This window comes from Propithecus coquereli, unplaced genomic scaffold, assembly GCF_000956105.1.
Source record: "Propithecus coquereli isolate 6110/MARCELLA unplaced genomic scaffold, Pcoq_1.0 Scaffold41, whole genome shotgun sequence".
NCBI lineage: Eukaryota > Metazoa > Chordata > Mammalia > Primates > Indriidae > Propithecus > Propithecus coquereli.
Window position 1 is genome coordinate 2503110 of NW_012149841.1, and position 72089 is coordinate 2575198.

At 46.1% G+C, this 72089-nt stretch overlaps 1 protein-coding gene across 1 annotated transcript; it reads left to right on the top strand.

The window, feature by feature from the left end:
* The first annotated feature begins 27618 nt into the window (after positions 1 to 27618).
* On the top strand, positions 27619 to 52903 carry APOB (apolipoprotein B). Its single transcript, XM_012653063.1, has 12 exons — positions 27619 to 27672; positions 28223 to 28399; positions 29786 to 29977; positions 30897 to 31064; positions 31541 to 31752; positions 35347 to 35468; positions 38197 to 38257; positions 40854 to 41227; positions 41734 to 49305; positions 49710 to 49824; positions 49926 to 50088; positions 51037 to 52903. The coding sequence occupies exons 1-12, from the start codon at positions 27619 to 27621 to the stop codon at positions 52624 to 52626; spliced, it is 10800 nt and encodes a 3599-aa protein (XP_012508517.1). The 3' UTR covers positions 52627 to 52903.
* The last annotated feature ends 19186 nt before the right edge of the window (positions 52904 to 72089 follow it).

The following is a 72089-nucleotide window of genomic DNA, read 5'->3' on the forward strand; positions in this document are numbered from 1 at the left end:
TCCATACCTAATTTGAAATTGCTTCATTTTCTTTGTATGATACCTCACCTAAAAAACAAAGCCACACCATGGGCTTCTTTTAATCCTAATTATTTAGAGTAATAAGTTTCTTGTGGATAATTAATATTAGCAAAATTAATTCATTTACTAAAAGTAGTGATTTGACAACACATCAAAAAGTTGGGCTTTCGAAAAAGGACATTGGCCTCTATTCATTCTTCTTAACATTCTAAATCTACAATTATCTCTGCCATAACTGGGTCATTACTCACGGAGTAATAAAAGATGGGGAAAGTTAACAGTTAACCACACCATGTACTTTTAGTTATGTAATGTTGATTTTGGATAATTGTATAAGAGTTGTACAAAGTAAACTCTGATTGACCACTAAGATAATAGAAAATAATATCAGTCAGCTTAATGAGTGGTGAAAATCTAACATGATAATTTAAAAATATTCATTTAGTTGATGATGCTGTACTTCAAATACACATTTCGAAAATAATGGGAATGATGATTAAAGATGGCCCAGTGGCGTTTTTCAGATAGCTGAGAAAGGAGAAATATATTCTACCCTTCACAGCTTTATGTTTCATTGTTATTAACTGATAGGTTCTTTTCCTAAAGAAGTGAGCTAGTGGTCCATGTACCCGAGAGTTTATATTTCCAATTCTAAACTACATTTTCTGAATCCCAAAAAATTTTATCCAATTGAAAAATGGTATCTCATTACTGAATCATAAAAAAGAATTAAAAACTGAACTCTGTGCTTTTTCTCAGAGTATAACAATGTTTTCTAAAGCATAGAGCTACAAGGGACTTCACAAGACACAAAGGACAAACATTCTCTATGTTAGGACTGGCCAGACAGATAGTAAAAATTGCTAAAAACCATCCACTGCATTAAGACATGTAGAATTTTTTCCTTCAATATTCACTATTTTTTTTTTTTTTTTTTTTTTTGCAACAGGGTCTCACTCTGTTGCCCAGGTGCAGTGGTGTGATCATAGCTCACTGTAACCTCAAACTCCTGGACTCAAACAATCTGCCTGCCTCAGCTTCTACAGGCACATGCCACCATGCCCAGCTAATTGTTTTATTTTTTGTAGAGATGAGATCTTGCTATGTTGCCCAGACTGGTCTCAAACTCCTGGCCTCAAGCAAGCCTTCTGCCTTGGCCTCCCAAAGTGCTGAGATTATGAGCGTGAGCCACCACACCCAGCCAATAATTACATATTACTATAATGGAAATACAAAGCACATGGCTAACATTAGGAGCAGCAACTAAATTTGCTGGGGGTATCAAGGAAGGCTACAGAGAAGATTTTAAGTTTGATTGTCAAACTACTGGGAAGGGGACATTCCAGGCAGAGAGATAGGTATCTTCAAGACTCAGGGTCCTGAGAGAATTTGAAATCTTCAGGGAACCACACCACAATTTGTGTGGCTGTGGCTAGAGTGCAAGGAGACCACTGCGATAATACAGGAGAGATGTGTTCAGATCAGTGGCAGTAGGTACGGGTGGAGGAGATATTTAGAAAGTAGACTAAGCTCCATGATTGATGGGGTTCATAGTAATAGAAGGACAACAATGACTCCTGGGTTTCTGGCTTGAGCCCGTGGAGGACAGCAGCACCATGTACTAGAACAGGGAAGGTACACAGAGACGAAATTTATTTAGAAACAAGGATGGGTGAGATGATGTATTCAGTTTCAAACCCCTTGTGTTTAAGCTGCCTGCAGTACATCCAACTGGGCACGTCTGGTTTACCATTACATGGGTTAGGTGAGGAGCCCAGAGAAGGAAACTGGGCTGAAGATATAAACCTGGAGCCATCAGCGTACGGACAGACGTTGAAGCCACAGAACAGCTGAGACAAAGAGTGGCAAGGACAGAGGCAGGGAGGAGACTGAGGCATGACGTAATAAGGAGAGCGATAGCTGTGAAGCAGGCTGCAAAGGCCCCACATGCAAGGTGGGAGGACTAGACCATGATGACAGGAAATCCAGCAGGAGAGGAGGGCTTCGATAAGAAGGCAACATATGTTCATGCCAGAAGCTGTAGTTAGGGCGAGCAGAATACAGGCTGAGCTGCTGCACCGGATTTGTCAAAGAAGCTTTGGCAACGTTACTAAGGCAGCTTTCGTGCCTTGAGTGGCGGAGAGGTTGCACTGAAGTGAGGAGTGAACGGAAGTGGAAAAGTGGAGACAATGCCCATGAACTACATTTTGGAAAAGCACGTTGTGAGAAAATCAAGGAAGAATAGACTAATTGTTAGTGATTCCGTGTGGGGAAAAAAAAATTTTTTTTAAGATAGTAAGGATTTGACAAGTTTTATTTGCCAAGAACATAGCATGTTTTATGTGCACTGTTCTAATGATTTCATACACATTTTCCTGGTTGATCCTCAGAATAACTCTGAGATAATGATATTAAATACTATTCAACATTTATTGAGTACTTACTATGTGCCAGGCATTGTTCTAAACACTCTACATATATTACCTCATTCAATCCACACAACTCTTACAAAGTGGTACTATCACTCCCATTTCACAGATGAGAAAACTGAGGGACAGAGAAGTAATAGCACACAGCTAGGAAACAGCAAAGCCAAAATTGAACCAAAAGTCTGGTCTCAAAGTCTATGCAGTAATAAGATGGTGGTTCTTATTGACCTTTTAAAGATCAGAAAATTGATTCTAAGAGTTTAAACAATTTGCCTACCCTTACGCCAATCAATGAGTCCCAAAGCACGACGCACACACAAGCCTGATTCCGACACTTGGAACAACCATGTTGCCAACAGAGCAGAGTCCAGAGATAGGAAAGCGAGGGCACCACAGACGAAATGAGAACTTCAAAAGCAGAAGGGACAACAACACAGGTGGAGCAATTAGTCTGTTGTCAGAAAAATGTCAAATTCAGGAATGTACAAATCACAGGATTGGAAAGAAACCCTGAGAGCCCCACTCTGCTGCCTTCTTAACACACCACGAGCAAAGCCAGACAGGTAAAACACATCTGCTCCGGCCCAGGGAAAAAGTTCAGAGCCCAGAGGGAGGTGAGAAGAGGGATGGAAATAAACTATCATTCCCCAACAGAATGACTTCCCGTCTCCTCACACAAACACCTTTCTCTGCGGGCTCTCAAAAATATTTCTTCTAGCACTTCCTTGAAGAAGCCTGGTATCTCACGTAGATGAATCTTTCCTAATTTCTAGATTTTTGAGTCTGTTCTTTTCTTGCACGGAACACCGTTATTTCTCTTGTTCTCCAACCAAATACTTCACAATATCAAAGCATTAATCTGCCCTTCCTGGTTAAGCCAAGGTTGGTGGCTGCATTGTCTCTTCAGCGAAATGAATTGCTGGCTTGAAGGTGCATGGGAGTCCCTAGCACTCTGGGAGCCTGTCCTTAATCCCCTGGAGATGAGTTTACTCTGCCTGGAGAAAAATAGCCCCACAGAGCAAAAGTCAACAGGCTTTGTTATTCTTTTTCCAGGGTTATTTTGCTGCTGTTGACAAGCTTTCTCAGTGCCCAAGGGCTGTTGTGTTTTGGATTCATCCTAACCCTGAAGTGAATGCCACAGGATTTCTCAGCTGCGTGGCCACCAGGGCACAGTATCTAATCTGCCCAGTGGTGCATCCTAGGGACATTCTCCATCAATGTCCTTCATGGCAGCATGCGCCATGACCAAAACCCATCCCAGGAAGCACCCTTACACTGGGCAAGCCACAATTAAGGAGGTGGTTTCAAGACAATTTGCACTATTGTCCCTAGTCAGCTGGTGAGCTGATAGGGTCTTCTTGAAGCTACTAAAAGCCCTTCTCAGGAAATATAGGAAGTGCAAAGTCAGTTACCATCGCCCACTGTAAGGAGCTCACGTACTTTTGCTCGTAGTCCCCATTCAGGCTATTATGGGCTCAGTTGTCCACCCAAAATTGATATGTTGAAGCCCTAACCCCCAATGATGGTATGTAGAGATGGGGCCTTTGGGAGAGGATTAGGTTTAAATGAGGTTATGAGGGTGGGACCCTCATGACAGAATTAGTTGCCTTATAAGAAAAGATAACTCTTTTCCCACTCAGCCTGCCTCCAGGTGAAGACACAGCAAGAAGACAGCTGTCTGCAAGCCAGGAAGAAAGCCCTCACCCTGATCTCAGACTTCCAGCCTTAAGAAGTGTGAGAAAATACATTTCTGTTGTTTGAGCCACCAGTCTATGCTCCTCTGTTACGGCAGCCCAAGCAGACTGATGTGTATGTTGAAACACTAACCCCATTTGGAGATAAGGTCTTTAAAGAGGTAATTAAGTTAAAGGAGGTGGTTAGGATGGGCCCTAATCCAATACAACTGTTGTCCTTATAAGAGGAGGTGATTGGGACACAGAGTTGCGTCCTTATAAGAGGAGGTGATTGGGACACAGAGTTGCGTCCTTATAAGAGGAGGTGATTGGGACACAGAGTTGCAAAGGAGAGACCCTGTGGAGACTCAGGGAATAGACAGCCATCTACAAGCCAAGGAGAGAGGCCTCAACAGAAACCAATTCTGCCAGTACCTTGATCTTGAACTTCCAGAATCCAGAGGTGTGAGGAAATAGATTTCCATTGTTTAAGCTGCTCAGTCTGTGGTACTTTGCCATGGCAGCCCGAGCAGACTAACCCACAGGCTGTGCAGGAAGTCAATATGGCACATTCTACAAGTGCCAGCCTCACAGCCCATATAGTATAGCTCAGAAAACAAATTATTTCAGAGATACCAGGGCACCGAATGGTGGGGATGATAACGAGAATGTGAAGAAGGGGAAAGAACTTCATAAACAGGGTGGAGATTAGAGCTGAGGTTTGGTGACCAGGGCAGGAGAGTGGGTTCCCAGAGAGAGAGAAAGAGGGAAGCTCGAAGAGAGGGTGAGAAGGGAAGCAACTCACACCCAGGCATGCTTTCCCTCCCTCCATGGAAGCACTGTAGGGAGGGGAGTCAGAGCAGAGAGAGGAGCAGCTGCCCAGCTACCCTGACAGTGGGGACAGTATCAGTGGGTGGGCTTGGAAGCTGCTGGAGTTATCTGACTCTCCCACCTCTCTGCCCCCCTCCCTTCAGGAAGGCTGTGGCTTCTCTGACCAGTAAGGGAGCAAATAGCTCATCTGCCCTCTAACAAGGAGACATGGCTATGTTATTAATGAAGTGAGAATGAAGTTATTATCTGGATAATTCAGGCATCCATCACCACTTTCCACTAAAGTGCCCAGGCAGAAAAGGCACAAGAGTCAAAAGGAATAGATTGATTTTAATAAACTGCCTCAATTTACCATTTTTATTTTGGCAGTGTCCAAATTAAGTGACATAGCTGGCCTCCAGCCTTGCCAGGGTCAGCCAATGATGGAAAATGCTGTCAGCCAGGGTCCCCCAAGGGGTTCCAGTGCCAGCACCTGGCCCAGATTGAGAGGACAGACATGTCATTTCACACTGACTCATTTTCAGAGGTATTTTCTGGGTGTGATACAGCATCTCACATTCCAGGCTGTTAATCCATTAGGATTAGCCATGTAAAAGCATTATTGGAAATGTCCAGGATAAGCATGGAAAAAACTGAGATATCTGAGTCCAGCTTCTTGTTTATCTACTTGGGGAAAATACATGCAGACATGTAGAAAGGAAAAATTACAATAAACAGCATTTACAATAAGAACGCATCCACAGAGCAGCAACCGCAGGTGTTTCTGCATGTTTATGCCTCTCCCCATGCACAGCGCATCAGAAATCTGGATATTATCAAAGGCAGACCCTAGGAAATACCTCTAATTCCCATCTCTTTCTCTGGCAGTAGGTGGCTACGGTTATTTCCTTGTTGCCTCTCTGTCCTTCCTGGGAGCCAGCGGAGGCTCAGAACCCCCTGCCTTATTTCTCTAACAAATGCCATGAAGAGTCTTGGGTTTCCTAATCCTTTCATTGAGATTCAGGACGGTGGAGTATCAACGGCATGGGATACAAAGCCAGGACACCTGAATTTGAGTTCTGGCTCAGTTATTTATACACCAGGTGATCCTGGGAAGGCTTTTAACTCCAGGGAGCTGCAGGTGCCTCGCTTGTAATGTATAACATAAAACTCACAGAATGATTAGGATAAAAGAAATGATGGAATCCAAAGCCCTTTACAAACCTTAAAGCATGGTGTAATTTCAGGTCTTGCTAATAAGACACTAGCTTATTTCTCCAGACAGGGGGCAACTCGTGTCCGTACATCAAAGTCGCGGAGAAGCAATCGTAGGTTGCTCATTTGATCTTCTTACATATTCGTAAGTGCCCCCTTCTAGGTACCTGTACTTGGATGTGGAGGACAATAGAATTTGGTTAGTTCTGTAGAACTTAGCCTTGGCTTGCTCATTTGTAAGATCGAATGTGGTTAAAATATCTATTTTCCAAGTTTTTCCTTTTGAATGTTAAATGAGATAACTTATGTAAGTTAACCATAACAATGATTTGTCCATTTTTGGTGCTTGATTGGGGCTTTTTAAAAATATTTACAATGATACGACTATTTTTCTGTTGCCACTTGGGAGCAGAGAGATGAACACTCTCTTCAGCATCTGGCACATTGTTATCGCCGACATGTGAGGGGCGCTATCTCATTTTGTTGGTTTATTTATGTGTTTGTTAATTCTCCACCCTCACTCCTCATTCCCCCTCTCAACACTTGCTCTCCTCCTCATTAACACCAAAAGTGATTATTCTAAGGTGTCTCATGTCACTTTATTTTTTTAATTTTTTTTTAAATTTCAAAACATTAAGGAGGTACCAATGTTTTTGGTTACATGGATCACTTTTGTAGTGCTTGAGTCACAGCTATAAATGTCACCATCACCCAAATAGTGTTCATTATGCCCGTTAGGTAGGTTTTCTCTTTCTCTTTCCCTTCTCTTCTCCTCCCTCCCCCCTGCTTGATTTCCACTGAGTTTTACTTCCCTCTGTGCACACATGTGCTCATCGGTTAGCTCCAATTTAATAGCAAGTACACGTGTGTTTGCTTTTTCATTCTTTAGATACTTCACTTAGGATGATGGTCTCCAGTTCCCTTTGCAAATTGTTGTAAAAGACATTAATTCATCCTTTTTTAAAAATTTTTTTGTTACTAGTTTTGTATGTTTCCTTGTAAACACGTTGAGCCGTGTTGGGTGCACAGCAAACTTTATGTCTCTAACCACTGAATATTTTCTGAAGGAAAAGGGAAGAGTGGTTATCAGGGCATCATGGACTCCAAAGGAGTTTGAGATTTAAGCTTCAGAGACCAAGAACATCTCTGGTTTTCCTTCTGAAAAGGCAAGGGTTGTGGGCTTGTCCCCTCAGTGACCTAGCTGTCAGTCCAGGTGACTGGTCATGGCTTTGGAAAGCACCAGGGAGGAGCAGATCCTTATAAGGTCTGATCCTCCTCATTGAGCAATAGGACTGATGTCACCCTCATTGGGAACAGTCACGCCCTATTAGGGAGGGAGAAGAGGTAACTCAGGGCCACTTACAGGCTCACAGAAACCTAGAAATTTCTAAAAGCAAGGATCAAAAGGAATCCTTTATACACAAAAATTAACTCAAAACGGATCACAGCCTTAAACGTAAAACCTAAAACTATAAACTTCCCAGAAGAAAACACAAAAGTAAATTTTCTTGACCTTGTTTTAGGCAATGGTTTCTTGGATATGACATCACAAGGACAAGCAACAGAGGAAAAAATAAATAAATTGAATGTTATCAAAATTAAAACTTTTGTACTTCAAAGAAAAGTGGAAAGACAACCCAGGAAAATATTTGCAAATCCTATACCTAATAAGGGACCTGTATCTAGAATATATAAAGAACACTTACAACTTAATTAAAAAAATTCCAAATAATCCAATTGAAAAATTCAAGATCCAAAGGATTTGAATAGACATTTCTCCAAAGGAGATATACAAATTGCCAGTAAGAACACAAAAAGATGCTCTCCATCTGTGGTCCCTAACCACCGGGCCACGGACCAGTTCAGGTCCATGGCCCATTAGGAAACAGGGCACATAGCAGGAGGTGAGCGGCACATGAGCAAGTGAAGCTTCATCTGTATTTACAGCTGCTCCCCATCACTTCCATCACCACATAAGCTCCAGCCAGACCAGTGGCAGCATTAGATTCTCAGAGGAGTGTGAACCCTACTGTAAACTGTGCATGCAAGGGATCTAGGTTGCCTGTTCCTTATGAGAATCTAATGCCTGATGATCTGAGATGGAGCTGAGGCAGTTATGCTAGCACTGGGGAGCAGCTGCAAATACAGATTATTACTAGCAGAGAGGTCTGACTGCACAATAAATGTAATGTACTTGAATCATCCAGAAACCATCCCCTGATCCTGGTCCATAGAAAAACTGTCTTCCATGAAACTGGTCCCTGATGTCAAAAAGGTTGGGGACCACTGCTCTATCTACATCATTAGCCATCATGGAAATGTAAATTGAAACCACAATAAGATACCACTTCATACCCAGTAGGATGAGTATAATCAAAAAAAAAAAAATAGAACAAGTGTTAGCAAGGATGTAGAAAGACTGGAACCTTCATACACTGCTAGTGGGAATGGAAAATGGTTGAGCCACTTTGGAAAACAATCTGGCAGTTCCTCAAATGATTAAACAGAGAATTACCAAATGACCCAGCACTTTCACTCCGAGGTATATATACCTAAGAGAAATGAAAGCATATGTCCATGCAAAAAGTGGAACACAAATGTTCATAGAAGCATTCATAATAGCCATTAAGTGGAAACAATACAAATGTATATCAATTGATAAATAAATAAAATGTGTTATATCCATACAATAGAATATTATTTGGTAATAAAAAGAAATAAAATGCTATAAGATGCGAGACTCTTAAAAATATTATCTAAATGGAAAAAGCCAGTCAAAAAACACCACATATTATATTATACCGTGTATATGAAATGTCTAAAATAGGAAAATCTGTAGAGACACAAACTAGCTTTGTGGATTGCCTACAGCTGGAGGACTGCAGAGGTTAAGGGGTGATGGCTAATTGGTACCAGGTTTCTTTTGAGGGTGATAAAATATATTCTAAAATTGATTGTTGTGCACAATTAGTATATTCACAATTCTGTAAGTATACTAAAAACCATTGAATTGTATACTTTAAGTGGGTATACTTTATGCCATGTGAATTGTACCTCAATACAGCTATTACAAAAAGAAGTCCCTTTCCAGAGTGAACCTTAGAACACCTAAAGGTGTCCATTACATATTTTTTACAATAGTCTTATTAAAAGCTAAGCACACCACTAGAAAAAGACAAGGAACCCCTAATACTAATCAGAATGTTTCCATCCACTTTCTGCTTTGGAGACTGAGTAACCAAAGCAGGCTGGGCTCTGGCGATGGCCTGAGCCCCCCTCCATGCTAATATAGCGGGAAGGACATACAGATAAAAACATCAGGCAATCTGGTAAATATTTGGTCTTGACTTCAGAATCTAGGTAAAGACAGTGTCAGAAAAACTTCACTTCAATACTGGTAACATTGCCAGCTTTCCCTATAATGGATGATCTGTGACTCAGAGGGGGACAGAAATAGCAGAGACCTGAGATAGGTCCACCAAGCATTGCTACACATATGCGGGTTCCATCTGGCCATCTGTAGATAGGCTGCTTCCCTTTCAGAGATACCTAATTGCTATACTGACAAAAGCATTATCTAATTTTATAAAATTTCACCAGTTAGGCAGCCTACTAATGGCTGTCCAGGTATTCTCAGATTGATAGAGAAGAGTTGGATTCAATGACCTTATGGCCGTTTGAGACCCTGAACCTCTATCATTCTATATAATTAGTTATATATTAATATTTATTCTAATGACAAACCCATAAAAAATCACTGAAATGTTTCACTTTTAATGAGAAATAGACTACAAGGGAATGCACTGATATCAAAGATTCATCTTTATAAAGCATTCTTCAAGCAATTTTCTGTAGTCAAATGGATTCAGTGCAAATAGAGTAGAACAAATAACCTAGATTATAAATTAGAGACCCAAGTTCTTGCCCTTCCTCTGCCCTTGTCATGAGAACAAAAAAAAAACCATAGAAAATAAAAACAAAACACCTTAGGCTGGTTAGGCCTCAGTTTCTCTGTCTATAAAATGAGAATATTAGTCTAGATCTCTAAGATCTCTTTGTCTGAGACTCTATGAATTCCTGTTTCTACATCTCCCTTCACAGCTCTGGACAAGGAGAATTCAGCCCAATACTCATGGTCTTCTATACAATCTAGAGTTTCAGTGCCATTTAGTTAGCCTGGAAGCTCCTGGTTCCGGGAATAGCAAACTGTGTCCCCTCCCCCACCCCCATCTCCACCTCCACCCCCACTCCTGGCTCCATCTCCCCTTCTTCCGTCTCCCCAGTCCTCTCCACGGTCTCCAGGTGGCTGGCTCACAGAGTGCCAGACACAGCAGACATGGCCTCAGCTTCCTGCCACTGGTCTCTCAGTACTGCTGCCCTCTCGCAACTACCCAAATCCTGCCCAACATCCAAGCCAGCTCAAGTCTCAACCCTCCAGCACCCCTGAGAACCCCACTGGACCACCGCAGTCTGACTGTGTAGACCCCACACTGGACACTTTACATACACTCGTTCTTAGCCATGATGTATAATTATGCCCTCCTCTTCTGGAAGCTTGCAGAGCACAGTGCTCAGGGGTGCCCTAAATTCTTGAAGAGAATCAGTGGTTGAGGGGGGAATAGTGAGGCTTGTTTACCCACCCAGCTGTCATCATCAGCACTGGCCTCTGCCTTCTGAGAGGAGTGCATGCTGGACCTTAGTCTTATGAGAACATAAAGAAAACAAACAAAAAAAACAGTAAAGAGCGGCTAACAAGAGCCAGCAAAAAGTCTTTCAAAGGAAACGCTAAGTGATATCTGAGGAAGGATGAAGCCTAAAGCTAGACGTGAGGAAGGTCCTAGCAGCCATAAGGCTTGAGCCCAGAATAATCTATGCATTTGTTTTTGAAGTCCCAAAGTTGCCACAGAAGCAAAGCAGTCAGAGCTGGAATGGGCCTAAGAGGTCATCTAGTCCTGTCTTCCCATCACACAGAAGGGAACTGCCACCCACAGTCTTAGAAACCGTCCCACGATCCCAGTTCACAGATCCTGCTCTCTCTCGTCCAGCTTCGAGTTCACCGTGCATTCTAAATTAAGACATAAATACGTGCAGCAGCACCCAGGAGTAAAAATGGAGTGCATATACCAAAGAAACCCATCTCGCATAGACCACGCCACATTATAATCACAGAATTTACCGCTTGACTGCGACCTGCCTTGCCTAAGGAAGGTGTTCACGAGGGAGAGCGAAGGGAGAGACAAACGTGTGGACTACTCACAGTTCTTGCCCTCCAAGCGTCTCTCTCTGCTTGGCAAGAAAATATGCAACCACATGAAAAATTAAATAATGTTATATGAGAAAAATATAAGGTGGGGGCAACAATAGCAGGATTGCACAAAGGCCCTCTGTGATCATTGTCCTACCTGGAAACTGACTGATATGGGCTCAGAGTCAGAAGCCATCAAGTCTAACTGGGCTGGTGCCAGAGGAAGGCTCTTCACAGGAGGTGGGGCTGGAGCCAACCCTGGGAGGGCGGAAGGAGGAGAGCTACATGGGCGAGAGAGTGATAACTCACACACAACCTCACTGCACATTGAACCCTGCTGACTTCTGACTTCTCTCCCCCTGCTGGAACTGCTGCTCAACATTCCAACCTTATCTCTGGGATTGCAGAACGACAGAGGAGGAAAGTTTCTTTTTGCTTCCTCACAGGAAGTTAATAATCCATCTATAATGTCTGCACCTGGTTGACACTGGCCCACTCTACCATTTTCCACCTAAACGCACCATTTTTTTCTTGACAATCCTCGTGTGTGTGTGTGTGTCTGCTTTATCGTTGGCGTGTTCAGACCGCACTGGGCATGCTTCCATCTGCAATGCTTGAAGTTTACTTTCTAGCTTCTGGGCATCATTTGCAATTATAATGCTGTCATAGGCAGAAAAGAGATAGACTAATTAATCACTGCCAATACTGGTCCCTATTTGCCAAATGAGTTTTTAGAACAGCATGGCTGGGAATAATTTGTATAGATTATATTTCCTTGCTTTATGTCACTGAAAACATTTATTTAGCATCATGGTCACGGTACATAAACATCCCAGAAGCAACGGGGTATAGCTGAATGGCATGGATTCATTCATTCATAGTCAGAAAACGGTTTTCTGAGCATCTACTTCAGTCTGTGAGCTGCATTGAACTCAGAATATTGAGCAGCTGGGGGCCTTTAGTAACTTCCATGGTACCGTGAACTCGGCCAAGATCCTTCACCAGCAGTTGGGCAAAATGGATAATTTTGCTCCTAGAAACTTTAACTGGGACATTCGGCATTATCTAATTCCTTGAAATTCCACCAGTCAGGTGGCTTTCTAACGCGTACCCAGAGCCCTGTGATTGCTCAGATTGATGGTTCACCCAACAGGACTTTGCATTCACGAGCTGATAAGTTATAGTGACTAGCCGAGATTAATCTGTGTGACACCAGAACGTGTCTCTACTTAAAGGAAAAGGAACGAGGGTGATGTCTGTGGTCACAAATAACATATTTTCAAATAGCTTCTGTCAAAGGATCTAAGTGGATTTTGTCATTTAAGACAAACCTCTGCATTAATCCTTACAGTATTTCTATGCGTGCAGTCAAGTCAGCTCAACAATTCCATGTTTGCTCTGCGGAGCTTATATGCGAGACCCCGTCAGAGGACAAGCATTGCTGGCTGAGGCCAGTCCAGGGGACACTTCCCAGAGGCCGTCAGACAAAGAAAGGGAGGCTGAGCCCAGCAGTTCAGTCTTAGGTTTTCTCCTGTAGAGACAGTGACGGTCAGCTCAGGCTCATCCAAACATCCCACAGTTTTTCCCTGCATCCAAGTTATCAGATTCATTTTTGATTCCTAATTTGTAGAAATTATGTTCTCTATCGATGCTGACCATAGGCTACTGGCTTCGTCTGTCATCCAACAGAGAAAGGCTGGAGTTGTGCTTGTACATTAAAGCTAGCCATCTCTGTCTGGCTTCTCTATACCTGAATATTCTTCCCCACTCTCCTTAAAGTGAGTATGCACGGGAGCAGGACCCTTTCCTCAAATACTAACGGCAGCTGGTCCTGTGGAACGTCAGTCCATGTAAAATAATCCAAATAAAATGCTCAGAGAAATGGAGTTTCAGGGCAATTACTTCTTTCAGACCTTTCACAATTCAGTGGTGCAGGTATGACCAGCCTGAGCTGAGGCTTCTATGACACCCACCTTTCTCAACACGAATATGCCATGGGCGCAACGCAGCTGCAGGGAGTTGAGCCGCCCACAGGAGTTCGTGGCTAAAGACAACAAGATCTGAACGAGGACAATGTGGAGGCCCAAGTGCAGGGAACGAGGCAAAGGTCATCGTGCGAGTCTCATCTGAGGGAACAGGGGTCTTTATACACAGAGATGACCCTCCTGGAACAAGCAGTCATGCCATCGGAAGATTTAAGCAACTTCACAAGTAGCTTGTTACATCTGGATCTATCTTATAAATCAAACAAAACTGACAAACTGTAACCACACACTGACTTCTGTGCTGTCCACATCCCGTCCCTGTTCGTCCTGTGTCCTTGCTCCTGGCTGCCTCCTGCTCTCACTCCTGCCTGTGTGTCCCTGCAGCGGGTACACCCCCCACGGTTAGAACCCTTAATATCCTTAGATTGCTCACGGCAGTTTCCTGTCTACACATGTTGTCTGTCCAACCGGGTTGGAGTTGGGGACACGGCCAGGCGCAGGACCCCTTCCACCCCATCACGGCCTCCCCACCAGCAGCCCTTTCTGATTAATCCCGGTCAGTGAAATGAGTGCTGCTGAAATGTCTGTCCTGGGCCTGATTTCCTACAGCTGGGCAGGGGCAGGGACTACTGGTGAGTTTCCTGTGGGGAAAGGAAAGTGCCTAGAAGACAAGGATGCAATTCCTTGAGAAGGTTCCAGGATGTTTGGGAGGAACATGCTACGTCCAGTCCTGTACTCTGCTTGTCCTCATTGCCACCCTCCCACCACTGGGGGAAACCCAGGGGCCGGTGCAGGTGGGGAAAAGCCTCTTCTCAATTCCCCAGGAAGACCTTGCTCAGGAGGGTGGGCCCAGAGAGGCTGGTCTTCTCCAGAGCCCCCACCTCGCTGGGGCTTTCTGAAGACTTGGGCCCTTGGGCTCCCGCTGGGACCGGGTGGCCATCCATCCCTCAGGGCCCGTCCTGGTGGCTCACCAGACCTGCCAGGCTCCCCTCTGTGTCTCCTCCCTCCCGCTAGGCCGAATCCCAGCTATATGGCCTACATCCACGGATACCGATCAGGATTAGGGGTGTCCATGCAAATCCAAAGTCCACCAAAACAGGAGAGAAATGGTGAGAAATGTCTCAACCAACACAATGTGCAGAACCGGCTCTCCAAACGGCTCCGAAGTCAGAGCAGGGAGAAGGTGTCGTCCCTGCGGTTCGTCATCTCCTGACGGCGCCCCCGGGTCAGGGCAGGCTTCTCAGGCACTAAGCCCCCAGCTCACGGTCTGAGACACCAGCGAGAAGGCCCCAGGTGGGGCGGCGGGTCCGAGTGCGCCCCCTCCCCAGCGCCTCCTCCCGGCCCAGAGACAAGCCTGGGCGGAAAAGCAAACAGGCCCGGGACGCGCCCTTTGGACCTTTTGTAACTCTCGGCGCTCCTTCAGCCAGGCTCCTATAAAAGGGGCGCGGGCGCGGGCCGCGCATTCCCACCGGGGCTGCAGGACGCGCGCCTGCCCGGGTGCCGGTACCGAGGAGCAGCCCGCGGGCGCGAGGCCGAGGCCAGGCCGCAGCCGGAGCCGGAGCCGCCGCACCGTCGCTCGGCCATGGGCCCGCCGAGGCCCGCGCTGCTGCCGCCGCTGGCGCTGGGGCTGCTGCTGCTGCTGGGCGCCGGGGCGCGTGAGTGCGCGGGGCGGGGGGCCTGGCTCCGAGGCAGGGCGGCCACGGGGCCGGGGGCAGGGCCGGCGGGCGGCTGGTCCGGGCTTGGTGGGGGCGGCAGGACGGAGGGACTGCCTCCTTCCCGAAGGACGAGGCTGTGCAATGGGCCTCCCCGTCGGGCCCTAACCCCGGCTGGCAAGACGGGGAGACTCACAGTTTGCTTTCTCCTTTTCTTACAGAAGACGAAGTGCTGGAAAATGGCAGCCCGGCCTGTCCAAGTAAGGCCTTCCCCCCGCTCCCACCGGGCAGGGAGGGCGCATCCTTCCGTGCCCCGGTCCCTGAGGGCCCCTCGCCCCGCGGGGCTGGGACGCCGTCTGCGAGCGAGCACTGCTCTGACTCGAGGAAGCAAGTCCTTTGGGCCTCTGCCCACCTCCAAGGGCTCTTAGCTCTCTTCCACCTGCCCTTCTGTTCTGTCCCAAAATCTCAGCCTGGAGGTAGCGTAGGGAAGGGACTGTCACTCTGTTGGCCTGTGGACACTTCGAAGAGACATCACTGTCCTGTTTATCAGTGACTAATCATTGATTCAAAGCATGTGAGGGTGAGGAAATGCTGACTTTAACCTTTGTGCAGAAATGCGAACCTCCACCCTCTTCGTATTTACCTGACCCCTGGGGTCAAAGGAGCTGGCCTTGCAGGGAACGCGGTGGTACCCAGTGTTCCCGCCCGAGCCGCAGGGCCGGCTTCTGGTGAGGCAGCACCGCCATCTGGTGGGCACGTGACATCACTGCATCGGAGTCACTGCAACATGGCCCAGGTGTTCTTTTTCTCAAGCGGTTCAGAAAATTCCTCTGAAGCACAGTGGAAACTCCAGAAATTCCTTTTGGGGGTTTCTTAAAGTTATCCAGATACCCCCAATGCTTAACGAACTTTGTCTCATGTATTTTTAGTATCAAAAATGAGTCACAGAATTGGTATTTTCAAGCTAAAAAAAGGATTAGAGATAGCACTATCCCTTTGCTTAGTGCTGTCAACTCTTCATTTACCAGAGGGCGTCTTCTATAAATTTTTCTGAGCCCCATTACCTGACACTTGACACTCCCCTTCCTGTACCTCAGATGATATATTCAAGGAATGCCAGCTAATTTAAACATTAGCCTTGGCAAAAACATAATGAAGTTAAAACTATAAAAGAAAATCAAGTATAATGCAAAGTCAATTAAAAATAATTTGAGTTTAATTATCATTTTTAATTATCTATGCCACTGCCCCTCTCTGCCCAGAATTGGCTGTCCTTGGGAGAGTTATTTCTGCTATGTGGCTGACTTATTTCTCCTCATTTTAGAAGATGCAACTCGATTCAAGCACCTCCGGAAATACGTATACAACTATGAGGCTGAGAGTTCCAGTGGAGTCCCTGGGACTGCTGATTCGAGAAGTGCCACCAAGATCAACTGCAAGGTATGGAGGATGGGGGCGGAGGAACCTAAAGCCCACAGCTTTCCCCCAGCCCTGCTCCCCCGGGTGCCTAACACCCTACCTTCTGGGAGGTGGTGTGCTGAGCAAACCCAGCACATGCCAGGACTGTTGTAATCTCAAAGTGCTGGGACTGTCCCTCAGTTTCTAAGTCAGCAACATTGCTGAGAAGTTGTCTGCCACCAAAAATTTTGCCAGCCAATTTATTTTCCTGTTAGCTTCCAGGATGGAATTGGTGCACATGATCTAGATTGTCAGCAGTGTAGGACTGTAGATTTGAGCATGACAGAAGCCCAGTGGGTGAGCTAAGGGAGGTGGACATCTCAGGAGAGCAGTTTTTATAATGTAAGTGAAACAGAACCTGTTGCTAAAAGCAAGTGGAAAAAAGAAAAAAATGTAAACATGCAATTTGTTCCAAAATTGAACTTTACTTATTATTGAGACTGCTGTGCTCACATCCACATGTATCTGGAGCAGATCTAAGAGCTCCTACTGGAGTTTGCATGAGGAAGGGACGTCAGGCTGAGAAGTTGCCCTCTTCTTTAGAGGGCTCTGTAGCTCTTGTCTGTGCTATCAGATAAAGTAGGCATTAGCCATATGTGGCTGTTTAAATTGAAAAAAATTAAAAATTCGGATTCCCAGTTCAAGTGCCCAGTAGCCACCATGGCTAGTGGCTACCATATTGGACAACGCAAATGTAGAACATTTCCATCGTGGCAGAAATTTCTTTGAATAGTGCTAGATAACAGCTAGGGATCTTTTAAACTCCAGCTGTGTGTGAAGCTCTAAATAGGCCCTAATGCATACAAGCTGGTTTGTTGGTGACATTAAGGAAACATTTGCTATTTAAACCAACGCGGCCCCTCCTGCTTCCTATTTTTCTTCTTGACTCTCACTCTTACTCTGCATCTCTTCTACGTGTGATTGGCTAGAAATAAGGCAAGTAAATTTAGAACCAACAGAAGTGTCTTCCTTCCCATGCATAGGGACAAAGTTGAGAAACTTGTTACCCCAGGAGGGATAAAAGAGCTAAGTCTAGGTCGATGAGAGAACCCACGAGGTGTGTTTAGAAGACAGGTTGTTGTGGGGAGCAGACTGTCGTGTTCCCCTTGGTGTCCTGATTGGAGATTAAGCCCTGGGCAGTGGGGATGCCTCCCATTCTTGATGGAGAATCTCAGTGTGCTGCTACTCTCAGGTTGAGCTGGAGGTTCCCCAACTCTGCAGTTTCATCCTGAAGACCAGCCAGTGTACCCTGAAGGAGGTGTATGGCTTCAACCCTGAGGGCAAGGCCTTGCTGAAGAAGACCAAGAACTCTGAGGAGTTTGCTGCTGCCATGTCCAAGTAAGGCATGGGCTTGTGTATTTCAGCTGCTGAGCTCTGTGCATCCTGGATGTTTTTGTACATAAGTGTGTATGTGTGTGTGTGTCCCCATCAAGGTATGAACTCGTGTGTCCATATTAGGCATGTATGTGACTACCGGTATTTGTATTCTGTACTTACCTACTTACTGAGCATCAGGGAATTGCTGACTTTTCACAACCATCAAAAAGAGGGAAGCATTATTTACCTTCCCCTATTTAGGCTCCCTTAATTATCATTTAAATGTGTTTCTAAAAGATCTCATGCATTAAACTTCTTGAGACAATAAAACTGAAATGGTTTGTTTAAACAAAGAATTCTTGTTTAAAGAATTAAACAAGACTGCTGCCTGGTGGTCCTCTAGGTGGGTCCCAGCAGCCCTGGCTGGCGGTGCAGGGTCTGTTCAGTACAGGGCAGGGGAGAACCAAGGCCATGGAGGCTCCCCCACCCAGAGCTGGCATTCGGCGGCGGCGGCGGCGTGCTGATTAGCCATTGCTGTTGTTTACAGCCCTCATCTCCTCTAACTGATCAGTGTCCTGTTGCACCAGTTAAATATTTTCAACATCACCCCTGCCTGGTCCCCAAACACAGCTTGTAGGGTCCTGAGTGTGTAAACACAGACAGTTGTGGAGTTGTTAATTTGGTAGCATTGGAAAAATCCACCCCTGCCCATTCTTCAATTTGCTGAACATTAGACTCAGGTGCCACTGCTTTATCTGCGAAACAGGCTTCCGTGTTTCCTTCTTTCATTGATGCACCTTATTTTCTCTGAGACTTAGATGTGTATGTGGCAGGGGGACGACTTCTTGGTCCTTGCTCTTCTCCAAACACAAAAGAGACTCCTGCTCTTGCCCAGGAGGGCTTTCCAGGCCTGCATCTCCATGTCTGGAACTTTCTCTTTTTTTATTTGATGTATAATAACTGTACATATTTATGGGGTACACAGCGATGTTTCCATACATCTAATGTGTAGTGATTAGATCAAGGTAATTAGCATATCCATCGTCTCCAACATTTATCCTTTCCTTGTGTTGGGAACTTTCAGAGAGGGTGTAGATTGTGGGAGATGAGCCTGGTGTCCTTTTCCTCCTTCTGATTTAACTAGAACAGCTGCAGCCAGGTCCTTGGAAACCCAAAGAGTCCCCAAAGGCAAGTTCCTAAGACCAAAGTCAACACAGCCTTCAGCCATGGCCAGACACCATACAAAGGAGTGAATGTCCAACCAGTGTATGAAAAGAAGCTCAAATTCACTAGTAGTCAGGAAATGCAAATTAATGTAACAATAAGACGTTTATCACCTTATACTTATCAGACTGTAAAACTTCAAAATAGCTCCAGCCCCTGTTGCTGGCAGGCCAGTGAGGAAAAGCATGCTTTCATGCTCTGCTGGTGGAAACAAGAACTGTTAGGCAATGTCTGTTTTAATTAAAAATATTTATACCCTTTGATACAGCACTTTCAGTCTCTGTAACTGTAGCCCAAACAGTAATGTGTGAAGATGGATGCGTACAGATGTTTATTTCAGTATTTCAGTATTTATTTCAGTATTTTCAGTTTGTGTGTCAAAAGAATTAAAAAAAAAAATCCAGAAAGAAAGAATATGAATACCATCCAATGGGGCAATGTCTGAATAAATTATGTCTAGCCATACCATGGAATGTTATGCAGCTTTTTAGAAAGAATCTGTTCGAGCTATACCTAATGATTCAGAAGGATTTTTCTGAAGTATAATTAAGCGAAAAAAAACAAGATAAAAGTATGCATGATACAATACCATTTGTATAAAACAAACAATGACAAAATCTTTATATGTCTGTGTTTGCATCTGCCCACATTTACAAAGGATTTTATGAGTCTGGAGAAACAAACACCCACTAAGGTGTCCATGTGGGAAGGACAGGGACAGAGAACAGCTTGGGTGGAGAACAGAGAGTGGCCAAACGAGCCAAGCAAAAAAGGAAATGAAATAAAAGAATGCCAAAAACATACATACCTGTTCAAAAAAACATACATAATTGTTCAAAAATGTATGTCTATGTATAAATATATTTATAAAGAGATCACGTACAAAGAAGAATTAGGTGAGGAGGAGGCTGCAAACCCACCCAGCTTACTTTCTGCAGCCTTGCAGTGGACAAAGGACATCTCTGTGACCATATTCTCTCTGGGACAGGTACGAGCTCAGGCTGGCCGTTCCGGAAGGGAAGCAAGTTTTCCTTTACCCAGAGCAAGGTGAACCTAAGCACATCCTGAACATCAAGAGAGGCATCATTTCTGCCCTCTTCGTTCCCCCGGAGACAGAAGAGGCCAAGCAAGTGATGTTTCAGGTAAGAATTTAGAAAGCAGATATCAATGGCCCTTTAAATGCATCTTCCTGTGTTAGAGACCAGTCCCACTGTATAGAAAGTGGATTGTCGACCTAGCTATGTGGCTGGTCACACAGGAAACCCTGTATCGGTGTGAAATACTGATGCCCGACGCTCACCCTGTCCCCTGGGCTCAGTGACAGAGCATCCCGCGCAGGCCGATCAGGTTGGGCCTAATTTTAAAGCAGTTACTGGGGAGTCTTGACCACGCACCCCTGCTTTTCTTTGACTTTGTCCCCCTGTTCCCACCCGGTATGATACAGTAAAGCTTGTGTGTATTTTAAACACCAAAAATAATGGAATATGTTGCCAGTCTCTTCTAAGAATTCCAGGTGTCAATCTGAGAGAGAATTCAACTTACTTCAGTCCCATGAGCACGTCTGTGCTCTTATCTTGTTCTAATTTCTATACTACCCTCCACTGGGAGAATCCCACAGAGGCCTTTCTGCAGACCCATCCCTAACGGGTGATCTCCCCCAGCTCGGGCTGGCCAGTGCCAGCAGTGCCACGCTCTGCCCAGGAGGAAATGAAGACCCTCCCAAATCCACATTCCTTCTGCCTTTTCTCCAGGCTCCTCCCCACCCCTCCCAAGGACCTAAGGAGGTTTTCCCGTGTTGAACGCGCCCGGTTGTATTTTCCGCTCCCACAGGATACCGTGTATGGAAACTGCTCCACTCAGTTTACCGTTAAGACGAGGAAGGGAAACGTGGCGACAGAAATATCCACTGAAAGAAACCTGCAGCAGTGCGATCACTTCAAGCCCATCAGCACAGGGGTCAGCCCGCTCGCGCTCATCAAGGGCATGGTAAGTCCCGCATCAGCGTTGTTATGCCGCTAGGTAGCATCTTCTTCATTACTACCGTTCTGGAATGTTCCAACTAGTGGGCACTTCCGAGAAGAGCCTGCCCAGCCTGCTCTTATATAGATTACAGGTGGGACACTGACCAGACATGGCAAGGACTGCACAGGTTGCGTGGCCTGTGGTTAACTGAGCCAGGACTAGAGTCAGACTCCTGACTCTCAGCCCAGAGCTCTGTCCCTCCTGCTGTCCTTCTATCACTGGCACCAAAACTGTCTGCCATCACTTGAAAGTAATGAGAAGGTCCTGGAGCTGGACATAGGGCAGCTAAGCCACCTACTGTTCCTTCCTGTGCAAGGGCTGGTTGTCTCACCTCCAAGCCTCTGGCCACCAAAGAAGTCCCAAGACCTGTGTTCTCCTTTCATCTCCCTCATCCCCTGAAGTGACATGAACTGAGACTGTTCCAGCTTCCTGTCCTTCCACCCCTAGAACCAGCCTGACCAAAGCCTGGCCCCTCAACCTCCTGCCCAGGGCACCCCTGGGTACGAGACTTCTCTGCTGTTCACTGGGGCCACAGAACACTGTATTGCCTGAGCTTGCTTAACCCCTGGTAACAGCTTCCTGGGCAAGAGACACAGGTTGTCACAGCAAACATGAAGATCTAGAACAATCACTGCCATGCCTGGAAATGTTCCTGGTCATTGTCCTTGGGGCTAAAACCAGGGAGTCTGATGACCGCAAGGGCTGCAGTCAGATGAGGACAATGCACTGACTTAGGTGTCTTTTCTGAGCACCTGCTGTATCCTCAGCCCCACTCTGGGCAGCACTACGGGAGGGACAGTGGCAGATGAACCATGGACCTTCCCCTTGGGTCCTTCCAGTCTAACACAGAAACGAGGTTCATACACATGCCGGTGAGGGACAATATATGGCATACTCCATAAAGGGATAAACTGAGCAGTGCAGACAAGCAGTCCTAGGCCTGACCAGGAAGGAGAAATTATTATTCACATAGTTTATTGGGCAAAGTCTCACGGAAGATGTAGAGCATGAACCTGAAAGATACAAAGGATGTGTCAATGGAAGAGAGACATAGGATGGGCTTCTCGGCAATCGTGTGAGGGGGCTCTATGGTGGGAAGGGTATGTGCAGGATGCAAAAATAGATTTTGTGCACTGGGTGGAATACAAGAGTCTGTAGCTTGACTTGCTTTAGCTGTGCCAGCTTTTTGTATCCCCTTGTCTAAATGCTAAACACCTAGTTAAATTCTTTTTCTGAGCTTATCAAGTGGGACAGGACACCCACTCCCATCTACCATGAAAGTAAACGCCTATGACAGAAGATGCAGCGACTGATCAAAATGCTTTTCTCCGATCTCATTCGCAGTCCCGCCCCTTGTCAACTCTGATCAGCAGCAGCCAGTCCTGCCAGTACACGCTGGACTCCAAGAGGAAGCATGTGTCGGAAGCCATCTGCAAAGAGCAGCACCTGTTCCTGCCGTTCTCCTACAAGTAGGTTGCACATTGCACTCCTGATTTGTCATTTAATGATCAATGTGAGCTAAACGCCTCTCAAGTGCCCAGTTGCAGGCAAGGCTGTGCCTTGCGAGAGGAGCTATGCAGGGACACAGAGCAGAGCCCATCCCTGTCCCCCTTTTCAAGCTAACGGGCAATTTGGGAGAAAAGTCCTAGTCATGCTAAACCGTTCAAGACCAGCAAAAGATACCTCAGATCCCAACTTTGAGGGCTGTAGATCTGGAAAAGCCAGAGATCATTGCAGGGTGACCTGGTTAGAAAAGGCTTCATGGAGGATTGGGGAGTTTGCCTGGAGACTGGTAGATACAAATCCATTTTGAAAACTGACAATCAACTAAAATTTATTGAGTAACTGCTATATTCTTGGCACCATGCTGTGGAAGATACAAAAGAATTCCAAGGCACAGTGTTAGTCCCCACCCTCTGGGCGCTCCAGATGGTGGACGGTACCAGGTGCATGTGTCCTGCTGGTGGAGGGATAAGTAGCGACCAGGAGGGGACGTGTGCTTTTCATCATTAGGAGGCTGAGGACGGCTGGATAACCATGCTTGGAAAGGTGGGCAAGATTTGGGTAGAAGCAGAGATCAAACATGAAAGGAATATGCTTCCTTTGTTCCCAGGAATAAGTATGGGATGATGGCACACATTACCCAGACTCTGAAACTGGAAGACACGCCTAAGATCAACAGCCGCTTCTTTGGTGAAGGTGAGACTTTGCATCTCATAGTTGCTGGGAAATCTGCTCAAGACATGCCAATCATGGCTTCGCTCTTTGGTGGGTCCTAGTAAATGTCTGCTGACTAATGAGTGAAGGGGACTCTGGTGTTCTGGCAATGTCTAGTGAGAAAGCATGTTTGTCTCAGAATGTCAACTCGCAATGGAATAAAGGAAAGGAAGAAGTTTCCACAGCTTTTGTAAATAGAAAAACTAAAATCCTGAGTTTCACTTTGGTAAAACTGACATCACACATCCTATGATAAGGCCTGGAGCTGCCAAGATGAGGTGGGGTGGGTGGGAGAGGGGCTTCCGGGCCAGGCCAGATAGTAATCTCGGGAATCGGTCTGTAGAGGTAGAAGGGGCTTTAGAGATCTCTAGGCCAAGCCTAGCATTGTTTTCTGTCTAAATCGTCAGAACTCTTTCCTCTGCATTACCTCATTGTTCTCTTATTCACAGCAGCCTGTGGGATCAGGTGGTAGAGACATTCACTTTTATACCCATTCTGCAGAGGGGAAAATGACACATAGAGAGGCTTAGACCTTGATGTATCCAAGGTCACAGAATATTAGCGGTGGGGCAAATGAGCACCAAGGTCTAACCTACACCAGGACCACACTTTCATGCTGACTTCCCCCCTCCCTGACATAGGTCAGGGGACGTAAAAGGGCCTCCCCCCTCCACAAGCTGCCACAGACCAGTTAGGAGAAATGGTAGTGAGTGCCAGCGCGTCTCGCCTCAGCTGTGACCCTGCCAACGGCAGCACCGCCTCACCAGTTCTTTCACGCACAGGGTGGTCTGATACCAGATCCACACAAGCCTGGGTTCCATTCCAGCTCTGCCTCTTAGACCCAGAGAGTTCTCGGGCAAAGTAAGTTGTTCATCTCCGGATCTCAGTTCCCTTATCCTTAAATTAGGGAATGATGCTCACCCACAAGGATGGGATGATGAGTCAGTCAGTGAGAACAATTAAGTCAACCACCCATCACAGAGCAAAATACCCAATAGGCTTGAGTACAGGATGGTTTTCTTCTCCTTTCCCCTGTGCCGATGCCTCCCCAATTTCCAACTCCCACCAGACAAAGATACGGTCGAGACGAAGAAGTAGGCAAGAGTTCCTTTGACGCTTTCCTTCTCCCAGGTGCTGAGAAGGTGGGTCTCGCCTTTGAGAGCACCAAATCCACATCACTGCCGAAGCAGGCTGATGCCGTCTTGAAGACCCTGCAGGAACTGAAAAAGCTGTCTGACTCTGAGCAGAACGCCCAGAGAGCTAATCTCTTCAACAAACTGGTTACTGAGCTGAGAGGCCTCAACAACGAGGCAGTCACATCCCTCCTGCCACGGCTGATCGAGGTGTCCAGGTATTTAATGCTTGCAATTCAGTTTTTCATATAACTTATGGTAAATGGCTGAACTTTCAAACCTTGGCCAAGCAGAGAATCTCAGGGACCATTGAAATTTGAATCCAGTAAATCAATTAATCAGTTAACATTTGCTGGATAGAGAAATATCAGCTAAGGTGCTTAGAATTCCATGAGCAACTCACACACACAGACATACACTCTCATATCTGCCTTGAATGCAGTGTCTCTGTGTGTGTGTTAAAATGGGAGGGAAACAGAACTAACTGTGGCTACCCTGGAAAGTTTTGAGAGAAAAAGAAGTCTGTGCCCTCCAGAAACTGATAAGCGAGTGGAAAGAGAACTCAGGCAAAGAAAATAATAATTTGATGTCTCTACATTTCAACGCACTGGCTGTAAGTGCTATGAAGGCCAGAGAGGGAACCGAGGCCAGGAATGAGACTGCAGCAATGTTGGCTAGGCATGTTCTGTGTCCTGACCAGAGTGACGGTGACAACAGTCCTCTTTTAGCTACGGGTCACTGGGGGTCTTTCTTCAGACTTTCTGCAACTGTGCTTCTCCAGGGGGCAATACTCCTAGGGAAAGCATCATGGTTCTCGGGCTCTGAGCTGGATTTTGAAAGATGGTTAGATTAGAATGGTGAATGAGGGTAACAGAGGCACTCCTGGCCAAGAGCACACCATGGGCAAAGGATATTTGATCCATCTTGAAGGTGGTCTGAACAATTCCCACCATGCTTTTCTTCTCAGCCCCATCACTTTACAAGCCTTGGTTCAGTGTGGACAGTCCCAGTGTTACAGTCACATCCTGCAGTGGCTCAAGCAGATGCATGCCAAACCCCTTCTGGTAGATGTTGTAACCTACCTGGTGGCTCTGGTCCCAGAGCCCTCGGCACAGAGGCTGCGGGAGATCTTCAACACGGCCAGGGAGCAGCGGAGCCGGGCCACCTTATATGCGCTGAGCCACGTGGTCAACAGGTGAGTTTTCACATGGTGTTTCCCCTGGGAGCAGGGAAAACCTCGCATCTCTGTGTTGAAATTGTGCTCGTCTCTCTACTTTCAAATGCTGCTTACTCTTTTGTTCTTCACTGATCATTTTGGGAGTAATGACTGGAAATAAGAAAATCAGCAATCACAAGTTTGGATTTTAAGACAAACTTCACTATGCTTCCTAAGTCCTAACTCTCTTCTCTTACTCTATAGCTATCATAAGACACACCCTACAGAGACCCAGGACCTGCTGGACATTGCTAATTACCTAGAGGAACAGATTCAAAATGACTGCACTGGGGACGAAGATTACACCGATTTGATTCTGAGGGTACGGTCAGTCTTGTGTGTAACCTGCATCATTTCAGAAGCACTTTTCCTGGACACCTTTTACTTCTCTCTCCTGATGCACCTTGATGGCTTCTTGTTTCTCTCCTTCAACGCAGGTCATTGGAAATATGGGCCAGACCATGGAGCAGTTAACTCCAACACTCAAGTCTTCAGTCCTGAAATGTATCAAAAGCACAAAGCCATCACTGCTGATCCAGAAAGCTGCCATCCAGGCCCTACGGAAAATGGAACTTAAAGATGAGGTGAAGTCCACAGAGGAGGTCTGAAAGTGAAAGCTTGTTCAGATTTACAAGCATTTGGAAAGCACAGGGGAATGAGATCCTAAATGTCATCATTCTACTGACTTTATTCTACTCTTTCCTCATTGCAAATTTCAGCAAGCCTATCGGCTTGATTGCCTAGCAGTATGTGTACATGAGAGAAATATTTGATCTTGTTGCTAAGCCAACGTGCAGAATACAAGGTTCTCCCTACCTGCCGTCCTTGTGCCAGACCTACCATCGCCCTCATCCTGTGAAAACATGTTTCATTTCCCCCCCATAACCCCAAGCTAGGACAGTCAGCGTGGCCCCATGTAGGTGGCAATGATGCCAGAGCTTTGGAAACTACTTTACTGATTAGCCCCAGATTTTCACTATCCCTTCCCATCTCTACCCTCACATTAAAATAATTTATGTTAAAACAACTTTATTTTCACTTAGTGGTAGATATTCCAAACAAGTCATCACTTGGCCATAATTTCTATATTTTAATGTAATTGAATTAAGATACATTCGATGGGCATCTTCTGGGAACTCTACCTTGATGATGCTCTAGGGAACATTGGCAAAAAGATTCAATACCGGCATTTGAAGAGTTACTAGAGAGATATTAAACTTGTGCTTAAGAAAGAGCTTGCAGACCAGCAGACCATGCCAGCGTTTGCCAGGCATGTTCTGTGTTCTGACCAAGGGACAGAGATGACCATCTCCTCTTCTGACTATAGGAGCAGGGGGTCCTTCTTCAGACTTTCCTCGATGGTGCTTCTCCAGGAGATAAGCGACTGGCTGCCTATCTCATGCTCATGAGGACTCCTTCCCAGTCAGATATCAGTGAAATCATCCAACTTCTGCCACGGGAACAGAATGAGCAAGTGAAGAACTTTGTGGCTTCCCACATTGCCAACATCTTGAACTCAGAAGAATTGTATATCCAAGAGTAAGTAAGAGTAACTTTCCCCCATTGGCCACTGTGGGGTCTGGGCTGGAATTCCGGGTGCGGATTCTGGTAGAGCCACTGCCTGCCCTTTGCGGAGTGTGCTTTCTTCTGGAACAGATGCTTGTGCGAATGTGCAGGAGACGCTGAGCCCCAAGGTCTTGGGGCAAATGAAACCCAAATATTTGGTAGCAGTTGGAAATCCACATTTACTTGGGCTACAAGAGACAAAGAATAAGTAACATGGTGTGTCAGCTCAAAATATACTTCTTTTTGTCTAGTCTGAAAACATTAGTGAAAGAAGCTCTGAGAGAATCTCAACTTCCAACTCTCATGGACTTCAGAAAATTTTCCCGGAACTATCAGATTTCCAAATCTGTCTCTCTTCCATCACTCAATTCAGCCTCAGCCAAAATCGAAGGGAATCTTATATTCGATCCAAATAATTACCTTCCTAAAGAAAGCATGCTGAAAACGACCCTCACTGTCTTTGGATTTGCTGCAGCTGACCTCTTCGAGGTACGTGTGAGGAGTCGTAAGTTCTCCAGCCAGTTCTGTAAACCATAATCGAGAGTTGAGGGAGCGTGAGCCAACCCGAGAGGAACAAGACCCATCAGGCTGTTCCTACCAGAACATGGAAGCCTTTTTATTTCCCTCATTCCTCACCTTCCTCTCTCCCCACTAGGGGTCACCTGAAGCATGACTTCTTAGTGTTAATGGAAATACAGACATCTCAGAGAAGCCCTTAAACCCCAAATCCAGGGAAATGTATGAGCTGCCTAGTCAGATCTGGTTCAAACCCCAAATCCACTTCCAACTGTGAATCTTTGATTTAATTGTTTTGTCCTCTCTGAACCTTAGCTACCTCTTCTAGATAAAAAGCAAGTAATCAGTTCAAGGTTCTGGAGAAATTTTAACAAGACAACTTCTGTGAAGTGCTAAGCTCAGCTTCAGCCCAGCAATACGCATCAAATGCTTTTTTAGTTAAATAGACATAAGGAAGGGAATAGGAGGCTGACCAACAACAAAGAAACCTGACAGCATTCCCTTGCCTGATTTTCTTTCTCAGATTGGCTTGGAGGGAAAAGGCTTTGAGCCAACACTGGAAGCTCTTTTTGGGAAACAAGGATTTTTCCCAGACAGTGTCAACAAAGCTTTGTACTGGGTTAATGGCCAAGTTCCTGATCATGTCTCCAAGGTCTTAGAGGACCACTTTGGCTACACCAAAGATGATAAACGTGAGCAGGTATGTATTTAAGTATCCTCTCAAGGAAAGCTTTGGGTCTCAATGCAAAAACACTCTATTCTAAGCCTGGAAGTCATCAAGATACTATCAAACTGAAGCAATAACTATGGTTCTTATTAGCCAGACCTATGGGGTCTGCCAGTATAAGTCAGAATCCTCTGCAGTTAAGGTCTTCCTGGAAATTCAGTGTGCCTAGGTAGGGGCACTCTAGCATAATGATTACAGGTGTGGAGTCGGGGGCCATGGATTTGAGTTCTAACTTCACTGTCTTGAAGCTGTTCACACCCGTACAATTTGCTTGATGTTATAGGCATCTGTTTCCACATCCCAGAGTACTAATAATAGTCCAGATCCCCCAAGGTTATTTAAAGACTAAATGAAATATGGTATCTAAAATGCTAAGCACGATGCCTGACACTGGTATTGATTGTTCAAATAAGCAGGTATGATTATAAGTTTTAAATTAATATTTTCATGATTATTAACTGCTTTCTTTGGCTCTTACTCACATCAGTACACTAGCTAATGGAACCAAAAATCCACTTTGAAGCTAGCAACAAGCCCCCATTTAAGGAGTAAAATAGGTTGTATAATCTGTAGCTTCTTATTCTTTAATTTTTTTACTACCTAAAGTACGGTCTGGGGATTAGCACTACATGAGAGCTTGTTAGAAATGCAGGGTCTCAGGCCCCATCCAGGATCTACTGAATCAGAACCTGCATTTGAACAAGCCCCCAGGTGCCTTGTGTGAACATTCAGGTTGGAGAAGCAGGGCAGTAATTTATTCCTAGGTGCACACTGGTGACCTGCCCTCCATTTCCTAATTTCCTGGCCTCCACTTGAGGCTGAGGGTCGTCGTTCCGCTTTGGGTCTTGTCAACTTCTATTTTCTTTCTCAGTGCCTGGGTATCAGTCCATGGAATTCTACTTCTCTGAAGAAGAACTTGTCTAGGATGGAGTGTTTTTTAGGCTTTTGGCCAATTTACGTAGCAGCTACACTTTCTCAAGAAACCCCAAATACTTCCCCCTAGTCATAGGAGATGGGGCTGCACAGGGAAGGGGTGGGGGGCTGAGAGTCCTCCAATCTTGAGGAGTCCGAGCAATCCTGGCATCCTAAAGAACAGGGACCCCCCCACACACACACTTACTATGCCTACATTTTCAAGTTAAGAACAGCTTTGGGAGCACCACTATCCCTGACAAGACCTCAGTGATTTTCATCTCGGTGTAGAGGAATTAGTCCGGATTTCAGCATCTGCCCTGTGTCCTCACGGGGAGAGTTTATGTTCAGACACAAAATAGCCGCAGCAGAGAGGCCCCACATCAGGAATGTGAAGGTGTTGAACAGTGATGACATCTCACTAGCCATTTTATTACTGTATCTCAGGACATGGTAAATGGAATTATGCTCAATGTTGAGAATCTGATTAAAGATTTGAAATCCAAAGACGTCCCAGAAGCCAGAGCCTACCTCCGCATCTTGGGAGAGGAGCTTGGCTTTGCCAGGCTCCGTGACCTGAAGTTCCTGGGAGAGCTGCTGCTGATCAGCGCGCGCACTCTGCAGGGGATCCCCCAGATGGTGAGTGGCCAGGCCCCATCAGAGGGCCCCTGAAATTGGACAGTGCTCTTTTTAGATGTCCCAGACTCCCTTAGGATCCCAGCCCTACAAATTAGAGAAGGTGCTTGTACTTCCTTCAGAGAGACAGATTTGCCTTGAATCTCGATGAAGATGATTCTTGGATTACAAAGAACTGGTATCTTCTGGAAATTAAGCTATTAATAATGTTAGCTATATCTTTTAAGAGAATTAATTTGTTCATCTAGAAAGTAATGTCAAATGTACCCTCCTCTACCTTTGCTGAAGGTCCTTCTACTATAGAAATGATACAGTGAGTATGAAAGAATTTGGCAAACTGTAAACCACCATCCAAATATTTATTTGTCATAATTTTTATTAATGTATTAATAAATGATAAAATATATAAACATACTCCTTATGATTTGATAAATAACAGTGTTGGCTTTAAGAAAACAGATCTCAAGTTATTTTATGGAAATATTATTTTTAAAATGCAAATTGATAGGTACATCATCTCAATAGATTCTTGGTTTCAAAAAATTGATTTTACCATAATAATATAATATACTTCAAGTATACCTTCATTTACATTCAGAATCCTCCAAAACACCAGAATTAAGCCATGCCATACACGATACTTAAAGTTCACGAAGGTCTGAAGCCCAGCAATATTCTTAAGTGCCTTCCGAGTCACCAGTTGAAAATGACATGATATTCTATCCAGAGCAATTTCTTATGTCCCGATTCGTTGAGAGCAGTAACCATTAGTCTTTATTTTTTCAAACTCTTCAGCTTATCAGAATATACTAGTCTCTTCCTTTCTGGATAAAGAGGAATTATTGTCCAATGTGTGGGAGGTTGCATTTAACAAAACCCATTTAGACTTACTAAAAGTTGCTCTCCCCTGTTGGACCTATAGATTGCAGAGGCCATAAGGCAGGGTTCCAAGAATGACTTTTTCCTTCACTACATCTTCATGGACAATGCCTTCGAGCTCCCCACCGGAGCTGGATTACAGCTGCAGATGTCTTCATCTGGAGTCATCACTCCCGGAACCAAGGCTGGAGTGAAATTGGAAGTAGCCAATGTAAGGCTCCCTTTGCCTTTTGATTTCTTAGGTTATTCTTTTCCTCCAGGGTGGATTTCTGTTGCACATTTTTAAAATGTGTTTCTAGTTGAAGAGAAAGTGCGTCAACATTGTAATCATCTTATTAATTTTTATGAAAAACTTTCGGGTTCCACCAGAATGTGCCACCTCTCTAGCTCCAGTTGGGGTATCGCAGTAAGACAAGTGCTCAGTTCTCTCAGTAAATGAGTATTGCTGCCATCTTTTCCTCTGGTTGTGCTTAAGTTAGCTCAGATACTTCTAGTCCTGGGTACTGCAGTCTGGCTCTAGAGAACTGAGAACTTGCTTTTCTTCCTCCAAACAAATCACAGCAATGTTTCCTGCGGTGCGAGTTATCCAGAGATGTTTGCCTGCAGATGGGAAAGGGTGGTTGATCTGACTGCCAGGGGGGGCAGAGGTACTTACTGAACCTGAATAAGTTGTTTTCTGACTTTTAGATGCAGGCCGAACTGGTGACAAAACCCTCTGTGTCTGTGGAGTTTGTAACAAATATGGGCATGATCATCCCAGACTTTGCTAGGAGCGGGGTCCAAATGAACACCAACTTCTTCCATGAGTCAGGCCTGGAGGCTCGTGTTTCCCTCAGAGCTGGGCAGCTGAAGTTTATCATTCCTTCTCCAAAGAGGCCGGTCAAGCTGTTCAGTGGCAGGTAATTCTTTCCACCAGGTCTGCTGAGCTAGTTTGAAAGAGAGCGTTGAGAATGTATCTGCAAGATTTGGCCAGACTAGATAGTTAATTGAGATAACTCAGGTGCCAGGGAAGGAGGGGGAGAGGAGTAGGAAAGAAATGTTCTGGATTACCTATTTTCATCCTAGCCTAGACTCACTAAATATTTACCCTTTCTTCCACTTTTCACTTTTTACTAAATTGTCCTATATTTTTCTGCTTGGAGATTATGACTTACTGCTGAATTCATTGTTATTAGGTTGTGATTTTTTTGTTGTTGTCTGTTTGTTTGACTGTTAGTTTTGAGAACAAAGGAATACTAGCTCTAAAGAAATCATCCTTGGGAAATGAACATTTTTCCCCAGGAAAAATACCAAAGGACATACTGATTTTTGTGGTAGGGTAGCTAGCTCAGCAGGTAAAGCATGAAACTCCTAATCTCATGAGTATGGATGTAGCCTCTTCCTGAGAGTTCCATTTTCAATGATATCCTCAGCCACTGGTTTACCTTGGTTTCCATATTTTGGACAGATATGTTCATTCAAAGATAGTATTTAATTGCCTGATAAGTACCAAGACTGTTGAGTGAAATACACAAGGACCCTGACGTTCTAGAGCTTATGGTTTACAGGGAAGACATGCAATTAAACAAGCAGTAAAGATGAAGGTAAGGGTCAAGCTAGAGACAGTATTAGAGCACCACAGAGTTATATATCACGCAGCCTGTGGTGGTCCGGGAAGGCTCCCTAAGGCAAGTATGCTCAACCTGACGTCGGAGGGCCGCATCAGGGTTATCCAGGCAAATGAGAGAGAAATGAGTGTTCCAGGCACAGGGAAAAGCATATGTCATGTCCTGAAGCAAAAGGAATAGGGGTCAAGGAACTGAAAGAAGCTCAAAATGGCAAAGTTCTCAGGACACATAAGTGAAGAATGACGTGGAGAGGTTGGCAGGGGCCAGACGGTGCCCAGCCGTGTAAGCGAAGCCATCTTAGGGAGTTTGGACTGTTCTGAAGGCAAAGGAGTTGAAATGGAGGCATAAAGAAGACAAGGCTGGTGTTTTAGGAGAAATACTCTGACTCCAGAGTGCAAAATGGGTGGGAAGGAGCCACAGCTGGAGGCAGGTAGACCCATTGGGAGTCTCTTGCGATCAAATATGGGTGACGGGATGACGGCCCACACCGGAGGAGAGCAGGATGCGGTGAGCACTCTAGAACTTGCCAGGAGGTGGAATCATGAGCGCTGGGTGATTGGCTGGATATGGGGACAAGGAAGAAGAAAGAAGAAAGCGGGGAGGGGATGCCCTTCATTGAAATAAGGGTTACAAAGGGAGAACTGCTGGTTTAGAGGAAGATGACAAGTTCAGTTTTGGATGTGCTGCATTTGATGTCTTAGGAAACAGCCCATTAGAACTATCCAGCCAGCAAACGGACCTGTGGGTCTGAGCCCAGTGAAGAGGCTTGGGCTTGAAATACGGATTTGGGAGTCAGCACACACAGGTTGTCGAGGTCAAACACAGACTAGGATAGAAACGTGGAGAAGATAAACCTGTAAAGGGAGAGGGGGAGGAACCAGCAAAGAGTGAGAAGGAGTGACCAGAGAAGCAGGAGAACCAAGGCCAGAAAGGGCCACAGAAGCCAAGGAGTGGCCACAGGGGTGGGTCACCCCACGGGCAGGCTAACGCTGGCATTAGGGCTTAGGCACACCAGCAAAGCTTGGTCTTGGGGCACCCCCAAAGTGAAGAAATAATGCTGGGGCAGGGAAGAAGAGGTATTTCGAAGAAACCATCCTTAGACGATATCAGGACATAGTTCAACTTTCTTGTTGTCATTTTTTTGTTTTGTTTCATTTTTTTGTTTTTTGTTTTCTTTAAATGTTTTGTAGGGACTGGATCTCGCTATGTTGCTCAGGCTGATCTTGACCTCCAGGCCTCAAACGATCCTCCCCCTCAGCCTCCCAAAGTGCTAGGATTATGGGTGTGAGCCACCACACCCAACTAACAGTTGAACTTGCTTATACTTATGAATTTTTCAAGTACATACTTGACAGGAGGGTACCATATCTGGCCATAAGGGAGCAATTCTATTGAAGGGTTCTGGGAGGTCAGGGACAATAAGGCCTAAATATGCTCATGGGATTTAGGAGCAAGGAGGGAACTGGAGATGATGAAAAAGCATTTTCCGAAGATGATGAGGTGAGCAGTCAGATATCAGTTCAGTGAGAAATACATTGAAAGAAAGGCAGACAACTCTCTTGATTGTGAAGGAGAGGAGAGCAAGAAAGGAAAGAAAGGAGTGTGTGTGTCTGTGTGTGGGTGTGTGTGTGTGTGTGTGTCTCCAAGTAAATTGAGTTGAGCTGGTTTAATGCTGGTGGAAGGAAGCCAGCAGAGGGTAAGGGATTTCAGAGAAAGAGAGACAGGGTTCCTCTTCCCCTGTATCCTTTGAAGGAAGAGGTACACCTAAGTTCAGGCCCCCATGATCGGTTATGTAACACCTCTAAGCCTCTGTTTCTTCTGTAAAATGAGAATCCTACGCCTACTGCTATGGGGATTACAAGTAACAAATGAAAAAAAATTAATGCAATGTCTGGAACCTAAGAGTCACTATGATCGTTAGTCTTATTGATGTTCTTCTATCATTATTTATTTCTCAGTAAATCAAATAAATTGAGTTGAGCGTGGATGGAGGGGAGCTAGAGAGGAGGAGAAGGGGGCATTTTCACTGCAAGGATTTGTGATGTTCACTTCAATTCATGACTTGAAGACAACTCAGGTTTTCTCTTTCGTCGCCAGCAACACGTTGCATTTGGTGTCTACCACCAAAACAGAAGCGATCCCACCTTTAATTGAGAATAGGCAGTCCTGGTCAGCTTGCAAGCCGTTCTTTACTGGCCTGAATTACTGCACGTCAGGTGCTTACTCCAACGCCAGCTCCACAGACTCTGCCTCCTACTATCCGCTGACGGGGGACACGAGGTCAGACATGCTCAGGGCCTGGCCCAGCATCTTCTTACCTTCTGCATATGGACCCTAGCAGGACAGAGGAAAAAATGTCCTGTGTCCTAAGCCCCTGTCACCAGCCTCAATTGTTTGCACCATCCTTTGGGTATTTCAAGCAAGGTCCCCTGGCCCATACTTTCTCCCCTCTTGCTCCCTTATGCACTGCATGAGGAGATTATGACACAGATTCCAATTTGTTCCTAATCGGGGTCCATGTTTCTGAGCCTCCAGACCCATTGGTATGAGCTTCCTGGAGCCCCCCAACATGCTGGAAGCCATCACTGTGCTTAAGGGGCCCCTTGTCTTCAGCACTCCCCAGTTCCACAGCTTATTTTCAGTGTTGCTGGCACAACCAGCCAACTCTGCTCTGCTTGTCCAAAAGCCATGGGAATCCTGGGATCTTCCCTTGCCTTGGGCTCTTGGACTGAAGGGATCATAAAGATCACCTTAGTTAGGGGCAAGGGACAATGTTAAAATGAGAACCATATTTTTGTAGCACTTGACACCGAATTATTTTGGGGACATTATCACCATCATTGAAAGCTCTAACATTATGCACTGTCTGCATTGTAATATCTTTAGATTCGAGCTGGAACTGAAGCCTACGGGAGAGGTAGAGCAGTATTCTGTCAGCGCAACCTATGAGCTCCAGAAAGAGGACAGCGCCTTGGTGGACACCTTGAAGTTTGTAACTCAGACAGAAGGTGAGTATCCAAAACAGGCCTGCTCCATCTCTGCCCTCAGCCTCAGGTTCAGGACTCTCAAGAGCACATTTAATTTAACATATTTAACAAATGTTGACTGAGCGCCCAATAACTGGCAGGTCTGTTCTGAGGGGTGGGGCTAAGACACTGAACAGTAAAGTTTCTATCTTCATAGAGGTTATGGTAAAAAACCAAACAAGTCAATATTCCAAATGTCAGGTCAGCGCTGGGGAGGAAAACAGGACACAGACAGGTCTAGGAAGGGCTAAGGGTGGTAGAGAGGAGGGAGGGTGAGGGGAGGCAGTGCCATTTGGAATGATAAGGGACAGACTCCCTGGTAAAGGGAGCATAAAAAGAGAGCTGGCACAGATAAAGGGAGAAGCCATGTGGAAAGAGTGTTACTGGCAAGGGGCCAGCAGGTACAAAGGCCCTGAGGCTGGCACATGGCTGCCATGTTTAAAGAAAAGGAAGGAAGCCAGTTTGGCTGAAGCAGAGAGACCAGGGAGGAAAGTGTCAGAAGATGAGACCAGAGAGATACAGGGAGGTAGGGGAAGGATGGTCTTATAGGCCATGGTAAGAACTTTGGCTTTTTCTATGGATTAAATAAAAGCCACTGGAGAGTTGCCATGATTGTATTTATGTTCAAATTGAAAAAAGATGGTAGGAGGACAAGGGCAGAGAAACTGGAATGTGGGTTACTGAAGCAATCCGGGCAAGAGACAGCAGCATCTTGGATTAGGGTGGTGCAGAGGGAGATATGAGAGGGGATGGGACTCCTGCCACATTTTGAAGATCAGGCTGACAAGATTTGCTGACACAGTGGATGTTGAGTGCAAGAGGAAAAGGAGAATCAGGACAACTCTAAGTTTGGGAGCCTAAGCAACTAAAAAAAAATGGAATTGCTATTTAGTGAGGTGGGAAAGGCTACTGGAGGAGCAGGTGTTAGGGAACGGGCAAATTTAGGTGTTCACTTCGGAAGATTTTTTTATGTAGGGATGGTAGGTCAGAAAATTAAAGTAGAGGAAAAAATCCGCAGGAAAAAGCACTGGGGAGGGGCAATGCATGCTGGAAAAAGATTGTTTTGTAAAAGCGGTTTTATAAAAGATACAAAATGGGTGAGCCTGTAAATTGAAGGAAGCCTGAGAACCTTGTTACAAAGAAAGGGGGAGGCAGGAAGAGGGAGGCCAGGGCAGGCGTTGCAAGGAACCAGGACAAGCGTCTTGGATGGAAAGTAACAGAGATGTCATGTCTGCCTGACCGAGAGGACTGTGAATCCTGACTATTCCCCAAACGTACCAAGTGCTCCCCACCTCAGGCCTTTTGCATTTCTGACCCTCCTCCCAAAATGTACTCCTCTCACAATGTACTCCTCCCAGAATGTGCTCCTCCAGGAATGTGCTCCCCCAAGAATTCAGGTGGCTCAGCCTCTGTCTTCATTCTGGTCTCTGCCCATATATTTCCTTATCAGAGAGAACTTCTCTTGACTACCACATACAAAATAGCACCTCTTCTATCGCTTTCTATTCTTTATCCTCTACCCAATTTTACCTTTCTTCATAACATTCATGACCGCCTGACATAAGGGATCTACCCCTACTGGAAGGTGAGCTCTGTGAAGGCAAGGACACCCCAGTGCCAAGAGCAGAGCCTAACTCATAATGGGCAGTCAATAAATACTTGTAGATAGATCAGATGTATGAACATTACTGAGTTAAAAAGGAAAATACTGAACCGCATCTTTGTTTAAGCACCTTGAGTTCTTGGAGTTTCTCTGCTTTTTCTTCTCCTCCCTTCCAAAATGTAGCTTCTCCCCATACATTTCTCAATTCTCTTATGCACTCTTTCAGGTGTGAAGCATACTGAGGCTACCATGACATTCAGATATAATCGGCAAACTGTGACTTTGTCCAGTGAAGTCCAAATTCCGGATTTTGATGTTGACCTTGGGACGATACTCAGAGTTATTAATGAATCTGTTAAGGACAAAATATCTTACAAACTCACCTTGGACATTCAGAACAAGAAAATTACTGAGGTCGCTGTCATGGGCCACCTAAGGTAAGGGAGGCTTAGGGGGTTCTGACCTGAGCTGCAGGCCCTGGTGGCTCTTGCCCTTCATCCTCTTACACTTTAAATCTGACCAAGCCACGTGTGTCCCTGGTCTACAATCTGAGCGGCATATAGAGCCCTCAACATTTTAACCCTCTGCGCATGTCCAGTTATATTTTACTACCATTTGCCAGGCACTTATTTATTTATCAAGCACTGTGCTGGATGCTTTAAAGAAATTATCTCAGTCCCCACAATAAACTGCAAGGTAGGTATGAGTTTCCCTATGTTATAGATAAGGAAATGGTAGCTCAGAGGAGTTGAATCACTTGCCTGAGGCCATAGAGCAAGTACACAGCAGAGCAGGATGCAAAACAACTTTCAAAAAGCTCCTCTTTTTACCTATACCTCTTTGTAAAGTCCTGAATTTGTGCTGAATGTTGGTTCTAGCAGTTAATGAGTATGAGCTCTGGTTGTGTCTCTGAGCCATTCATGTATCTCGTTTTCATCACCACAAATGGAATGGACAAAATCATTGATGCCAGCTGATTTTCTTTTCCTTAGTTGCGACACGAAGGAAGAAGGCAAAATCAAAGGTGTTATTTCCATACCCCATTTGCAAGCAGAAGCCAGAAGTGAGATCCTCACCCACTGGTCCTCCACTAAACTGCTCCTCCAGATGGACTCATCTGCCACAGCTTATGGCTCAACCGTTTCCAAGAGGGTGGCGTGGCGTTACGGTACGCGCCTCTTCCCGCACGCGAGCGTGTCCAACAGCACTGTCTACTCAAGTGCAGGGTCAACAGCCGTGGTTGCAGGCTGACCTAGTACCACTCACAACTATTTCATATGTGCACTTTCAGATGAAGAGAAGATTGAATTTGAATGGAACACGGGCTCCAACGTGGATACAAAAAAAGTGGCTTCCAATTTCCCTATGGATCTCTCTGATTATCCTAGAAGCTTGCTTGTGTATGCCAATAGTCTCTTGGATCACAGAGTTCCTCAAACAGACATGACTTTCCGGCACATGGGTTCCAAATTAATAGTTGTAAGTATAAATCATTCAGCTATAAATACATGGTTGTAAGTGCTCATTACAACCCCGATTGTGAGTTAGGTTCAGGATGGTATCCAGAGATATACAAGGCATGCTTCCTGCCTCCAGCAAATTCCTGGGAAGAAAAGAACCATTGTCGCATGCGTAGTTACCCGGTTACACAAAGCTATATGTGGTAAATGACAAATGAATGCTACTTGGCAGAACAGTTTGCTGGGTCTAATGGTATAAAAAGAAGCTTCGGGACACTGGCTAAGAGTCTGACTATGTTAGACATTCCTTTTATCAAACACAGGAAGAAATCAGTGACTAGCAACCCAAATTCATAATTTTCTGTGATTTTTTTTTTAACTTTCAGTACATTGTCCTGCTTAATAATTGAACTGTCAAGTCTGAATTTTCACCTAATGTTCATTGTACCCTGAGGCTCATTCATGCCCATCACTCTAAAAACCTCCTGTCATTTTGTAGGCAACAAACGCATGGCTTCAGAAGGCATCTGGGAGTCTTCCTTACGCCCAGACTTTGCAAGATCACCTCGATAGCCTAAAGGAGTTGAACCTCCAACAAATGGGGTTGCCAGACTTCCACATCCCAGAAAACCTCTTCTTAAAAAGGTAAAGAAAGAAACCAGCAAAGTTTCTAGAACCATGTGAAGTAAATGGAAGATTTTATTTAGCATGATTTATAGGCTATTTTTTTAATTTAAATTTTCAAGGGAAATAATTTAAGCATTTTAAGGAGATTAATAACTCTAGCATAAACACTGTGGCATTTTTGCATTATTAAATATGAGGTCAGAATGTGAACACCAGCCCTGTCAGGAAGAGAACCTAAGAAAGCAATTGGAGGATTCTGGTATTTTCACCCTAAGATGTTTTACTCACTGTAACCAGAATTTGAAAGCCTTTAAACTTTCTTCCATCGTAAGTAAAGTCCACCTTTGTGGAGAATTCAAGAGTGGCTGGAGGAATTATTGACTATAGGCTTGCTGTTGAGCTATTGAGGGTCAGAACAGCCATTGAGAACTGAATGAAGGCAGCATTCTGAGAAAATGCAGTCATCCCTCGGTACTCATAGGGGATTGGTTCCAGGAACTCCCTTAGATACCAAAATCCAAAGATGCTCAGGTCCCTAATGTAAAATGACATATTATTTGCATATGACCTACACACATCCTCTTGCATACTTTAAATCATCTCTAGATTACTTATAATACCTAATACAATGTAAATGCTATGTAAGTAGTTGTTATACTGTACTGTTTAGGGAATAATAACAAGGAAAGAAGTCTGTACATGTTCAGGACAGACACATTTTTTTCTAAATATTTCTGATCTGCAGTTGGTTGAATCCATGGATGCAGAACCTCTGCATCCATGAGGGGCTGACTGTATTTCACTTTAGCAATATAGCTTAATCCTTGCAATGAAGTCAGATTCCAAACTGCTCAGTCCATTTCTATATTTGCAGGCAGCATCCAGCCCCTGTTGGAATAATACAATGAACAGTTTATTTTTTAAGAACAGTTAAACCCTGCTGTTTTACTGTATTTTTATAAATTATCATAAGTCTATTGTATATGCATAGCATTGAAAAGATTGCCAAATGCTTTTAGATATATCTTCTCGTTTGATATCCAAGGCCATCTCTGTGAATCAGCAGAAAGGATATTATTAGCCATATACAGATAATATCACTGAGACTCGGAGAGACTAATTCACTAAGATGACATTGCCAATTAGTGGAAGCTAAAACTGTAACCCAAATTTACTGACTTCTACACCTGTGTTTTTTCTACATATCAAATTGCCTCCATTCAGGTTAGCAAATATGTATCAAGTGTCCCCTATGTGAAAAATACTAGATTTGGTGCAGTGAGAAGATAGAAACTGGGTAAGGTATAGTCTTTCTGAGAAGATACCATGTAGACACCAACAAATGAACAAATAACCAATTATAAAAGCAGAATTGTGCCATGCTCTTTGAGAGAGGTGTAAGGGACTGCGTCACTATAAGAATGAGAGAAATTAGCTATGGCTTAGGCGCAATGGTAATGATAAGGAGTGGCTGTTGGGAGAGTTTTGTGAGGGTTTGAGTGTTTGGCAAATAGAGGTAAAAGCAAAGGGATCCAGGCATAGGGAGCTGCATGAGGGAAAGTGCAGAGGGGGTTTGGGAATGGGGCAGGTGCAATATTGCTGGGTAGGTCAGATGGCAGAAAACTTTGAGTTCCTGATGTCTGACTGTGGAGACACTGTCTTTGTTGTTCATTGCAGTGATGGCCGGGTCAAATATACTTTGAACAAGAACAGTATGAAAATTGAGATTCCGTTGCCTTTTGGTGGCAAATCCTCCAAAGATCTAAAGGTGCTAGAGACTATTAGGACACCAGCCCTCCACTTCAAGCCCATGGAATTCCACCTGCCAGCTCAAGAGTTCCAAGTTCCTGCTTTCACCATTCCCAAGTCATATCAACTGCAAGTGCCTCTCCTGGGTGTTCTAGACCTCTCCACGAATGTCTACAGCAACTTGTACAACTGGTCCGCCTCCTACACTGGTGGTAACACCAGCACAGACCACTTCAGCCTTCAGGCTCGGTACCACGTGAAGGCAGACTCTGTGGTTGACCTGCTTTCCTACAGTGTGCAAGGTGAGCCATGCACAGGGACGGGGCACACGGGCTAACTCACTGCAGGCTCTGATAGGAGAGCCTCCTCTAAGGAAGAAAGGACTTGGGCTTTCTTACAGATATTTTCCTTGCTACTTGGAAGTCTTTTCATTTATTCAACTAATAGAAATAGTTATTAAACATATAATATGTATTAATTATTCTACTAGGCAGTAACAGAGAAAACAGACAGATGAACCAACAATTATAATTCAGTGTCAGAGGTGCTGTGATAGGGTGTAGTGTATAAATATAAAGTACAGTGGAAACACTCAGTAAGGGAACCCAACTAGGTCTGTGGTGGTCAGGGAAGGCTTCCTGCAGTAATGCCTTTTGCTCTCAGATTTTATGTTTGCATTATAGAGGGAGGAGTCTATTGTACAAATGACCCAGATAAATGGAATTTTATTTTGAAAGACTCTTAACATAGAGATTTTTCTGGGAATTTGTTACTGAATTTAACCAATGTCTTTTAATTTTTATGTTAGGATCTGGAGAAACAACGTATGACCACAGGAATACGTACACGCTATCATGTGATGGGTCTCTACACCACAAATTTCTAGATTCCAATATCAAATTCAGTCACGTAGAAAAAGTTGGAAACAGCCCCGTCTCGAAAGGTTTACTAACATTTGATGCATCTAGTGCCTGGGGACCACAGATGTCTGCTTCGGTCCATTTGGGTTCAAAAAAGAAACAGCATTTGTATGTCAAGGAAGTCAAGATTGATGGGCAGTTCAAAGTCTCTTCGTTCTACGCTAAAGGCACATATGGCCTGTCTTGTCAGAGGGATCCTGCCACTGGCCAGCTAAATGGAGAGTCCACTCTGAGGTTTAACTCCTCCTACCTCCAGGGCACCAACCAGATAACAGGAAGATATGAGGATGGAACCCTCTCCCTCACCTCTACCTCTGATCTACAAGGTGGCCTCATTAAAAATGTTGCTTCTCTGAAATACGAGAACTATGAGCTGACTCTGAAATCAGACACCAATGGGAAGTACAAGAACTTTGCCACTTCTAACAAGGTGGATCTGACCTTCTCCGAGCAAAATGCATTGCTGCGCTCTGAGTACCAGGCCGACTACGAGTCATTGAGATTCTTCACCCTGCTTTCTGGATCACTAAATTCCCACGGTCTTGAATTAAATGCTGACATCTTGGGCACTGACAAAATTAATAGCGGTGCTCACAAGGCAACACTAAGGATCGCCCAGGGTGCAGTATCTACCAGCGCAACTACCAACTTGAAGTATAGTCCCCTGGTGCTGGAGAATGAGCTGAATGCAGAGCTTGGCCTCTCGGGGACGTCTGTGAAATTAACAACAAGTGGCCGCTTCAGGGAACACAGTGCCAAATTCAGTCTAGATGGAAAAGCCGCCCTCACAGAGGTGTCCCTGGGAAGCGCTTATCAGGCCATGATTCTCGGTGTCGACAGCAAAAACATTTTCAACTTCAAACTCAGCCGAGAAGGACTTAAGCTCTCAAACGACATGATGGGCTCGTACGCCGAGATGAAACTTGACCACACGCACAGCCTAAACATCGCAGGCTTATCCCTGGACTTCTCTTCAAAACTCGACAACATTTATAGCTCTGACAAGTTTTACAAGCAAAATTTTAATTTACAGCTACAGCCCTATTCTCTGGTAACTACTTTAAACAATGACCTGAAATACAGTGCTCTGGATCTGACCAACACTGGGAAATTGCGGCTTGAACCCCTGAAGCTGAATGTGGGTGGTAACCTAAAAGGAGCCTATCAAAATAATGAAATAAAACACATCTACACCATTTCTTATGCTGCCTTATCAGCAAGCTATAAAGCAGACACTATAGCTAAGATTCGCGGTGCGGAGTTTAGCCATCGGCTCAGCACAAACGTTGCTGGGCTGGCTTCAGCCCTTGACGTCAGCACAAACTATAATTCAGACTCACTGCATTTCAGCAACGTCTTCCACTCCGCAATGGCCCCGTTTACCATGGCCATCGACACACATACAAACTGCAATGGGAAACTAGCTCTCTGGGGAGAACACACGGGGCAGCTGTACAGCCAATTCCTGTTGAAAGCGGAACCTCTGGCCCTCACTTTCTCTCATGATTACAAAGGATCCACGAGTCACCATCTCATGTCTAGGAAAAGCATCAGTACGGCTCTGGATCACAAAGTCAGCACCCTGCTTACTCCAGCTGAGCAGACAGGTACCTGGAAACTCAAGACCCAATTTAACAACAACGAATACAGCCAGGACTTGGATGCCTACAACACTAAAGACAAAATCGGCGTGGAGCTCAATGGACGAGCCCTGGCTGACCTCACTGTACTAGACTACCCAATTAAAGTGCCACTTGTACTCAGTGAGCCAATCAATGTCATTGATGCTTTAGAGATGAGAGATGCTATTGACAAGCCCCAAGAATTTACAATTGTTGCTTTTGTGAAGTATGATAAAAACCAAGATGTCCACACCATCAACCTCCCATTTTTTAAAACCCTGCCAGAATATTTTGAGAGGAATCAAAGAATAATTATAACTGTACTGGAAGTCATCCAGAAAGAATTGAAGCGCATTGATATTGATCAATTTGTGAGGAAATACAGAGCAGCCCTGAGCCAGCTCCCACAGCAAGTTAATGATTCTCTGAATTCATTCAGTTGGAAGAGACAAGTTTCAAGTGCCAAGGAGAAACTGACTGCTTTCACAAAAAAATATGGAATTACAGAAAATGATCTACAAACTGTATTGGATAATGCCAAAATCAACTTTAATGAAAAACTGTCTCAAATGCAGACATATGTGATACAATTTGATCAGTATATTAAAGATAATTACGATTTACATGATCTTAAAATAACTGTTGCTAAGATTATTGACCTAATCATTGAAAAATTAAAAATTCTTAATGAACATTATCCTATCTGTGTAAATTTAGAAAAAACAATCCATGCTCTATATTCGTTTATTGAAAATATTGATTTTAACAAAACTGGAAGTAGTACTGCATCTTGGATTCAAAATGTGGATACTAAGTATCAAATCAGAAAGTGGATACAAGAAAAACTGCAGCAACTCGAGGCACACATTCAGAATACAGACCTCGAGCACTTTGCTGGAAAGTTAAAACAACAGGTTGAGGCTACTGATGTCAAAGTCCTTTTAGATCAATTGAGAACTACAATTCCACTTGGAAGAATACATGATGTTCTTGAGCATGTCAAATATGTTGTAGATCTTACTGGAGATTTTGAGGTAACTGAGAAAATCGATGCTTTTAGAGCCACAGTCTACAAGTTAATTAAGGCATATGCAGTAGACCAGCAAATCCAGGTTTTAATGGATAAATCAGTCCAGTTGGCCCACCAATACAAGTTGAAGGAGAGTGTTCAGAAGCTAAGCAATGTCCTACAACAAATTGAGATAAAAGATTACTTCGAGAAATTGATCAGGTTTATTGATGATGCTGTCAAGCAGCTTGATGCGCTGTCTTTAAAAAAATTCGTTGAAGAAGTTAACAAATTCCTTGATATGTTGGTAAAGAAATTAAGGTCATTTGATTACCACCAGTTTGTAGATGAAACCAATAACAAAATCAGTGAGGTGACTCAGAGAATCAATGGTAAAATTCAGGCTCTGGAACTACCACAGAAAGCTGAAACACTAAAACTGTTTGTAGAGGACACCAAGACCGTGGCCTCAGAGTATCTGGAAAGCCTAAAGGACATCAAAATAACCTTAATCATTGATTGGTTACAGGATGCTTTAGATTCAACATCTTTGACTCACATGAAAGCCAAATTCCAAGAGACCTTGGAAGATATACGAGACCGAATGTATCAAATGGACATTCAGCAAGAACTTGAGCGATACCTGTCTCTGGTGGGCCAGGTCTACAGCACACTTGTCACCTACATTTCTGACTGGTGGAATCTTGCTGCTAAGAACCTTACTGACTTTGCAGAGCAGTATTCTATCCCAGATTTGGCTGAAAGCGTGAAAGCATTGGTAGAACAAGGGTTCACTGTTCCCGAAATCCAGACTGTCTTTGGCACCATGCCTACCTTCGAAGTCAGTCTTCGGGCTCTTCAGGAAGCTACCTTTCAGACACCTGACTTCATGGTCCCCCTAACAGATTTAAGGATTCCATCCGTTCAGATAAACTTCAAAGAGTTGAAAGATAAAAAAATCCCATCCAGATTTTCCACGCCAGAATTTACTATCCTCAATATCTTGCACATTCCTTCCTTTACCATTGACTTAGTAGAAATAAAAGCAAAGATCATCAGAACCATTGACCAAATGCTGAACAGTGAGCTGCAGTGGCCAGTTCCAGAAGTATATCTGAGGGATCTCAAGGTAGAGGACATTCCTTTTGGTAGAATCACCCTGCCAGATTTCTATTTACCAGAAATCACAATTCCAGAATTCGTAATCCCAAATCTCAACCGTAATGATTTTCAATTTCCTAACATTCACATACCAGAATTCCAGCTCCCCCACATCTCACACAGTATTGAAGTACCTGCTTTTGGCAAGCTATATAGCATTTTGAAAATCCAGTCTCCCATTTTCACATTGGACGCAAATGCTGACATACAGAATATAACTACTTTGGCAAACAAAGCAGATATTGCAGCTTCCATTGCTGCCAAAGGAGAATCCAAATTAGAAGTTCTCAATTTTGATTTTCAAGCAAATGCACAACTCTCAAGCCCTAAGATTAATCCACTGGTTCTGAAGGAATCTGTGACATTCTCCAGCAAGTACCTGAGAACAGAGCATGCGAGTGAAATGCTATTTTCTAGAGATGCTATTGAGGGAAAATCAGACACAGTGGCAAGTTTATACACAGAAAAAAATACACTGGAGGTTAATAATGGTGTGCTTGTCAAGATAAACAATCAGCTTACCCTGGATAGCAATACTAAGTACTTCCACAAATTGAACATCCCCAAACTGGACTTCTCTAGTCAGGCTGACCTACGCAACGAAATCAAGACACTGTTGAAAGCTGGCCACATGGCATGGACTTCTTCAGGAATAGGGTCATGGAAATGGGCCTGCCCCAAGTTCTCAGATGAGGGAATACATGAATCACAAATTAACTTCACTGTGAAAGAACTCATGACTTACTTTGGATTATCCAATAGGATCAATAGCAAACACCTAAGAGTAAACCAAAACTTGGTTTATGAATCTGGCTTCCCCCACGTTTCTAAATTTGAAATCCAGTCACAAGTTGAATCCCAGCATGTGGGCCGCAGTATTCTAACTGCTAAAGGCACAGCGCTGTTCAGGGAAGGGAAAGCAGAGATAACTGGTAACCACGATGCTCATTTAAATGGAAAAGTTATTGGAACTTTGAAAAACTCTCTTTCTGTTTCAGCCCATTCATTTGAGATTACTGCATCCACAAACAATGAAGGGAATTTGAAAGTTAGTTTTCCATTAAAGTTGACAGGGAAGATAGACTTCCTGAATAACTATGCTCTGTTTCTGAGTCCTAGTGTCCAGGAAGCAAGTTGGCAAGCAAGTGCTAGGTTCAATCAGTATAAGTACAATCACAACTTCTCTGCTGGAAACAACAAGAACACCATCGAGGCCCACGTGGGAATAAATGGAGAAGCTAACCTGGATTTCTTAAACATTCCTTTAACAATTCCAGAAATGACTCTACCTTACACAATAATCACAACTCCACCACTGAAAGATTTCTCCTTGTGGGAAAAAACAGGCTTGAAGGAATTCTTGAAAACAACAAAGCAATCATTTGATTTAAGTGCAAAAGCTCAGTATAAGAAAAACAAAGACCAACTTTCCATCACAAATCCTTTGTGTGTGTTTTATGAGTTTATCAGTCAGAAGTTCAATTCCTTTGACAGTCATTTGGAGAAAGCCCAAGACAATGCATTAGATTTCCTCACCAAATCCTATAATGAAGCAAAAATTAAGTTTGATAAGTACAAAGTTGAAGAATCCCAGAACAACCTCCCTAGGACCTTTCAAATTCCTGGATACACTATTCCAGTCATCAATATTGAAGTGTCTCCATTCACAGTAGAGATGTTGGAATTTGGCTATGTGATCCCAAAAGCAATCAGCACCCCTAATTTCACCCTCCTGGGTTCTGACTTCTATGTGCCTTCATACACGTTAGTCCTGCCATCCCTAGAGCTGCCAGTTCTTCGTATCCCTAGGAATCTTCTCAAGCTTTCTCTTCCAGATTTCAAGGAATTGGGTACTGTAAACGATATTTTTATTCCAGCCATGGGCAATATTACCTATGATTTCTCCTTTAAATCAAGTGTCATCACACTGAATACCAATGCTGGACTTTATAATCAATCAGATATTGTGGCTCATCTCCTCTCTTCCTCTTCATCTGTCATTGATGCACTGCAATACAAATTAGAAGGCACCTCAAGTTTGACAAGAAAAAGAGGGTTGAAGTTAGCCACAGGTCTGTCCTTGAGCAACAAATTCGTGGAAGGCAGTCATAACAGTACTGTTAGCTTAACCAAGAAAAACTTGGAAGCATCGGTAACAACAACTGCAAAAGTCCAAATTCCAATTTTGAGAATGAATCTCAAGCAAGAACTTAATGGAAATACCAAGTCAAAACCTACTGTCTCTTCCTCCATTGAGTTAAAGTATGATTTCAATTCCCCACAGCTGCTGTCTACTGCTCAGGGGGCAGTTGACCACAAGCTAATCTTGGAAAGCCTCGCCTCTTACCTTTCCATAGAGTCATCTACCAAAGGAGATGTCAAGGGTTCAGTCCTTTCACAGGAATATTCAGGAACTATTGCCAGTGAGGCCAGCACTTATTTTAATTCCAAGGGCACTCGGTCTTCAGTGAAGCTACAAGGGGCTTCCAAAGTTGATGATATCTGGAATTTTCAAGTAAAAGAAAATTTTGCTGGAGAAGCCACTCTCCAACGCATTTATGCTGTCTGGGAACGCAATATGAAAAACCACTTACAGCTAGAGGGCCTCTTTTCTTCACATGGGGAACATACAAGTAAAGCCACCCTGGAACTCTCTCCATGGAAAATGTCAGCCCTTGTTCAGGTCCATGCAAGTCAGCCCAATTCCCTCCTTAATGTCCCTTCCCTTAGCCAGGAAGTGGCCCTGCATGCCAACACTAAGAACCAGAAAGTCAGCTGGAAAAGTGAGGTCCAGGTTCATTCTGGGTCTGTCCAGAACCACATAGAGCTTTCCAATGACCCAAAAGAGGCACACCTTGACATTGCAGGAGCCTTAGAAGGACACCTAAGTTTCCTTAAATATGTCATGCTACCAGTTTATGAAAAGAGCTTATGGGACCTTCTCAAGCTGGACATAACCACCAGCATTGACAGGAGACAGTATCTCCATGCTTCAACTGCCCTTGTGTACACCAAAAACCCCAATGGCTATCCTTTCTCGGTCCCCGTGAAAGTTCTGGACAATGAATTCATCATCCCTGGGCTGAAACTAAATGATCTAAATTCAGTTCTTATCATACCTGCATTCCAAGTCCCATTTACAGATCTTCAGGTTCCATCCTACAAACTTGACTTAAGTGAAATAAAAATCTATAAGCAGCTAAGAACTTCATCATTTGCCCTCAACCTACCAACACTACCCAAAGTAGAATTCCCTGAAGTTGCTGTGTTAACAAAATATTCTCAACCAGAAGATTCCTCAGTTCCCTTTTTTGAGATCACTGTGCCTAAATCACAGTTAACTGTGTCCCAGTTCACCTTTCCAATAAGTATTTCAGTTGGCAATGCTGTTTGGGATCTAAATGAGATGGCCAGCAAGATTGCAGACTTCGAGTTGCCCACCATCATCATGCCTGAGCAGACTGTTGAGATCCCTGCCATTGAGTTCTCTATACCTGCTGGGATTTTCATTCCTTCCTTTGGAGCACTGACTGCACGCTTGGGGGTGGCCTCTCCCTTGTATAATGCTACGTGGAGTGCTGGTTTGAAAAACAAAGGAGATCATGTTGAAACATTCCTGGATTCCACGTGCAGCTCAACCATACAATTCCTGGAATATGACATAAATGGTAAGGGCATAGCCTGCCTCCTCTCCTAGATACTCTTACATTTACAATGAGCATTATAAGTAAATAATTACGTATTTAGTTATGACTAGAGGCACAATTACTTCCTATAGCAAAACTTAAAATAAGAGAGGAGATACATACATACCTAACATGTAGAAACCAAACTATATAAAATCTACTGACATTCAAAAGGAACAGACTCAAAGAAAATAGATTTTCTGTAATTATTTTAGGACTAATAATGTCTTCTATTTATTTAAAAACAACTGTGAACTGCACATTACATGTTTTAAACAGATAAGTAAGTTATTTGGTTGAGATAGAATTCTCTCAGGTTTCTCAATGAAAATGTCTGTCTCCTATAGTTATGAATCTAATGACAATGTAAAATCTCTCCTCTACAGTTGTGGGAACACACAAAATTGAAAATGGCATGTTAGTCTGTAAGACCAAAGGAGCGTTTGCGCACCGTGACTTCAGTGCGGAGTATGAAGAAAACAGCAAATATAAAGGACTTCAGTATGGAACTTTATTGAAACTTAGCCCTTTTCAAAACTCCTTGTGACTTTTGCCACCTCCATACTCCTTTCGTGACGGCTTATCTGCTTTTCTGCTTCCAGGGAATGGAAAAGAGAAGTTCATCTTGACATCACCAGCCCAGCCTTCACGGATCTCCATTTCCGCGAGAAAGCCGCAGCCTCCCCAGCCATAGGCACTGTGGGCATAGACTTAGAAAAAGATGATGAGTTTTTAAAATGGAACTTGTACTACCGTAGCCCTCAGGTGAGTCCCATCTAATGGATTACACACCCCGAGAAGCAAGTAGAGAGTCTGGGTAGACACATTTAATTCTAGACAAAGTATTCTCTTAGAGATTTCCCAAACTAGGTAAAAGACAGGCAGTGAGCACGTTGAACTTCTCTCGGAAACTATTCTCTAGTAAGCATTATGATGAGTACTTCATTGATATTAATTATTAGATGCACCCGTGACATCATATTAACACTATTATTTTATTAATTCTGGACAAATCCAGAAAGATGAGAGTTATGCCTCATCATCCAAACCATAGGCAAACTCTACACTAGGCAGAGGACATTTTTCAGGGAGTGGTTTCTGGAATATTTGAGGCTTCCAAATTCTTCCCCATAGTAGCATTTCTGGATGAGATGTATCAAATTCCTCTCATGATTCTCACAAGCTCTGCCAGGGCCAAATCGAAGAGGCCATTACCAGAGGAGAAGACCTAACCTCATTCTATTACTATTACTAAAATTAGTCATGGGCATGGAGAATCAATACTAATACTGGGATTCTGGGTCTCTGCTGTGTGGGTTCCAAACTTTTTCCTTTTTGCTACTACTTCTTTCCCTGAATCTGTCTTTTCCTGTCTCTTCTTCCCCTTTCTCTTCTGGTTCCTTTTCCTCCTCCTCCTCTTCCAATTTTTAGTCCCAGGAAAGCCTTAATGTTAAGTATCACTGCCAAATGCCAAGCATATTTTTTTTATCCTTTCTGGGGCATGTTATAAAGAGGAATTAACAACAGTAGACTTGTTTAACCATAAAACAAACACATGAACTGACATATGAAAGATAAATTCCCTTCAGAATATGAAAGATCCTCTGATCCTTACTTTTAACTGGTAATGAAGTTTTAGTGTAGTATATTATGTAATCAGGGTAATTGAAAACATCATGTTCTTTTCATCTTTTTTTTTTTAACTGGATTCAGTCCTCTCCAGATAAAAAATTCACCATATTCAAAACTGAGTTGAGGTACCAGGAATCCAATGAGGAAATTCAGATCAAAGTTAATTGGGAAGAAGGGGCACCTTCTAGATTGCTAACCTCCCTGAAAGACAAAGTGCCCAAGGCCACAGGGGCCCTTTATAACTATGTCAACAAGTACCACCAGGAGCACACGGGACTCACCCTGAAAGATGCTTCTTCCAAGGCAAGAAGAAGTCTGCAGAACAAAGCTGAGTGGGCCTATCAAGGGGCTATGAGACAAATTGATAAGATGGACACACAGCTCTGGAAAGTAGCCAATGACGCCACTGAAACCTACCAGGAGTGGAAGGACAAGGTCCAGACTTTGTACCTCAAGGCTAACGTGTTTGACAGTTTATTACGAATTACTCAAGAATACCGTATGACAGTCCAACGTCTGATTGACTCATTCATTACTTTCCTGAACTCCACCAGATTCCAGCTCCCAGGGAAAGCTGGGATGTACACTAGAGATGAACTCGGCACTATGGCCATGAGGGAAGTAGTGGAGGTACTGTCCCGGATACATTTAAATGTCCATAATGGGTTAGAAATACTGCTGTCCTATTTCCAAGACCTAGTGGAGAAATCCGAATTAATCAAGGACCTAAAGATTAAATTTCCCTTTGTTTTAAGGAGATATGATCTAATAGATATAATCCTGGGGTGTAGAAAATTGTTAAAATCTTCATCACAAGATGTCCAAAAGGCATTGAATGACCTCCAGTCTGTCAAGATCACAAAGATGCTAAGTGATCTTCAGGACATTTTACAAAGAGTTTTCCAAGAGATAGAAGGAAAAATTAAACATTTAAAGAAGAAATTTACTTATCTCACTAATGATATTCAACAGGAAATCAACACAATCTTCAACAAACATATTCCATATGCTTTTGGATTCCTGAAAGAAATCATATACCTTGACTTTGTTAAGTTCCATGAACTTGTTCAAAACAAACTTGAGGAAACTTCCCAAGAGTTACAGCAGATCCAGCAGTACATAAAGGCTCTTCGTGAAGAATATTTTGATTCAAGTGTAGTCGGCTGGACAGTGAAATATTATGAACTTGAAAAAAAGATAGTCAACCTGATCAAGAACCTAGTACTCGCCCTTAAGGACTTCCATTCCAAATATACTGTCAGTGCTGCTGGCTTTGTTTCCCAGCTCTCAGGTCAAGTTAAGCAAAGTATGTACAGAGCTGTCCAGGAATATCTTAGTATCCTTACTGATGCAGATGGAAAGGGGAAAGAGAAGATTGCAGAGCTTTCTGCCACTGCTCAGGAAATAATTAAAAGCTTGACTGTTGCAATGAAGGAAATCATTTCTGATTACCACCAGCAGTTTAGATATAAACTGCAGGATTTCTCAGACCAAGTCTCTGATTACTATGAAAAATTCATTGCTGAGTCCGAAAGATTGATTGACCTGTCCATTCAAAACTACCACATGTTTCTGAGATACATCACTGAGTTACTGAAAAAGCTGCAATCAACCACAGCTATGAGCCCCTACATAAAGCTTGCTCCGGGAGAACTTACTGTCACCCTCTAATTTAAAAAGCAATCTTCATTTATTCTTTTCCAATTAAACCTTCACATGGTAGGGAAAAAAATCAAGCTGTATTTACTGAGCTAGCCCTGCAACAGGCAGCTGACTATGAGCAGAAACACACATGAATTGAACCTGCATCGAGGCTGGCATAGGGGCTCTGAAAGTCTCTGAACTCAGCGGGGATGACATTTTCTACAAGTCAGAGAAATTCAGGATCTTAGTTATTTTGTTAAACTTGTGGGGAGGGGGGACCAATAAATGGAGTCTTTACTGTGTACCATTCCCACTCAGTGCAGTTCATTCATATTGAAAGACAGTGAAAGGAGGGTATTGATGTAAATGTCGTGGCATTTCAAAGTCTCCAGAAGAACATGTACTGTGATCTAAGTGACACAATAAAGGGGGAAAGGGAGAGTTTGTGGAGGGAAATATTTTGCCACCTAACAAAAAGAGGTAATTGATCTTAGGGATTGTGTTTGCCATGTGAGAAGGGGAAAGTACTCACAAAGACTTGCACATCATTTGATCCTGAGGAGCATCTAGTTTGTGTGGGCCCGAAAGAGCTTGGGGAGGCAGAATGCATGGTAGTGCATGGAGCTGGTACTCAAGGAAAGTCTGTTAGATGATGGATGGATGGATGGATGGATGGATGGATGGATGGATAAATGAGGGGTCAGTTCTGAGGATGAGAGAAGGGGAAAAACTGGACCCAGATCCACATGAGTGATTCCAGGCACAGTTCAGCAAGGGTTTCTGAACTCTTCAGTAATAGAAAGGAGGCCCTGAATTATGGCTTAATTTGTAGGAGAAGAGGGAGTCCAACATTTCCAGTGCTCATGTGATGATATCTGTATCTGGGGCTGAGAAGAGGGAAAAATAGCCCTAAATTAAAAATGATCATATGATCACACAGTACCCTCTGCCCAGCTCCTTGACTGGTGTCCCCCATACAAGGTGCCCCTGGACTGGCTTAGAAGGTCTTCATCATTCTGAATAAAGATAGAAGAAGAAAGGACCCTTGAGAGGGCTTAGATTTTGCTTGGTCCCTTCTTTGGTCTTCTACTGCATATCAGGATACTTCTCTAGGTTCAGTTAATGGCTACATTCCTTATTTGCTTTTAATTTGGGTAACTTATTTCCTTGCTGTGAGCCTCAGTTCTCTTACCTCTAAAATGAGGATAATATCTATCCTGCCTGCCTTGCAGGATTCATGAAAATTAGTTGAAATAATATATGTGAGTTTTGTAACATTTAATGTTATGTTGAAACAAAGTGACATTATTATTAGATGAAATGAGATGGCAAAGAGAAAGAATGAAGGCAGGGATTCCTATCCAGTTCAATAAACATTTGTGAAATGCCTCTGTATGTTAAGCACCATGAAAAGGCTCCTTAGAGGAGACAAAGGTAAGTAAGGTGCAGTTCCTACATGTCTGTCTGCCCATCTGCCTTTCAAAGGTAGAACATATTGTCTCATAATGGGCATAAACAAAGTACTACGAGAGATTAAAACAGGAAAGGTTGTAAATCAGAAAGTTTTTATGGAAAAGATTGAAGTGGATCTTGAAGATACATAGACTTTGATAAGCAGATAAGGGAGAAAGGGAAGTCTAGGAAGAGGAGAAACAGAAATGAAGAAAGATAGGTGGGTGTGTTTCAAGCACACTGAATTGTTCAGTTTGGCTAGAGCACAGGAAAAGTAGCAGGGAAACAGTATTGGAAAGGCAGGTTTGCAATATTGCGAAGGCCTCGAATGTCAGAGTGAAAAGGTGGCACACTCTTTGCTGAAGAAGGGGAGCCAATGAAAGTCTTTTAGCAGAAGAGTGATGTGAGTTGTGATTCAGGGAAACCAATATGGCCACATATATAATGGCCCACATAACTGAGGATGACTCTGGATATGAGGCTGTACCAGGGTCCAAGTAAAAGATGACAAGCTCCTCAGGTCCTTGATGTCAGGAATGGTGGGAGGAGTAGGGAAAAAGTAGGTCAGGAAGGCAGAATTGACAGAATCAGGTGGCTAATTATTCAAACACAAAGATAGGTGCAAGAACTGCCTTGGTAAGTCACTGGGGCCAAGAACTGGAGGGGTTGCAGGGGAGAGAGGAAGAGCAAGGAAGCAGGATGGGCAGAGCTGACTTCAGAGTTAGGACATTTTGAACCTGTGTAGTTTCAAAGGTTATGGGGCATCAGTAGAAAAAGGAGGTATGTGTCGGAGGGGAGGGTAAGAGTATAAGGCAGCTGCAGTGGGCCCATGGGATCACAGAGTGAGTTTCACTTTGCAGTGACATGTCCAAGCAGAGAAATATGTAGCCAGCAAATTAGCAATGTGAACTAGAGAAACAACATCTGAAGGAATAGGGATGAACGAGAATTTTAATTATTATATTAATTTTATGTCCTTATAAGTATCTTTAGAAACTTAACAAGACAACAAAGAGGTTCTCTTTTTGTGTAGTTAATGGGTCTATTATCCTGAGAGTGATGTACATCCCTGAAGGAACATACCGTGAGGTGATGGGGAATGTCCTGCTATAAACAACAGATATTCTTCCTATAAAACAAACATCCAATATTTTAAACCAAAGGAGAAATCAAACAAAGAAGCCCAGCCCAGGTGCCTGAAACTTCAGAATCATGATCAAGCTGTGTGCTTTGGTTTGACTCCCAGGTCCTGCCTAGAGTAGCGACGCTGTCCCCAGGGTAAACTTACATGAAATGGATCCGATGGGACTGGGTCCCACCAGGCACCTTTCTAGCTATCCCCATTTTCTTCTGCTTTTCTCTTGAGGCTGGTCAGTTTAGGAGCCCAATTCCCCGTTTTTGGTGAGTCAAGCAAAGCCCCTTCTGATGTCCTATTCGAGGTCCCACTTCTGGCTCTAATTTATGACTTAGTCCCCATTCAGTCAGAGATTGGGGCCTGCAATATGGGAGCCAGAGTGGACAAACAGATGTTCCCTCTAAAAGTGTCTAATAACCAGAGATAAATGTGCAGAACCAGACCCTACCTCTTAGCTCATCTCTTCGCATGCTGTTTCACATTAAGAGGTCAGCTACAGAGTGCTCCATTTGTGGGCGAGATGGTTGGGTGGTCACCAACAAATAACATTCCTGGGCCTTATAAAAGTTGGTGGAGCAGAAGGGCCCTGCCCTCTTCCTCCTACAGACTGGCTCATGCCTCCCCAGGTCTGAGCAATGCTTAAGGTCAGTGATGCCCAGGGAACTAGGACTAAGCGCTGAGCCTTGTGTCCATTTAACCCCCTGAACTGACACCACCAAGGCCCAGTCTTAGTGTGACAGGGATGACTCAGGCCTTGGAGGTGGCCTGTTTCATGAGCTGCAGACCTGCATCCCCACCCTTGTTTTTAAGCTGTGACTTGGGCTGTCAGCTGTGCAGAGTGAACTCCAAACCTCACTGAGCAAAGACATCCAGAGTTTAGACCAAACAGTGGCCTGAGAAAGGAGCAGCTCAGTCAACAGCCCAGCTCCACCAGCTCCCCCTAAGCTTGCACGTGGACTCTCCATTTCTCCTTTCTTCCATCAAGCGGGCCCATCCAGCCCGGTGCCCAGGTCCTTATAGAGTAACGGAGCTCAGGACAGCTCCAGAAGACCTAGGGCCCTCATACAGCGACTAGGCTGGCTAAATCGGAGCTGGGGCCCTCAGAACATTTCCATAATCACGTGGTGCACTGGACGGTCATGAAAAGAACAATAGAGAGAGGGAAGACTGTTGCCTCACAGCTCTACTGAGCTGAGGTAGGAAAGGCCAGGGCAGCCAGTGCTTCCCTCCTCTTAAAAGAAGGCCCTGGCTCTTGGGCCCAGTTCAGACTTCACCATTCATGTGCTATGTAACCTCAGGAAAGTCACCCGAGTTTTCTAACCCTCCATTTCATCTTTAACATAGAGATTATGAAAGGATAGTTTGAGCCACTCTGAGCAGGAGTTGAAAGTGGTGCTAGAGAGAGTAAATGAGAGAGTGTGCATTGAGCCTGGCACACAGAGGACAGATAGACCGATTGTGTTGTATGGACAGCAGTCAAATGAGTGGCATACAATTACAGTTACAATTATACATACAACTACCTAGAGGAACCTCACCACAGTAGGATAGGGATTAAAAAGGCAAGTCCCAGAAGATGAAACGCAGTGTGATACTCTTGTAATAAAAGCAACTGCAATCAAACACTTTGTTTTCTAGGATTGCAGCTCTAAACAAGGTAATGATAAACTCAGGGTGCAGGACAGGTCACGTCTGGAGGGGAGAGACAGGGAAAGGGGGATGAGGACTCACAGGTAGATGCGGGCGACCCTCATGCTGGGGGGTGAGTTTATAGGTGTTTATTATGCTACTGATTGACTATATTATTTAATTATTTTTTAAAAAGCAGAAAGAGAAAAACCTGTGAGTGGCACCTATTAAGCACTTAAATTATTCTGTGCTTCCCTTCCCTCTTCCCCTAGGATTTTGGGATGAATTCACTCCCCCTTTCAAGGGAAAGCTATGACTTCAGTAGCTATTTATTAAACCCCTTCTCTGGTCCAGGCATCCTCCTGAGCATTCAGGGCAGAGACATGAACAAGGCTCTGCCACGGGAGGCTGGATGTGACCCTCGGTCTGGAGGGGCCCAAAAGAGGAGGACTCCAGGGACCCTGGGATCGCAGGGAGAGAGGTGGCAGGAGGTGACAGACCACACTCGAGAGGGAGACCCAGGTGTGAGTTCCAAGTGTGCCACTCACTAGCATGGGGTCCGGGAGAGTCACTTCGCCTCTCGGATCCTCAGCTACTTCATCTGCTGAACGGGAATTCAAGGAACGGTAACGTGCTCCAGATGAACTGCGAGACTCTGGGTCCTCCTATACTATCTGAACTTATTTATTTCCATGACTGGTTCTTCTCTGGGGAAATCCTTCAAGGCCCAGCAAAGAATGTCTCTTAGTCCTCAAAGACCTCTCTGATCTCTGCTGCAGCGAGCCCAGGCCAGGTGCCTGCCGTGATCTAATCTCCCTGGCCCATGTTGCTCCGAACTGAAATCAAGCGGGCCGGTCCAAGGCTTCCACAGAGTCCCTGTCAGTTTTCTCCAACGTTTCACCGTGTGGCTGGGTAGCCGAAGCGCTCCCTCTGGGGGGATCCCTGAGTTTGCCAAAACATTCATTCCCTTGCATGGACATGTCTGAGACAACTCGCTCAGCACCATGTGTGCTGCTGTCCCCTGACCAGCTAGCCACGAACACAAAAGTGGCACTTCTAGGCTTTTCCTCCCAGGAAAGAGTTTGGATGGGAGGAGGAAGGGGCTGAAGTCCCAAGAGGCTGACTGGGTCCTCGCTCCCCTGGCGGACTGGGCGTTTCACCCTCCTCCCCTGCACCCCGCTCCCTGGCACCGTGCCTCCCCACTCACAGGCCCCACTGTCCATGCAGGGGTGACTCCTTTTCTGTGGCAGGTCCAGATGCAAACTGGGGGTGCATGGTCTCCCCTCAGCTGTGTGTGGGGCAAAACCACAGTGCGGGGATGAGATGTACGGGCAGCCCCAGAGGCAGGGGAGAATCCAAGCAGAGCGCAGGCCAACCCCAACTCCCCTCTCGCTCTCCAGGGGCTGCCTGGCTCCTCCTCATGGGGCCACCGAGTCCTTGGGGGACGGTAGGCAATAGAATTTGAAGCAATTTTTCTGCTGCAAAAGAAAGTCACTTTTTATAAGCTGATTTCTGAGCCAATCACAGCCCTGCCTCACTTTACACACTCACTAGATCCTAGCAAGTTTGAGTATTCACTTGAATACATCAAAGAATATTTGAAATGTACAATATAAGAGAACCCGATGGCGAATATTCTTGGAAAACAAAGTTTCCTCTTACCTTGTGAACCATCCTACCTAAAATGGGTCTTCTTTGCACATTTCATGGTTTTTGATGCAGTTTGCTTAAATAGAGCTGGTACAGAGCCAGGTCCTGCGGAGGCCGTTGGAAGATGGTACGCAATTAATACACCAGGTGGCAGGAGTTACGGAAAGACTTCTAGTCCAGGAAATAACCAACCAAGAGAAATCAAGCAAGTTCCTCGGCTTGTGTGTGCAATGCATTTCCCTCACATAGGCCCCAGACTGTCACCTTGCCACTGTGACACTTACAGAGGGCAAAGGTTCCCTGACCCGGGTTCCACTCTCACCTCTGATGCAGGCTGCACCTGCCCCTTAGAACACGCCATGCTGTGCTCCCCACTCCCAGGCCTGGCTCCATCCCTTCTCCACCAGCCACAGCATCCCCTGACTCCAGGAAATATTCAGGCCTCTCTCAATCCCACCTCCTCCAGGAAGTTCACCAGGCAAGCCATGTGAACACTCTGGTCTGCAGGCCCTCTCCTCAGCTTGGGGCTGAGGGTCCTCTGCTGCGGGGACAGGACTCGGTTGTGCTCCCCCTGGAAGGTACAATGGTACACTCCAGCCCTGGAGGTGGCCCTGCTGAGGGACCACTGCAATTCAGTGGAACTGCAAACACGGTCAGGTTTCCTCTTCAGTGTCTCTTCTAATTGAGCTGCAGTGGAAAGAGTAGGGCAGGTGGTAAAAGAGCCCAGACTTGGGGATCTGCAGACCTACGTCCTAGGCCCAGTTCTGCCTCAGGAGTACCCAGTCCCGTCACCTCCCTGAGCCTCGGTCTCTTCATCTTGCAAAGTATCCCCCTCACAGGAGCACCTGGTGAACTCTTAGGGCAATGCACACCCAGAGCCTCACGCACTGCCCAGCACACAGCAGGTGCTCGGTACAGGTTTGTCGAGTGCTCGGATTATGGTCAGGAGTCCATGCATTCCCTAGCTGAGTAGTCACAGCCCCAGGGCTGTGCCCCAGGCCAGCTGGGCTTTGACTCAGAGACCAGCCCGCTCACCCCCTTGTCCAACACAGGCAGCTCCCTGCACTACCTTGTTTCTTGCAGAAACTTTCTCTTGCTGGACAGAACACACGCTTCCCGTCAGCTTTTATTTCTGTGATGGCTTGCTTACGAGCAGGGCATTCTGTTCTTGGAATTTCTTGTTAAAATATTTCATTTAATTAAGTTTTTACAACCAGCTCTGCTTTGTGTCTGTCAGAAGGTAGGGGCCAGTGCAGCCGTACCCTCAGCTCTCTGGGAGGCCAGGCGCAGAGCCTCCAGGGACAGCTGAGCCTGGGCCTTGAGGCTGCAGACCCCTTAGGTCTCCATGCATTCTCGTCCACCCCTGAAGAGATGGGTGTGTCAGACAGGGGTCCCCACAGCAGGCCCTGCTGGAGACCGAGGCGCCACCAGAAATGCTGCCTTAGCCCTCTCCGGTGGAAGTCTCTCTCAGCTCAGGAACCGCCCTACGTCTGAGCCCCAAACACAGCCCAGAGCAAGAGTGCTGTGGACGATCACAGACACCTCTTAGCATTCTCAGAAACTCCACGCAGGAGCCACACCTTGCCCCATTCCTTTCTGGAACCCCTCCTCACTTCATTCCCCTGGGCTGTTCAAGCCTTACTCGGCCCTCCTGCCCAGGAGCCCTCCCTGTCCCCCAGCTGGACTTGCCATCCCGCTCCAGCCATGCTCCACGTGAAAAGTATACCCCCGCCCGACCCCTTAATCCCACCACCTTCTCACCCCCAACCTTTGCACAGACTCAGACCACAGCTGGGCCACCTGTGTCCTCCACAAGCTGCTCAGGGCCTTGCTAGGGAGGCCCTGGGAGATGCTGAACCCAACTGAGCATGTTTTTCTTTTTCCCACAGAGCCCAGCTGCCACCTGTCAGGAATCTGTGGTCAGGGATGGAACAGAAAGTGCCCTTCTGCCCTCTTTGTCCTTTAAGAGGTTACAGGTTCTGTGTGCCTCACAGGCAGAACATAAGGCTACTCAGAACAGGGGATCGGGCGGGGGGCCCAGATGAGCAGGTGGGTTTGCACAGGGTGTTCTCAGCAGGGATGTGGCTGCACTCGACACCCAGCACAGAGCCTGGCAAATTCTCTTTGCCTAGCAAACACAGCAGCACTTCCTTGTGAGTCTCCCAGTCCTTCTGGAAAGCCCCAGACCCACACCGATGGGGCTTGGGAGATGGGCTACTCCTACGCTCTGCAAGGTTTGCCACCCATCCAAGGCTGTCCCCCAGCCTGTCACAGGGTGGCACTGGAGCCTGAGCTCTGCCTCTGTGGGCTCCTTCCTCCCAGCGGGTGGTCTCCTGACCCCACCCTGTACCTGGCCTAAGGGAACCACCGTGGCCCCTGGATAATTCCAGGCTCCTTGAGGTGTTGCTAAGAGGCCGGCTGCCACCTGTCAGGAATTTGCGGTCAGGGATGTGGCAGAATGCGCTGTTTTCCCACACTCGTATTTTAAAAGGTTACAGACCATGTGTGCATAATAGGCAGAACATTAGGTCACTTGTCTCACTTAGAACAATAATCCGTTTTGCTAGGGGTCAGGTTGACACAAAGAATCTGTCCAGACCAGGTCTCTTGATGGGACTTAGCCCTCCCCTCAAACTAATGAAATTTTCAACTCGTGGGTACTTGAGTTAATAAAGTGTGCCACACATCTGCTGGCAGAAGAAAGCCCTGGGGTTCAATTTTGAGATCACTGACATAATGTTTGAGTGGCTTCCCGCTGGTGCCCGGCGGGACACCAAATTAAGGAAAGCTGCACAATGAACGTGTGAGAAAAAACATTAGTGTATAAACACAGAGGCCAAGGATCCCCGCGTGGAGCGTGAGCGAGGGGAGGCCATGGAATTACGGAGGGAGGGTCGGTGGGGGCTACCGCTGGGATTTCACACCAGTGGCCCACAGGTAGTGAATTATTTTAAAGGAAATTGGCACCAACATGATCTTAGGTCAAAAAGATGAAAAAAGTGAAAAGAGCATATTTTCTATGGCTGTTGAGTTAAGCACTAAAGTATCATGTGAATGGTTCTGAAAAATGTAAAGCTGGAGGCAAAAGTGTAAGACAGCCCCGGGAGAGGTTAAGGTCCCAGCCTGTAGACCCCTGAGAATCGGCCCTTCTGCCCCCCCCCACTGCCGCCCCCCGGCTGAGGTCAGTGCAGACCGGGGCTGGGCCGGTGCTGTCCCCTCCCCAGGAGCTGAGAGCAAGGGGTGCCCATCAGGGCTGAGACCTCCCCCGGGCACTCCCCTGCTGCAGCGCCACCAGGACAGTCCCACGTCCCCCAGACACGAGTCCAGAGATCTTTGGGGGCTGGCAGAAGCCACACCTAACTCCTCCAAGCTCGGCCAGTCTTCTGCCCAGGTGGGCACTGCTGGGACACTAAGTCAGGGTGGGGAGACACCTGGTTACTCACTTGTTCTTTAGTTCCCTCAATGCGTCTACCTGAAGTGTCTGTCGTGTGCTTCGGGGGCCCGCCTCGTGGGGCACACGGAGGGGCTGGATGAGCACACATGAATAAGGAACGAGCCAGACTCTGCCCTCTGCCCATCCCCGCACGCGCCATGGGCTCTGCAGCCAGCACCGGCAGGCAGGTGCCTGTGCCCTCGTGTGGCAGCCAGCCCTCCTGACCCCTGAGGAAAAGCACTCCGCAAATGTGGCTCCCAGGGCTTTGCCAGCCACCCCTGACCCCTTCCCTTCCCTTTCCCAGTGACATGCCACCTTTTTGCCCCCTGTTCTCCCTGACAAAATTCCCAGAGTCCTCCTCTGGGGGCGCCCTCTCTGAACCTCAGCCCACTAACCCGCAGGGACCTCCCTCTGCTCTGAGCCATCAGCTCTCTCTCCTCCTGTTGCCCCGGCCTGTGCACCCCCTGGGCTGGGCCTCAGGTCCCCTCCATAGCCCACAACAGGAGTTCATCCAAACCTGTTGGTCAACTCTGGAGCTCCAGGGGTGCCAGGAAGCCCACCCTCCAAGGGAAGGCTGTGCTCCCCTCCTGTCTCTTTCTCAGTGAGAATTTGGCAAGTGAGGGAGCAGAGGCAGGGCAAGGGGGGGCCGGTCCCCATGCGGGGGTCACGCCGTGATTAATGGCACCCCCAGCGTTCCCCAGAGGCTCCAGGCAACTGCGCCACCGCCGGTGGTGGAATGCAGTGCCAGCAGCCAGGCCGTCCTCGAAGCTCCCGGGCTGCTCTCTTCGCCTGGAGAAATGTCCACGCTCACAATTTCCCAGCATTCGGCCCAGATCTCACCAAAGGGAAAGAAGAGACTTTGTCCTTCCGTCCCAGCCTCCAACTGAGGATGCAGAAAGAACAGTCTCCAGGCCCGGCTGCCTGAGTTTTAATTCCAGCTCTCTCTTGCTCTGGCGGTGTCAGGATGGGACCTCGGGCAGGTTACTGAGCTGTTCTGCACCTCCATTTCTGCATTGACAAGATTGCATAATAACTGTACCTACCTCAGAGGGTGTTTGTGAAGATTATAGCTTATATGGGTACATCGCCGAGAGTCATGTATGACAAAATGAAAATGCTGTTTAAGGGCTTGGTGTTGTTACTACCTGATGATCTGCCTCCAGACACTTGCTATCCCCTGAGGACCAACCAAATACCTCAGGAGCCATCAGCTTCTACCTCCCTTGCCACCCCTCAAAGTCACAATGGGTTTCTGTAATGTTTAACACCCCGTCCTAGGAAGATTTGTGCCTTGAGTTTCTGTCTTGCCACTAACTTAAAGGCAGCATCTATGCAGGTCTCAAAATGTGGAGAGGTTTCTCAGGTGAGCAGGCCATGGACAAGCTAGCCAAGCAGTCAACCCATCCACCGGGGAAGGAGCTCGGTGACGCTCTCCTCCCTCCTCCCCTCCTCCCTCCTCTCCTCTTCCTAGAGTCACTAGGAGCCCTGGTTCCACCGAGGGTGTCTGCCAGAGCACACGTCATCATACAAGTCTATCAGAAGTAGTGAAAGGTACACGCAGCATAAATGTCTCACCAAATCCCGAAGTCAGTGTAGAGTCCAGGACTCAGCACTGTGGGGAAGGCCCATCCCCTGCTGGAGTCTTCTTATGCCTCAGTGGGCCCCTCAGGTCTCACATACAGTCCCAGGGAGCCTGAGGTCAGTCCCCCAACCCACCCCCACAGAACACAGCAATCTCGTCTGTGCATTGAAACAGCTGAACCAAGTGGTCCTAAAGGCCCTCAGATTCTGGCAGAGTGCAGAGGTACTCTCTATACCATCATCATCATCACCACCATCATCATCATCACCAGAACTCATCCGCAGATCACTTAGTGCAAGACAGCGCTAAAGATGCTACCACAAATGCACAGTAACATCTTGTGGTCTTTATTTCACAGGTGGGGAAACTGAGATTCAGAGAAGTTAAGTAGCTTCACTTCTACGACTTATAAACAGCCAACTGGTCATAAAATCCAGATTCGTGTGGCCACCAAAACTGTACCTGGAGCCATTTACTGTGCCATTTTCATACTAAAACTGATGACACCAGTAATATGAACGACTTCCACGAGCCAGGCACACTGCAGGGGTGCTAGCTCATTCCGTCCTTACACCAGCCTTACGTAAAGGTGGGTACAGCCATCCCAATTTTTCAGGGGGATTAAATAACTTGTCTGGAGCCAACAGAGTACTCTAACATGTAAATCCAATCTTGTCACTCCTTTCGTTGAAAATTGCACCCACCTTCACCGGAACGTATTTTCCTAATTACTCACCCCAAGCTGACTTTTGGCAACAGAACAACTGATGTTCTTCCCATCAGCACAAGGAAGGACATACCAGCCACTAAAATACTGAAATACATTTGGATCAATTGGTACATAGGGGCTTCCCCAAACTCCCCAAACATATCCCCCCATACAGAAGTCATTCTAGCCCCTCCCATGGGACCCTCTGGGCCTCCCGTGACTCCAGCCAATACTGAGTCACTGGCTGTCCATTCTGATTGGTCAGTGACTGTGGCAGGCTGGGTGTTAAATGTCCTGAGTATTGCCACTTGGTGACGGCAACTTAAGCATATACCATATGCACAGGCATGTAGATGCACATGTTACATTGACTTCTGGCCCTACACATGCACGCATGGGACACACAAATGCAGAAATGCTTATGTACAGACACAGGCTTGTGCATACACGCACACACACACGCAGATGCACATATCTACATGAATGTACGCATGCACGCACACACACGAAGGGATGCACCCCACACATGCATACTCCCAGCTCATCCTCCCTCTTGGTGCCTCCTGGCAGCTGCCAGAGACACCCCGTTCCAGGCTCACTGTCAGCCTCTGCCCCTGAAATTCTCTCTTTCCCGCTCCCTGGCACCCTCTTAGCTGCTCCCGTGAGAGCAAGGGCTGTGCCCGCTGAGCCCTGGAAGCAGAGAGGAGCTCAGCTGTGTGGTCGGATGGCTGGTCCTTGAGAGGGGGCCAAGAGCAAGTCCTTGCCACCTGCCTGGAGTGCCCCACACAGGACTGGCACACACTGGTGCTCTGCTTGATAGACGTCATCTCAACTGGAAGAGAAAGTGCCAGCCACAGGCAGGCAGGGGGGATTCCAGCAGAGCTCCTGGCAAGCCCACACATTCAGCCTCTCATCAGAAAGGAAATGAGGAGTCTTCTGGGATCAGGACACCCCTCAGCTGGCCTGCTGCTCTCCATGGGGTGCTCCAAGACACCCAGGGAGGGTGGGCTTCCCAGGACAGCTATAGAACTTCCCACCAAAACTGCATCACAGCACTGTGCTCTCAAATAATCTGTGCACATCAGCCCTTAGCACACATGGGGACGCCCTAGGCCCTGCTTCCTGCTCCAGCCAGTGTCACCTGTTGCTAAGAGACAGGCACAGAAGGGGAGATGGGCATATTCTTTCATTCGATAAACATTTCATGAGCACCTACTATGTGCCAGGTGCTCTTTTGGGTAAACAGGAGAGAACAAAACAAACACAAATCTCTTAATTCTGCCTGGAGGAGCTCTGCCTACAGAGCAGTCCCCTTATCTCACAGTGAAATTATGGCCGTCAGCCTCTGTGACTTCTGGTGGACCAATAGCAAGGCATGTGGGGCCTCGGAACTGCTCACATCCCTCCCATCTTGGACCGTTTATCAGAGTAACTTACAGAGACTCTGATGTCATTGCCAGGAGAGCAGCTGAGCCTCCAAGGACAGGCCTGCAGTGTCTGAGTGCGGTGGCCGCACAGCAGTCTTGGTCTCTGCTGCAGAAAGCATACCCTCCCCCACACAGGCCCCAGGCTTGAGTTTCTCCAAGGAGTGTCACCCCACCCGAAGAACTCCATCCGAAGGCCTGTCTGGGACCCCGCCTGCTGGGGAAATTCACTTTCAGCTGCGCACATGTTGTCTCTGTTTCATTCCACGTAGGGGCCCCTGGGAACTCCAGAGGTGACACTGATGAATGGAAGGCACAGGGCCTGACTGCCAAGACCAACAGGGCTGTTTGGAAACCCTTGCAGCGAAATTTCCATGCTTCGCGAGCCATGCACCAGAGCAGCCACCCCGCACCAAGCCACTCCCCACTGGGGCCACCCACCTGCCCGCAGCCTGAGAAGACTCTGCCCCACCTGCATGCGGGGACCACGCCTCACAGCACCTGCGCACCCAGCACAGAACTGGGCACAGGAGAAATGGCCCGGTTAACTTACTGACTTTGCTTGCCTCCAGAAGCATCCACTCATCGAAGGCAGGGTCTCTGCTTTGGGCCCTTTCCTGTGCATCCAGGCGTCCTGCCCATCTCCCGTCCCCTGCCACACCGGGGAGTGTGAAGTAGGAGGGCCCGGACAGGTGCACTTTCGCCCAGCTCTGTGGGCCATGCAGGCTTCCTAAGTCAGCGCATGTGGCAGAGCTCCCGGGGCCACAACCCAAGCTGCACACGAGCTGCATGCTCTCTCTTCCCAACCCTCCTTCGTACTCCTCAGCAAGGGGAGCTGGCTGACTCAGGGCAGGCTCCGCAGAGAGAAGCCCAGCCCACCAGTCCTGGGATGCAGGGCGCTCCTCCCCTGCCCCTCTGTGGGCACTTGCCCCAGGCCCCAGCCTACTGATAGGCCTGGTGCGCTGGCCATAGGCTCTTCCCCAGCAATGCAGCTGCCTCCTCGGTGGCTGCTGGAACACGAGGGCTGGCTAAGGCCACACTCCCTGCATGCGGTTTTGTGTGTGGCGGGAACTGTGCTTCCTGAAAAGTGCCTTCAGCCCCTCCAAGCCACACAGGACACGAGCCTTAAGGCAGGATCTGTCCTCAGACTGTGCCCACCTCTGCTTTTTTGTCTAGAAGCCTTTCCTCTTGTCCCGCTGGGTGTGATCCGGTCCCCGCACATGTCCCTCCTGACTTCAATATTCATCTCATCAAGGATGGGACTCACCGGCACAGGCTTCTCTGCAGCGACTCACGTGCTCCAAATTCCTGACATGCCTGGTGTCCCAGCTCGCACGCAGCTCCTCAGTCCCCGAACCCAGCAGGTCTGAACCCCAGGAACCAAAGCCACTCCGTTCCTCCACAAATGCAGGCGCTCATTCTCCTGACCTCTGGCCCCATGGGGAGGGTGACCAGTGACCCTCCCACCTAGAACAGACCCTGAAAAGCTGAAGTTGCTGAGCATGAAGCCAGGTCCTCTGAGCTGCTTGCACACCCAGGTCCTGGGGCCTGTCTGGGCTCACACTCCACTAGCCTTTGCCTTCACAGGCTAAGTACTCAACTTGCCCAATTAATCAGAAACTATAAAACCGGCCTGAGAATGAGCTCCAGCCAGCTGTGGTCATGTACATCCTTGGTCAGCCATTTCAGAACTGGGTCCTTGCGTGGGGCGGCCCTGGAATCTCCTGCTGCCTGCTGGACGCACCTGAGGTACCAGGATCCTAGGGCTCCCATAACAAGCTCCACAGACGGGTGGCTTCAGCAACAGAGACTTTTTGTCTCACAGTTCTAAGGCCCAGAAGTCCAAGATCAAGGTGCTGGTGATGGGGGTGGTCCCTTTTGAGGACTGTGAGGAAAGATGTGTTCCAGGGCTCTCCTTTCCCTTCTGGTGGTTGCAACAATTCCTCCTGGTGCTATTCCCTAAAGTGTAGAAGCATCACCCCGATCTCTGCCTTCATCTCCACGTGGTATTCTCCATACATGCCTGTGTCTAAATTTCTGCTTTTTTTAAAGGAACCAATCATATTAGGTTAGGACTCACCCTAATGACCTCACCTTTACTAATTACATCCACAAAGACCCTATTTCCAAACAAGGTCACATGCACAGGTGCTGGGGGTAAGGACTTCAGTGTAGGAGTTTATGGGGACACAGATCAACCCGGAACACCTTGCCCACATCCAGCCTCTCTCCAACAGACCCCATGCTGTGCTGCTCTGCCTCTCAAGAGGACTGTGTTTTCAGAGGATGAGAGACTTCTCATCCAGCCTCGAGCTCCATCCTTCCCCCAGACCATGGATGGTCCTCTGCCTGCCTTACTCATGCCTTTCTGGTGCTCTGCCATGAGCAAGTCCATCCCAGGCCCACTCAGCAAGCCAACTGGGACATGCAGGTCACACCCAGCACTTCTCCGGCTGAAAGGGAGTCATGTGGCAGCAAAGCAGCCCCTTAGCCCAAACTCTACCACGTGCTTTCCACTTGTCTTTCTTTACGAAGTCAGGAGGAGGAGGCAGGACAGCAAAGTCTGGAATGTTTGGGATTTATCTCCTGTTTAAATGTGGGGCCGGTTCGGAAAATGTTGTTAAAAATAACAATTTCAGAAAGATCCTTTGGTGCTTCCTTTATCCCTTTCTCTTCCACAACACAGTAGGAGAAGGGCCTCCGCAGGAGGCCTGAGAAGACTGTAGCGTAGTTGCTGTGTGTGCAGGCCAGGAGTTAGACAGCCTGCTCCACCGTGTAGCTGACTTGGTCACTTTGGGAGCTTCCTGAGACTCTAAGTGTCAGTTTCTTCATCTGTAAAAGAGGGATTGCTATAGTAACTATCCCATAAAATCGTTGTCGGCGTGAGTGCAGTAACTGGCGCACCACAAACGCTCAACAAGCTGTCACCTTATTGGTATCGTTAGGACACTGAGGAACTGGGCCTGGGTCCCTGGGCATTGGTGAGAATGGAGGATGCTGTGTCCCTGCCTGAGGACACCACCACTCAACAGCTGTAGGAAAAGAAATGACATTCATCCTTGACTTCTGGAATGGGCCTCGTTCTGGACATTCTCTGGGGTTTGAAATAATGGGGGACACTCCCTCCTGCCCCCTGCCCATGGGTTCCTTCCCAGAGCACAATGGCTGTTGGCTCTGCTTCCTCCAAAGCTCTATGGTTTGGTCCCATGCCAGGAAGGGCCACCCCAGGGGCCTGCTCAGGAGATGGAGGACTCCAGAGAGCTCGGTGCTCAGAAAGCACTGCACCAGGAGTCTGTATGACTCTGGCTTGTTTTGTGACCTTGTGCAAGTCATAGCCAAGGGATTTTAGGCTCAAAATAATTTACAGGATGGCTTAACCTCTCTGAGAGCAAAGAAGAATCACAGTCCCTGTGTCCCAGGATTGTCGTGGTGCTTCTGTAAGATGCCAACACTGTGTCATCCACATGCTCTCTTCCCGCCCTCCCTCTACCCTGGGAAACAAGCAATAGAAACTATTGCTCCGGACAGAAAGAAGGGCGAGCAGGGGAGCAGGGGCTCTTGCTTCACCAGAATGGGAAACAGAACTGAACCAGCACCTGCCTAATCCTCCATGTGGTCCCTTTTGTCCAAAGTGAAGTCCAGGCCCTGAGAATTCAAGAATGTGCCTCACAGGCATCCCAAGACCCCAGCTCCTTATTAAACATTTCCATACTCATTTGGGCACAATCAGAATTTTAAAATCATCTTTCTAGCATCAATTTATGGGGGCAAGATCATTTCCAGATGTGATTCAGCATACCAAAAAAAAAGTGCACTCATTGATTAACAAATGATTTCTAGATGGAGAATACATGTGACTAACAATCGCTGGTTGAAACTTGCATCAAATTCTGTTGGAGTGGTAGAGAAGCCAGGGTCTCCCTGGCCTACTCTGTCTCTTTTCAGCAGAGATCTGCGCATCTGTTTCTGACAAGATCAAACAGGAGCTGGAGAAAGAGCTTTAGCCTGTACCAGATTCTCTCCCTGATCCCTTTTGTGGGTGATTTCCCACAACCCCCATCCTGTGAGCCAAGAGCGAGAGTAAATCTCACAAGGGGAAAGAATTCATAGCTGCCAACTCAAAGACAGCTATCCAGTCCATACGCTGCAGCAAACTGCCCGTGTGACCTTCAGCAAGATACCTCACCTGTCTGTTCTAATTGTTATTCATTTACTTGACTGCTCGACATACATATCTAAATCACTTACTGGACGCTAGTTCTTGGTCAACCTGTGCTGTGCGTGCCCCTGTCTGTGGAAGACATTGCTAATTGATGGTTGCTCAACTTTCCCAAAGACTCTTCACCAGGTGCACTAGGCTCCCACTAAAAATCTACTCCTGTCCCAGGGATTCAAATCTGGGTAAGACTTGGCTCCCTCAGCCAAGCTGGCAATTCAGCAAAGGAGACAGATCCAGCAGATCCAGGCGCACCTACCAAGAAGGCAGCACGAAAGCAAAGCCACGAGTGGACTCAAGATTCCAGAACGGGAGGAATTGGGCTTGGCATTTGGGCCCCAGTATAGAAACTTACCTAATCAAAGAGGAATGTTCCCATCCTGGAAAGAAAATAAGAAGAACTTGGGAGAATGATCCAGAGCCAGTCAAAGCCACTAGATCTTTAGTTCTAGCCACACTTAGCAGCAGCAGCAGACTCTTGTCCACGTAGGAACCATTTTGCTGCTTTTCTTGGCCTTTCAGAGCCCCCGCAGTTTCCCTGGATGCTCCACATTCCATTGGTTAATTGGTTTGTTCCTTCTACTCTGTGCACAGCAGAGATCATGTGACATTTGCGTTATTCTCGACCCCTCTTTCAAAGGGTATCAATTCCTCCAACGCTCATAAGTGCCTCTCAGTTCCTGCGCGTTTCACGGGGCCACTGGAAGGGCAGATGCGCCTATCAAAAAGGAAAATGTCTGCATTTGGGCTTCAACCAAGCCACAACTTAATTTCCTCCTCTGGCTGTACTTCTTGAGAAGTAAATAAGAAAAAGGGAGCTGGGGTGACTGTCTCTGATAAACAGGCCACGTTCTGTAGTTGGACAAACAAGGTGCTTGGCTGGAAGTGAAATGTTCTTTGGCTGGCATCTCCAAAACGTGACAGATTCTTCCCAGATGCTCTTGAAAGCATGCAGCTAGCTTTCCCTGCCTCTGTGCACTGCCCACTCCAGAATTAGGCAGAGAGCAAATGTAGCACCAGTGATGCTGACAGTAATAAAGCGAATGTTCTCTGAGCACATGCTGGGTAGCAGTCTGGGGAGCAGTATTTTGCCTACATTTTCTTCATTTAATCTTTACTGCAACTCCGTGAAGTAGGTATGATTAATATTATCCCCATTTGACGAATGAGAAAACTGAAGTTCAATGAGGTTCAATAAATTGCTCAAAGACACACAGCTAGTAAGTGGGGAAGCAAGGATTGGAACACAAGATTAACTCCAAAATCTGTGGTCTTAATTGCTCCAGGCTGAGCCCATGGACTCCCCCTCCATCTCCATCCCTCTGCTGTCCACCCCACGTCCAGAGGCCCCTGGCTTGAGCACGTCACCATAACAGTGGGCATTTATTTGGGCCACAGCAACTCCAAGATGCTCAACAAATCAGAACCGCTTTTTGTCCTTCTTTCAGGAAATTTTGGGTCTGTGTTCCACAGGTGGGGCCTCTGCCTGGCCAGGAAAACAGAGGGGCTTGAGTGTCAGGCCTCTGCCTCAACAGAGTTGTCACAGCTCTGGTGGAGGGACAAGAATGTTTCTGATCAGCATGGAGCAGGCCGAGAGGGGATATGTGGCTAGTTACTGCCTCACGGTGGGAAGGAAATGCAGTGTGAAGGCTAAACCACAGACAATGGACAAAGTGTCACTTTCACAGCCAAAAGCTCATTTTAGGCAGAGTGGAAATTCGGTATTTAACATACCCCTTTATCACAGCTTGGGATGAGGACTTTCAAATACAAATATAAGATAACCATGCACAGAAATTTGTTGCAGGTCTCATTTAATGACTCATTTTCACCCTCCAGACAGATGCGTTACCACTGACAGGCACTCCCAGCCAGAGTCCCTTACAGCTTCTGCTACCTCTCCAGGGCCCTGAGGAGTGGCCCTGGCCAGGCAGGAGATGGGGCTGGCATCTGTGCAGGGGCTTCCAGGCTGGGTGCCCAAGAACTTCCAAGCTAGGAGAATAGCTGCCACCTCATTATTGTCACCTCAACTGGATGACTTTTCCAGGGGACAATCAGCTTCTCAATGTGCCATTGTGGAGCATCTGTGGGAGAAAGAGGTTCCCTTCTCTTCTGGGTACCAGTTCAGCCCTGAGAATGTTTTCTGAGTAAAACAGGATTCCTTTGGTACAGGGTAGAGTTCCTCCTGGACAGTCTTTGGAAGGTCATAGGCTCAACCTTCCCTCTGAGTTACCTTGGTCTTGGGCACCACCCAGGTCCC

Excerpts from the sequence above, each read along its gene's own strand:
- APOB (XM_012653063.1), top strand. The coding sequence starts at position 27,619 with ATGCTGAAAACGACCCTCACTGTCTTTGGATTTGCTGCAGCTGACCTC. Across the intron at positions 35,469-38,196 it reads GTTTGTAACTCAGACAGAAG|ATGGACTCATCTGCCACAGC; the intron begins GTGAGTATCCAA and ends CTGCTCCTCCAG. Across the intron at positions 38,258-40,853 it reads GAGGGTGGCGTGGCGTTACG|TGATGGCCGGGTCAAATATA; the intron begins GTACGCGCCTCT and ends TGTTCATTGCAG.